We start from the raw sequence: 65364 nt of genomic DNA, 5'->3' as shown, positions 1-65364 counted from the left end.
TCATGATGAAAAATTTTCAGTTGTCATTCAAACAACATTGAAACTTGGAAAAAACTTTCTCAGTTTCGAGAAAAACCCGTTTTAAACTTTGATTTCTGGTCTTTTTATGGCAAAAAAGTTAAGAGAGCAGTCTTATTTTGTTCTTCAACTAAAAAAAGTTAAACGCAAATAGATACTCTAAGATAAAAAATGCTATCAAATCAAAGCCTTGATTTGGACAGGATTTAAAAAAATTAGAAATGTTGACCCAAGTCGAATAAAACCGGTTTGAAATTTTCTAATTTCCACCTTATAAGGTCAGTGTGCAGGCTTACAATAGCTTTTTTAAGTTTAATTTGAGCCGTGAAAATTTAGATTCACTTTGGTTTTTGGGATTTAGTCCCAGAAAGTTTCAAAGCATTTTGTAAACCAAAGTGTTCAAAAAATTTTGAAAAAGTTCGTGCAACTTTTTCTTACGATTTGTTTACGATTTTTTCCTCAAGATTTTTTCTACAAAGAATAGTTTCCAATTGGCCTACTTGGCTATCGATCTATCGATTATGCTTAATTTACATTTTTTTGTTTATATTTTTGCGACACTGTTTGAATAGATAAAAGTTGTAGTTTTGTTAAGACTATGGCCGAACGTTCTGTGTTACTCGCACAGTAGCCGGCTATCCTGACTGTTTATGGCATTGTTTCTGGATCAACTCTAAAGCTGGTGAATGGAGCTATTGGTAGAATATTCAGCACAAGTTTCCTTAAACGAAGGTACGGCTACCTATCAGATGTCCCCTTGTATAACAATTAATTGTGAAAAACACAACTTTTCTCCACCAACATGGAGATAACTAAATTTCCGCCGTGTAAAATTTATATATACATGCGGGGCGGATCTAGGATTTTCTCGAGGGGGGGGCGGATTTTCAGATAATGTTCGGAATGTTTGACGACCATTTTTTTTAGGTTGATCAGATTGATTTTCCGAGCTCTCCCAAAGCAGTAAAAAGACCCTGTTTTGGCCAAATCTTCTGCGCCGCAAGCAATTTTTTTGAAAAAACAGGTCAAAAAAGCCGTTTTTGGGCACTTTTTGGAAAATTTTGACAAAAGAAACGCGTTTTTTTGGCGCGCGCTCCCTCTCAAAATTAGTATATTTTGGGTATATATACTAAAATAAAAATTTTAGGGTCGGTCGGCCAAAAATGGATTTCTTAAAAAGTACCAAAGGGGGGAAACTTTGGGTTGGCAGGGGTTCGAATCCCTGAGGGGGCGGCCTCAGCAAAACCCCCGCCCCCCCCCCCCCCCCCCAAATCCACCCCACGATCTTTGGTACCACATAAAAAAGGAATTCTGGAACCACTTATAGCATCATTTAAGCAAAACGACTGTCACTTGAAATACTTCTAAGTAAAAACTTCCATCTGAGTAGGAAGTTTGAAACATGTATCTAAGTCTAATCGAATCTTTACTACAGTGCTGATTTAAATTAACCGGACAAAACGCGTTAAACTTGAAATTTAAAACCCGTTTTTCTCAAATTGGGTTGAGTTTAGGTGAAAATTTATGAAGACAAAAATTGCTTAAAACTTTAGCATAATTTTTATAGTGTAATTTGTTTTGCCAATTTCGGGCCCAAAATTTTACCCCAAATTTGGGGTCATTTTGGCTGTTCTTATTTAATCAAAAATTACGCCAAAAATACCCAATCGATCACAGACATAATTTTATAAAGTGAGCCGCTTACGTAGCCCAAAAAACTTTAGGAAAAGTATTTTCTCCAAAAAAATTGTAATTTGTTTAAAAATTGTTTTTAAACGAAAATTTGGTACTTTATATAGTAAAAACTATCTTTTTTGTCTATCAAACAAAAATAAAATGTTTTATACAATTTTTTAGAGGTTATGCTCTTCTTACAGTTTGTTGGGCTACGTAAGCGGCTCACTTTGATATAATTATGTCTGTGATCGACTGGGTATTTTTGGCGTAATTTTTGGTTAAATAAGAAAAGCCAAAATGACCCATATTTGGGGTAAAATTTTGGGCCCGAATTTGGCAAAACAAATTACACTATGATAATTCTGCTAAAGTTTTAAGCAATTTTTGTCTTCATAAGTTTTCACCTAAACTCAACCCAATTTGAGAAAAACGCGTTTTAAATTTCAGGCTTAACGCGTTTTGTCCGGTTAATTTAAATCAGCACTGTACTTTGGAAATGTAAAACTATCTCATAAAACAGCAAAAGGAGAACCTCACCGACATCAATGATCTTTTGAAAACTTTCAGTTGATAATTTAGTTTATTTCTTTTTTTCTGGAATATTTGGCTATTCACTAAACCTTTCAAAGGTAACATGAGCGGAAGATTTGATGCGCTGATAAGATATTTCTTTATCATTTTCTTTAGATTATTTTGAAACAGACCTCTTGATTGTTGTTTTATTTTATATATCCAACGGAATTTACTTATTTAAAAAAAAATTTCATTGTGTTTTAGAAATTTGAAGTGTATTAGAAACGTATAAAATAAATAAAATTAGAATAGTTTTTCAAAACGGTCATTGTTGCGACCATTGAAAATGGGGAGCAACTTTGTATTCCGATGGGTTTTAGTTTTTATCAATTTTTTTTTGTTTTCCACGCAAGTTCAGCTACCACAAACAATCATCAGACTGAGTTGAGCGATATATATCATTTAAAAACCCTTTCAGTCGTTATTCGATCGACTTTCAAAAATTTTAAAAATTTTTTCCCAGTTTCGAGAAAAACCGTTTTGAAATTTTTGATTTTTCGTCTTATTTCGAGCGAGCGAGCATGCTTACATTTGCTTATTTATGCTTAACTAAAGCCCTGAAAATTTTGTTTCACTCAAATGAAGAAATCAAAAACTTCAAAAGGTTAGGAAAAAAATGAGAAATTAAAAAAATATTTAATCATATCGCGCCAAAAAAATATATTGTATTTTTTTTTATTATTGGTCGGAACAATCTGTGCTACTTGCAAAGTAACCGGCTTATTTTTGTATACTTACATAACAAATTTTATTTATTTGCGTTGATACTAGTTGAATTGGGTTCAATTACGCAAATTTTTTTGAGCGACTGGCGCCGAAAAAATATGCAATACGCGAGAATTCCCGCAGAAAATTTTGAACACTGTTCAGTGTGTTTGGATTGATTAAAAACGGCTAGATTATAAATAACTTACAGTGAATTGAGTAAAAAATCACGAGGGGTTGAGTTAATATTTAAAAAATGTTTGGAGAATGTGCCGAAATCTTTAGTAGAATTCGTCCCTGATGTAGAATTTGTGTTCTAAATGAATTATTTCGAACAACTGCAAAGAAACCGTCTGTCTTTACGCTAAGTCTTATAGTTTTTCATGATGATAAAAGCTACCGGAAGGGAATGCGTGTTATTGTTCATAAAACTTAGTAAATAGTCACTCTGCTTTTGTTTTGTTTCGGTTTCATTTTTTCAAGGGGAGATAAAAAACTTTTAGTAAAATCAAGCTTTTGACAAACTCCAAGATTATACAATTTTATCTTTTGTACGTAAGAAGACGAACTTTTAAACCTTTTTTCTTCACGTTATATAACTTTTTCTTGATACTAAATAACATGATACTGTTCTGTTGAATATTTGTTTTTGTACCTTTCAGAAACTCTTTTGATTTTTGAATCATAGAAAATCAACATGAAAAAACATGTAAGGTAACTTAAGTAATCACAGCAAAGATAATATTTGTGATTTTTAACAGTATAACAACCATGAAAATTTAATGATAAATTGCAAATTCAAGCACAACAAATTTATTCTTCGTACCATTCTTTAGTTTTGGCTGATGATTTTGTTTATTATTACTGAATTTCTGATGATCCTTTGGCATCCTATAAATGAATTTAAGGTGAATTTATTGAACTTAATTGCCTGGATAACTTGAAAAAGTTTATCATTAAATCAAATCAGGCACGTGATCTGTTTATTAACATCAGTTCGATTCTATCTAATTTACTGATCATGCATACTGCGAGCAGAAAGAGCTAACAAAGTCAAAAGAAGCTAAGCCGAACAAAAACTACAAAAACCTAAGGCTCTTTTTCAGTTACCTTTTTCGACCATTTTTTTGTGCAATGTTGTAAGCTTCAGCCACGGAGTGAGGGGGATGGGGGCTGTAGCAAAAACTGATTTACAGTTTTCTTAGAAATCACAGACCTAACAACTTGCAAAACTTGAAAAATCATTCATAACTTTAAAAGAAATCAAGGAACTGAAAAAGAGCCTATATTACAACTAGGAAAAACATAAACAGGCCATGAGCAATGTTGATTTTGGCAATCCCCATGATTCTCATCGCAGTCTCCGCCCTAATCATAGCTATGGACCTAGCCCCTGGGGTTATGGCTGTCATGGTTGGGGTTACCCTCGTTACGGTGGCGGCGGCGCCCTTCTTATGGGCTACATGCTCGGTAGAGCCGCGCAAAACAATCAGCGACCCCAAGTAGTTTATACAAACGTTCCATCGCCTCAGACATACCCGAATTACCCACCACAGACACAGTACCATTATCACTACAACAGTCAACCTCCAGGGCAATATCCTCCTCCCGGTCAAGTTCAAGGCTACCCACCACCTGCAGGAGGTCGACTCTTTTCCAATACCACCCACACCTTTGGACTCTTTTTCCTTTTCCCTTCACCTCACATAAGCATCAATTTTATGGTGTATCGAGGGGTTTTACAATTTTAAACAATGAAGACCAAATAAGTTTGTCATAAGCTACTTAGTTCGCATGTAACTAACATTCAGACTAGTAAAATTTTGCAACTGGAGGGGGGGGGGGCTCTGGAGGAAAAAGGGCCCATCTTTGGATTTCACTTTTGAAAACTACTTTAACATTGTCATAATCATAATGCAATAGAACTTGGGGCTCTTCCACTCCCCCCATCTTTCAAAATATCGAGTGTTATGTTTGTTTTTGGCTAAATGCGTGATGTTACGCTGTAAAGTATGAAGATCAAATCTGTTCAAAATTGTCGATTTGTTCACCACGCCAAATTTCATTGCATTATGACAACGTTAAATAAGCTTTTCAAAATTGAATTTGAGGGGGGGGGGACTGGAAAAGAGCCGAACTTGGCATGGTGAACAAACTTACAATCGTGAACAGCATTGTTCTTCATACCTTACATCGTAACATTGATTGTTTAGCGATAGTAGTTTGTAAAAAAAAAATAGAAAATTAGAAATTTTAAAAGAAGCGGAAGTGAAAAAGGGCCAATTCAAGGGTACTCACAGCCAGGTGGAGGTCATTACCCTCCCCTACCACCTCGTCAAGGTTACTCGGGTAATCCACAAGGACAATATCAAGGACCCCCGCAATGCAGCTCATCGAGACAGAATAACACGCGACGAAGTTATCAAGAAGAGGGAACGCCTCAAGGTCAACGGGGTCAAGGACGTTCGAGAAGCCATGAAGAGAATGAGCAAAGGAGGGCCAGTCAGTCGCAGACGGAGTATTCATCACCGCCGACTTATGGGTGGAAATTTCCACCTCCTTATGAAAGTCGGGCGCACAATACTGTTGGAGCCAAATCAGACGATGAGAGTTATGATGGGCAGAGCCAGCTAGATGCCAACTACTTTTCAGATTCAGATGTGAGAACAAATAAAAACTCAAGAGAAAGAGCTGGAACGTATTTAGAGAAATTTGAAAAAGACGATAGAAGAAAATCTGTTGTAGAACAGAGCTTTTCCAAAAAGAAGAAATCAAATAACTCGACTACAAAAAAATTAGTTCAGAGCCAACTCGAGTTCTTGAAAAGCAGATAACTTATGATGAGCAAATTTCGCATTTTTTCCTTCGTATAAAACAAAGAGAATAATAAATTTATGGTCGTTCTATAAAAAGACTGAGATTTTGTTCCGACTTTCCAAGAAGCTATGGAGTTCACACTAAAATTTTAAAGCTGTCTAAAAATTGTGCACACGGCAAGAAATGTTTTAAAAATTTGGTTTTTTTACTCAACCCACACTTTCACAATTTCACTTTTTATAGTTGTTTTAACTTTTATCATAGCTAACGTCATAACATTGCGATTTAAGGTGGTGATTAAAATTTTTGTGCACAATTGTTGGCGCGCTCAAGATGTCAAGTTTTATTGAGTTCTCAAAAAAGAAACTAGTTTTTTGAAATTAAAACGGAATCGGGGTTGGAGAGTTGGATAAAAAGTTTTCTAATAAAACAACTGCATTGAACACCAAGTCATGCAATCTGTGTGTTCCAATGGTCGGCGAAGGAAAGTTTTAAAATTAAAACTTGGTGGTCGGGGTTATCCGCCATCTTTTCGGACGAGCGTGCGGGAGCACTCGAGTTCAATCCACTTTAAACAAACAACCGCGGGTTTTTATTGTTGAAAAATTCCGCCGCATAAAATCGTTTTAAAAAATTCTTCGATTCGCCTCGGGTTTTTCGATTGTGACTTGCTTCTTAAGCTAGGGAAAAAAAGTCAAAAATTGACTAGTAAAACAAATCCCTGAGATAAAATGGGCAATGCTTTTTGAAAAAAAGAGTAACTAAGCGAAAATCGAACTAGTTTCTGAAAATTTTTGGTAGTTTTAATTTAATTAATTTTTTAGCTCAACGTATATGTTGGGATCCCACCCGCCGGATCATTAGATTCAGTTTTTTTCTGTGTTTTTATCACTTCCCGCGAACAGTTCCCGTGAACAATTGGGTTCAAAAATTGATTGGAGCCGGGAAGTGTTTTCATTTTTGCTTTTCTCAGTTCCCTTAAAAAGTGAAAAAAAATTCTAATTTCTTATCAAAAAAGCTTTGCTCTACTGTATCTAGCACACCTTCCCAGGTTAAGTGTGCAGGTTCGAAATTCTAGCTGAAGGGAAAATTTTAATCTTTTTGTTTACTTAACACTTGTTTCCTATTGTGCGGTACAAAACATTTAAATCTCTTGTTCAAAAAAATATCATTTATGCAACTTTCACCGCTGTCGTTTTTTCGGTTAATTGATTCCAATAAATAAAAATTTGAGGTCGCTCGGTATCAGTAGCGGATTTAGGGGGGGGGGGGCACACTCCATCTTTCAGGGATTCGACTCCCTGTCGACCCAAAAGGTCCCCTTTTTGTACTATTTTGAGATGACTGATCTTTTTGCCACTTTTGGATGACTGACCTTAAATTTTTCTCAAATGGGGGAGAAGGGGGGGGGGGAGCACGCAGGAAAAACGCGTTTTTTTTGGTCGAAACTTTTTAAAAAGTGCATAAAAACGCCCTTTTTGGCCTGTTTTTTGAAAAAAAAATGATTGCGGCGCCGACAATTTGGTCAATATAGGGTCTTTTTAGTGATTTGGGAGCGCTCATAATCTTACACGATTTTTCTTCTCTTTGACGTGTTTGACTCAATTGATTAGACTAAAAACTGCTGAACAGTTGATGAAGTTTCCCGATGAAAACTCAGTAGAATGGTATGACAAAACATACAAGCAAGTGGGAGGTTATCGCGCGATTCACTTCGCTTTTAACAAGCAACCACGAGTTTTTAAGGTAATGCATTTGATACGAAAAACGATGATCTCGAAAAATTGAGAAACGATTTTCCTCTACTTTTTGCACAAATTCCTGGAATAATTCCCAATTTTTTTTCGGGGAAAAGCTGAAAATTAAATAGAGGAAGAGTTGAATAATGAAACTTTTCAATTGTATAATTTTAACTGCGGCCAAAGTCAACATGAGAGAGGCTGTGATACCACGTGCCGAAAAAAAACTAAATAGTCAAGCGCACAGGTTTCTTCACCAAGTTCCGGAACAGTAAGTTCCATTTCTGTTCGGAAAAAAGCATTATTTTCTCAGTTCGGGTAATTGAGTTAGGACCGAAGTGGTTAACTCATAGAGTAATTTCGGATAGGGTACACCGTCTGCTCGTCACGCTATCTTATTTTCGGCCGGATAGATTCGTGCAACTTCTTAGTCTAATACCGATCCTAATCTTACTCTTATACTATCTAGTCTCAGGTTGTTTAACTAGTCTCTGCTAGGCTCAATAGATCTAGGGTATACTGGTTTATTGCGGCTGCTGAAGTCTTCTTGGAGAGTCAACTAAATTCTAAGTTAAATTCAAATCTCTCTGGTGCTGAAATTACAAATAATTTCAGCACTTACAAATTAGTGGGTTGTTAGTTAGATGGATCATGATTGGTTAATATTAAATACTTTACAGTGGTTAAGTATCTAATTTATCCAATCATAAAATGTAGTTTAGATCAGGTTCCACCCATCCGGGTTTTACAGAGTTTTTTAGAATAGTCTTTCTGCAATTCGAAGGATGGATGATGGACGTTGGTATTTGGCGAACATCATATTTCTTCTGGGTTCTCTTGTTAGAGAAAATCCAGGTCCAATCGTTGTATCTTTAAATGACGACGACTGGGTCTTTGCAACAAACTCAAATCTGATTTCAGAATGGTTGGCTATGACAGGTTTTTCTGTTTGATGTAGAGAACTTCTTTTGTGTTTGACCTTGTCTGGGAATGGCGTGGAGATTGTGCGTGGAGGGGATGCCTGGTTACTCGGATCTGTACGTATACTTGAACATCGAGGTGGTCATTGGTCTAGTTCAATGAAGTCCTTTTCTGCGAAGTCAAGTCGTACTCTAAATCCTTTGAGTTGTGATTGTGAGCGGCATATTGATTGTGGTTGGCCATTCTTTTTCGAGTATAGTGGGGTCAATTTGTCTTTGGATGTTCGTCTTTGGTGTTGTATGCTGATCTATATATTGCATAGTGTAACTTACATTTTATAAAATTTTTATTAGTTTGGTGTTTTAATTATGATTTTGATTAGTTGTTTTCACAAAAGCTTTTTGTTTTAGTTCGGTTATTTTGAAGAGTTACTCACCCTTGAGTACCTCTTATTAAAAATAGGAGTGTGGTCACAAAGCGTGGATGTAGCGCGGTGGGTTGGGCCGGCTATAGAGCATGCTCAGGACGTCCTCTTCTGGTGGGTTAGGCCAGGAGTGGGAGTATGATTTCGTGCGGTTTCTGTGAGAGGTCCTGTTATGTGATAACGTTTTATGTTGGGTTTATTGTGGGTTTTCTTATGTTTCGTTGGTTGTGTCCTTTTTTCAAAAATCAAATTGTTTTTCGTATGGGTTTGTCTTGCGACTTTTTTGTGTTTTATTATTTCTTTCTTAGACTTTATAATAGTCTTTAAAAGAATAAATTATCCAGTTTTAAACTGGGTTAATCCGGTTTGGGTACCGTTGGTTTTCTTTTCTTAGTCATGCTGTTATTTTATAATTTGTGGTGTTTAGTAAGCTGCGTTGGTTAGTTTGGTTTAGTATATAATTCCTTTCCAACCGGGTTAAAGGAAAGTTTGAAACTTGTTATCGCGTGTTAGAGTTGTTGAGTGTTAAAACTAAGACCAAATAAGTTTGTCATAAGCTACTTAGTTCGCATGTAACTAACATTCAGACTAGTAAAATTTTGCAACTGGAGGGGGGGGGGCTCTGGAGGAAAAAGGGCCCATCTTTGGATTTCACTTTTGAAAACTACTTTAACATTGTCATAATCATAATGCAAAAGAACTTGGGGCTCTTCCACTCCCCCCCATCTTTCAAAATATCGAGTGTTGTGTTTGTTTTTGGCTAAATGCGTGATGTTACGATGTAAAATATGAAGATCAAATCTGTTCAAAATTGTCGATTTGTTCACCACGCCAAATTTCATTGCATTATGACAACGTTAAATAAGCTTTTCAAAAATGAATTTGAGGGGGAGGGGGACTGGAAAAGAGCCGAACTTGGCATGGTGAACAAACTTACAATCATGAACAGCTTTGTTCTTCATACCTTACATCGTAACATTGATTGTTTAGCGATAGTAGTTTGTAAAAAAAATAGAAAATTTGAAACTTTAAAAGAAGCGGAAGTGAAAAAGAGCCAATTCAAGGGTACCCACAGCCAGGTGGAGGTCATTACCCTCCCCTACCACCTCGTCAAGGGTACTCGGGTAATCCACAAGGACAATATCAAGGACCTCCACAAGGTAGCTCATCGAGACAGGATAACACGCGACGAAGTTATCAAGAAGAGGGAACGTCTCAAGGTCAACGGGGTCAAGGACGTTCGAGAAGCCATGAAGAGAATGAGCAAAGGAGGGCCAGTCAGTCTCAGACGGAGTACTCATCGCCACCGACTTATGGGTGGAAATTTTCACCTCCTTATGAAAGTCGGGGTCACAATACTGATGGAGCCAAATCAGACGATGAGAGTTATGACGGGCAGAGCCAGCTAGATGCCAACTTCTTTTCAGATTCAGATGTGAGAACAAATAAAAACTCAAGAGAAAGAGCTTGAACGTATTTAGAGAAATTTGAAAAAGACGATAGAAGAAAATCCGTTGTAGAACAGAGCTTTTCCAAAAAGAAGAAATCAAATAACTCGACTACAAAAAAATTACTTCAGAGCCAACTCGAGTTCATGAAAAGCAGATAACTTATGATGAGCAAATTTCGCATTTTTTCCTTCGTATAAAACAAAGAGAATAATAAATTTATGGTCGTTCTATAAAAAGACTGAGATTTTGTTCCGACTTTCCAAGAAGCTATGGAGTTCACACTAAAATTTTAAAGCTGTCTAAAAATTGTGCACACGGCAAGAAATATTTTAAAAATTTGGTTTTTTTTACTCAACCCACACTTTCACAATTTCACTTTTTATAGTTGTTTTAATTTTTATCATGGCTAACGGCATAACATTGCGATTTAAGGTGGTGATTAAAATTTTTGTGCACAATTGTTGGCGCGCTCAAGATGTCAAGTTTTATTGAGTTCTCAAAAAAGAAACTAGTTTTTTGAAATTAAAACGGAATCGGGGTTGGAGAGTTGGATAAAAAGTTTTCTAATAAAACAACTGCATTGAACACCAAGTCATGCAATCTGTGTGTTCCAATGGTCGGCGAAGGAAAGTTTTCAAATTAAAACTTGGTGGTCGGGGTTATCCGCCATCTTTTCGGACGAGCGTGCGGGAGCACTCGAGTTCAATCCACTTTAAACAAACAACCGCGGGTTTTTATTGTTGAAAAATTCCGCCGCATAAAATCGTTTTAAAAAATTCTTCGATTCGCCTCGGGTTTTTCGATTGTGACTTGCTTCTTAAGCTAGGGAAAAAAAGTCAAAAATTGACTAGTAAAACAAATCCCTGAGATAAAATGGGCAATGCTTTTTGAAAAAAAGAGTAACTAAGCGAAAATCGAACTAGTTTCTGAAAAGTCACGTGCCGAAAAAAAACTAAATAGTCAAGCGCACAGGTTTCTTCACCACGTTCCGGAACAGTAAGTTCCATTTCTGTTCGGAAAAAAGCATTATTTTCTCAGTTCGGGTAATTGAGTTAGGACCGAAGTGGATAACTCATAGAGTAATTTCGGATAGGGTACACCGTCTGCTCGTCACGCTATCTTATTTTCGGGCGGATAGATTCGTGCAACTTCTTAGTCTAATACCGATCCTAATCTTACTCTTATACTATCTAGTCTCAGGTTGTTTAACTAGTCTCTGCTAGGCTCAATAGATCTAGGGTATACTGGTTTATTGCGGCTGCTGAAGTCTTCTTGGAGAGTCAACTAAATTCTAAGTTAAATTCAAATCTCTCTGGTGCTGAAATTACACAAAGCGTGGATGTAGCGCGGTGGGTTGGGCCGGCTATAGAGCATGCTCAGGACGTCCTCTTCTGGTGGGTTAGGCCAGGAGTGGGAGTATGATTTCGTGCGGTTTCTGTGAGAGGTCCTGTTATGTGATAACGTTTTATGTTGGGTTTATTGTGGGTTTTCTTATGTTTCGTTGGTTGTGTCCTTTTTTCAAAAATCAAATTGTTTTTCGTATGGATTTGTCTTGCGACTTTTTTGTGTTTTATTATTTCTTTCTTAGACTTTATAATAGTCTTTAAAAGAATAAATTATCCAGTTTTAAACTGGGTTAATCCGGTTTGGGTACCGTTGGTTTTCTTTTCTTAGTCATGCTGTTATTTTATAATTTGTGGTGTTTAGTAAGCTGCGTTGGTTAGTTTGGTTTAGTATATAATTCCTTTCCAACCGGGTTAAAGGAAAGTTTGAAACTTGTTATCGCGTGTTAGAGTTGTTGAGTGTTAAAACTAAGACCAAATAAGTTTGTCATAAGCTACTTAGTTCGCATGTAACTAACATTCAGACTAGTAAAATTTTGCAACTGGAGGGGGGGGGGGGCTCTGGAGGAAAAAGGGCCCATCTTTGGATTTCACTTTTGAAAACTACTTTAACATTGTCATAATCATAATGCAAAAGAACTTGGGGCTCTTCCACTCCCCCCCATCTTTCAAAATATCGAGTGTTGTGTTTGTTTTTGGCTAAATGCGTGATGTTACGATGTAAAATATGAAGATCAAATCTGTTCAAAATTGTCGATTTGTTCACCACGCCAAATTTCATTGCATTATGACAACGTTAAATAAGCTTTTCAAAAATGAATTTGAGGGGGAGGGGGACTGGAAAAGAGCCGAACTTGGCATGGTGAACAAACTTACAATCATGAACAGCTTTGTTCTTCATACCTTACATCGTAACATTGATTGTTTAGCGATAGTAGTTTGTAAAAAAAATAGAAAATTTGAAACTTTAAAAGAAGCGGAAGTGAAAAAGAGCCAATTCAAGGGTACCCACAGCCAGGTGGAGGTCATTACCCTCCCCTACCACCTCGTCAAGGGTACTCGGGTAACCCACAAGGACAATATCAAGGACCTCCACAAGGTAGCTCATCGAGACAGGATAACACACGACGAAGTTATCAAGAAGAGGGAACGTCTCAAGGTCAACGGGGTCAAGGACGTTCGAGAAGCCATGAAGAGAATGAGCAAAGGAGGGCCAGTCAGTCTCAGACGGAGTACTCATCGCCACCGACTTATGGGTGGAAATTTTCACCTCCTTATGAAAGTCGGGGTCACAATACTGATGGAGCCAAATCAGACGATGAGAGTTATGATGGGCAGAGCCAGCTAGATGCCAACTTCTTTTCAGATTCAGATGTGAGAACAAATAAAAACTCAAGAGAAAGAGCTTGAACGTATTTAGAGAAATTTGAAAAAGACGATAGAAGAAAATCCGTTGTAGAACAGAGCTTTTCCAAAAAGAAGAAATCAAATAACTCGACTACAAAAAAATTACTTCAGAGCCAACTCGAGTTCATGAAAAGCAGATAACTTATGATGAGCAAATTTCGCATTTTTTCCTTCGTATAAAACAAAGAGAATAATAAATTTATGGTCGTTCTATAAAAAGACTGAGATTTTGTTCCGACTTTCCAAGAAGCTATGGAGTTCACACTAAAATTTTAAAGCTGTCTAAAAATTGTGCACACGGCAAGAAATATTTTAAAAATTTGGTTTTTTTTACTCAACCCACACTTTCACAATTTCACTTTTTATAGTTGTTTTAATTTTTATCATGGCTAACGGCATAACATTACGATTTAAGGTGGTGATTAAAATTTTTGTGCACAATTGTTGGCGCGCTCAAGATGTCAAGTTTTATTGAGTTCTCAAAAAAGAAACTAGTTTTTTGAAATTAAAACGGAATCGGGGTTGGAGAGTTGGATAAAAAGTTTTCTAATAAAACAACTGCATTGAACACCAAGTCATGCAATCTGTGTGTTCCAATGGTCGGCGAAGGAAAGTTTTCAAATTAAAACTGGGTGGTCGGGGTAATCCGCCATCTTTTCGGACGAGCGTGCGGGAGCACTCGAGTTCAATCCACTTTAAACAAACAACCGCGGGTTTTTATTGTTGAAAAATTCCGCCGCATAAAATCGTTTTAAAAAATTCTTCGATTCGCCTCGGGTTTTTCGATTGTGACTTGCTTCTTAAGCTAGGGAAAAAAAAGTCAAAAATTGACTAGTAAAACAAATCCCTGAGATAAAATGGGCAATGCTTTTTGAAAAAAAGAGTAACTAAGCGAAAATCGAACTAGTTTCTGAAAAGTCACGTGCCGAAAAAAAACTAAATAGTCAAGCGCACAGGTTTCTTCACCACGTTCCGGAACAGTAAGTTCCATTTCTGTTCGGAAAAAAGCATTATTTTCTCAGTTCGGGTAATTGAGTTAGGACCGAAGTGGATAACTCATAGAGTAATTTCGGATAGGGTACACCGTCTGCTCGTCACGCTATCTTATTTTCGGCCGGATAGATTCGTGCAACTTCTTAGTCTAATACCGATCCTAATCTTACTCTTATACTATCTAGTCTCAGGTTGTTTAACTAGTCTCTGCTAGGCTCAATAGATCTAGGGTATACTGGTTTATTGCGACTGCTGAAGTCTTCTTGGAGAGTCAACTAAATTCTAAGTTAAATTCAAATCTCTCTGGTGCTGAAATTACAAGTAATTTCAGCACTTACAAATAAGTGGGTTGTTAGTTAGATGGATCATGATTGGTTAATATTAAATACTTTACAGTGGTTAAATATCTAATTTATCCAATCATAAAATGTAGTTTAGATCAGGTTCCACCCATCCGGGTTTTACAGAGTTTTTTAGAATAGTCTTTCTGCAATTCGAAGGATATATGATGGTCGTTGGTATTTGGTGAACATCATATTTCTTCTGGGTTCTCTTGTTAGAGAAAATCCAGGTCCAATCGTTGTATCTTTAAATGACGACGACTGGGTCTTTGCAACAAACTCAAATCTGATTTCAGAATGGTTGGCTATGACAGGTTTTTCTGTTTGATGTAGAGAACTTCTTTTGTGTTTGACCTTGTCTGGGAATGGCGTGGAGATTGTGCGTGGAGGGGATGCCTGGTTACTCGGATCTGTACGTATACTTGAACATCGAGGTGGTCATTGGTCTAGTTCAATGAAGTCCTTTTCTGCGAAGTCAAGTCGTACTCTAAATCCTTTGAGTTGTGATTGTGAGCGGCATATTGATTGTGGTTGGCCATTCTTTTTCGAGTATAGTGGGGTCAATTTGTCTTTGGATGTTCGTCTTTGGTGTTGTATGCTGATCTATATATTGCATAGTGTAACTTACATTTTATAAAACTTTTATTAGTTTGGTGTTTTAATTATGATTTTGATTAGTTGTTTTCACAAAAGCTTTTTGTTTTAGTTCGGTTATTTTGAAGAGTTACTCACCCTTGAGTACCTCTTATTAAAAATAGGAGTGTGGTCACAAAGCGTGGATGTAGCGCGGTGGGTTGGGCCGGCTATAGAGCATGCTCAGGACGTCCTCTTCTGGTGGGTTAGGCCAGGAGTGGGAGTATGATTTCGTGCGGTTTCTGTGAGAGGTCCTGTTATGTGATAACGTTTTATGTTGGGTTTATTGTGGGTTTTCTTATGTTTCGTTGGTTGTGTCCTTTTTTCAAAAATCAAATTGTTTTTCGTATGGGTTTGTCTTGCGACTTTTTTGTGTTTTATTATTTCTTTCTTAGACTTTATAATAGTCTTTAAAAGAATAAATTATCCAGTTTTAAACTGGGTTAATCCGGTTTGGGTACCGTTGGTTTTCTTTTCTTAGTCATGCTGTTATTTTATGATTTGTGGTGTTTAGTAAGCTGCGTTGGTTAGTTTGGTTTAGTATATAATTCCTTTCCAACCGGGTTAAAGGAAAGTTTGAAACTTGTTATCGCGTGTTAGAGTTGTTGAGTGTTAAAACTTGAAACTCAAAATCATTATTTAAACAATTCTTCGTGGGCGAGCTGTGCGAGTTTGGATAGAAATCTTGTGCGAGTGAATGAAAATATCAAAAGGTTAGTACTGCATTTTCGTTTTATCAATTTACTACATAAAATTTCAATTTTACTGCTAGTTGTTGGGAAAAATTAAGTTACAAATTTTCATCATTATTAGATTTACTGCTTGTGGGGAAACAATTTATAAATTAAATTACTGCATTGGTATGAATTTTATTTAACTTGTTTGGTGCAAAAGATTAATAAAGTTTTAAACAGTTTGAAGAAGTTTTCTATTTTTTATTTTTCTTTTGTGTATTTTGCAGATGATCGTTGGATGAAGACTAAAATTCTACATAAGACATGGATAAAGAATGGTTAGTTTTTTATTTTGAATTTGTTAGTTAATAATATGTATAAATCATACTTACCTGTTGTTAGTAGTTTTGCTATTATGCGGATGATGTTTTTAGTTTGAAGCAGTGGCCAAAGCAATTGAAGTGCTTTAATGGTTGTTAGTTCTTCAGTGCCAACTGCAAACTCATAAGGTGTGTTTTGGATGAGATTATATAATTTGTGATTGTATTTAGTGTTGTGGATGAATTCTAAGATCGGGATTTCTATAGGTTGAACAAATTCATGTGGGATAAGGAAGGGTCTGGATTCTTCTGCGTTGAAGGTCTTCGTGATGGGACAAAAAATATACATTTGGGTTATGGGGTCGTAATTGCGAAGAATACCATGAAGGTTAGTATCTTTGATGCAATATGTGAAGTTAAGAAAAAATGGTGAAGTGTATTTAGAATTAATAAATGGAAAACGGTGGTGTGGTTGTCTTGATGGAGTGTGTAGATCAAAGTGATTTTGTATAATGCGATAATATGTATATGTGTGAGTTTGTTTAGTGCGTAACATAATATCGTGTGAGCAGTGCAAATCTCGTTCAAGTGGTGCAAGGAAATGAAAGGTTAGTGAAAATAATTGAAAGCGTTCTTTAAAACTTTCGTAAGCTTGTGTGTCGGTTAGTGCTTCTGAAATGATGTGGTCAAATTTGCAATCAAATATATTGAGTGTAAATACATATGGTGTTTTAATGACAAGTTTTTCTGTGATTTGTGGGTTAGCGAAGCGATCATCATCTAAAAATTGGTCTTGATTAGTTCGGATGATGTTATGATCGTAATATTCTAGCGTATATTCGTTAGCTCGGGGTGCAGTGTATGTTTTTAGTGACTTTTTATATCCTATATAAGTAGATTGTCTATGTGTTAGTGGTGTCGTGAGTCGATATAGCATATGTTTATTTCGTTCTAAATCGATGTGAGTATTAGATAAAGGTAGGCAAAGGGGGTTAGTAAAATGATAATATGATGTCCAAGGAAGGGTAGGCATTAAAACGTGTTCATCTACCAAACTACGTGTGTCGTTAGTGTCGTTAGGGGTGTTCAAAGTATACTGTGGAAATGAGGGTAAGGTGATAGCTAAAAATTCTTTCGTGTTAGTGTGATTTGGATGATTTATATATTCACGGGCTGTTCCTGGTTTTGTTGGGAATGGATGGTTTGGGAATTTTCTTTTGAAAGTGCGATAAGCTCTATTAGTGCTAATTGAAGATTCGGTGGATGTGGATGATGGTGCTAATGATGCGGTATAAGCTGAAGAGGGTGTAGGAGTAGGTGGGTTGGATGATTCTATTGTGGATGAAATCTGGTTTATAGTGGAGGTGTCAAGGTGGAAGGGTTGTTGTTGTAGGGTGATAAAATTATCTAGTTCTGGGGAGATTTGGGGGGTGTCTGGAGATTTGGATGATCGGTCTGAATGAAGTGAAGAGTAGGTTGGGGTGACTTGGGAAGCATAAGAGGGTGTCGAAAGGGTTGGGACAGGGTTATTTGGTGGGATTGGTTGAAAAGGGGGTTTGGAAAAAACTAAGGGATTGGTTTGAAAATTATTGGATGGAGATGGTTCAGAGTCTGCAAATTCATCAGGGGTTTCAATATTTGGGTTATTGAGTTGTGAAGTGGAGTATAAAACTGAGATCTGTGAATTAGTATCTGAATTCATGCCTGATGTTACATTATTGGTTGGGAAATCGGGTGGCGGGAAAGCAAAAAGTGGAATGATTGTAATTGGGGTGGTGAGGTTGGTTGGGTGGGAATTTGAGCGGTGTAGGGATCCAAGTTGTCGGCTCATCGTGGGCTAAAAAAATTATTATTTTGAGACTGAAAAGCGGTGGTATGGGGTTGTTCTATAATTTGTTCATAAGTATTTTCATCTAGTGAATGGTGTGTCATTATATGTTGGATGGGACTTTGTGATATGGTTGGTCTAAAATTTGGATTATGTGTTATTGCTAAATTTCGAAAATTTCGTTGGACTAGGGATAATGGATGGTTATGTGGTAGGGGTGGTAACTGTGGTGCTGTACGCGTTGTGTCTACATTGTTATGTTCTTCGTCGTATGTGTTCTGTCTTGTTGCTATTTTTGTGTTGTATTCTTTTATTTGTGCGTCTAAAAGAATTTTGTTTATTGATGAAGAAAAAATTCCGAAAAATCCTGCAAATAATATGCGTGCTACACTTGCTTGTCTGTTTACTTGTGTGTGTATAGCATATGTGTTGTAGATTCCTTTTAAGAGTGAAAAAAGAAATCCTAAAAAGTTAAACATTGCGTATAAAATACTTAATTTTTCTAAGATGTAGTAGGGCCATCCTAGAAAATCAAGAATTTCATTTTTGAGTGTAACGAAGCTAAAAATATTTATAGGTGAGATATCTTGTGGTCGGTATTTTTCACCGTTTAGATATATATAGTCTTTAATGTCTTTAAAATATCCGCTATAGTCTTGTGTATAAATATCTGCAAATCCTGCGGTTTCGGCAAGTTTGCGTAGATTTTGGTCAAATGATTGTCTTTGTATAGTGTCCATTTGTGTTAATAATTCTTGGAATTGTTGTCTTCTAATGTGATGTTGAATATCTGATTTTGAATATATTCCAATTGATTGTAAGTCAATATTTGGGTTTCGAGCGATAGCTCTAATGCTTTCAGGTGAAAATTTTTTGAGTGATTGCATTAATGTGGGATATGGGGTAAGAAGGTAAAATTTATCTTCATCGCGGTTTAGTTGTACTACATTGTGGCTATTTTCTGATCCACATGGGACTGCGGTATCCCAGAAATAGGTTCTTCTTGAAAGTGTGTCAACGAAATGTACTTTATTCTTATAAAAGATAGGGATTCTTTTATAGCATCGTTTATCTTCAAAAACGTATAGTGGTGATACTTTTTTGGTACAGGTATAAAACCATAAAAATGTTTCCTTCGTAGTCTAAAAAGTTTGATCTATTTCTTGATAGTAAATATCCTGCGTAGGGTATTTTTAATACTGCTAGTGCAAGTGATTGTAGTATTTGTGTCCTTTCTAATTCGCATAGTTGGTGAAGTGTTTCTAATTCGGAGAGTGACATTTCTTGAAAAATGCGGCTAATTATGTAGTCTAATTTCATATCTAGGTGAATATCATAGTGGATATTACCGAAATATGTATTATTCATTAGTGATAGTTCTTGTAAACGTGTGCTTGTAGTGTCATGGGGTTTTAGATGTCCACCAGGTTGACCGTTACTTTTTTGAAAATTAACTGGTATATATGGTGTTCCTTCGTTGATAGGATGACTTGTGGCGTATGGGTCGATTTTTATTTTTCCAGTGGTCATGTCGAATCCTTTTTCGTATTCAACTAATATTTCGGAGTATTGTGTTTTGTGAAGTGGGTTTCTATATTTACATGCAAGTTCTGTTTCTTGATATATTTGAAAACGTGTCAATTTGTTTTCTATATTGTGTGTGTTTCCAAAATTTGAAATTTGTTTTCGTGATGGATTTACTTGTTCATATGGAATTGATTGTATAAAATATTTTTCGTGAAATTTTATCATACGAGCGTGTATTTTTGCTACTTGAATTGTTGTGCATGTGTCTTCAAGGAACCAAACAATTGTTGCTTGTGTTCGTGTTGTAGGGTCACAATAGCCTTGATCGTTTTTACAAGGTAATCTAATTCCTTGATAGATCATTGTGTTGTCTGATAAATCGCGTGTGAGTTGTATTTTTTCGAGTTGTATTTTCCAATCGAAAAACATTATTTCTTGATATCCTTTGTTTTTTGTGTCTGCTTTGCAGTTTGATGGGTTATTTATGCCAATATGTGGTATCCAGTGTTTATCGTGTATGTCATAAGTTAATCTTCCGTGTGCGCCGTTATATGGGTATTTTTCATCTAATTTTATATGTCCTTGATATCTTTCAAGTTCTGCTTGATGTACAGAGTCTGAAAAAACTTGGAAATATACTAACTTTCTATCTGAGTTTTTATTTCTTGTGATATTTAGTCCGAGTAACTCGTTTTTACAATCTTCGGGATGGAGATGTAAAAGTCGTTCGATATTACTCTGGTAGAATGATTCGTGGTCAAGTCGGTTTTTATTTCCATTAGAAACTTGTGAACAATGTACTTTCTTTTCAGAAAATGTTGCTGTGAATTTATATCCTATAACTATTGTTGCTCGGGCTTTTGAATAAAGTGTTGCTATTACATTTGTAGTTTCTATAGCTTGTGGTTCTGTTTCGCATTGTGATACTTGATTTATTGCATATTTGTGTAGTGTTTTTTGTTCGTTTTCTTCACAATCATAATGTGTTACTAATAAATCTTGGGGTCCTGTGCGGGGGGAAGGGTTTATGTTTTGATTGGAGATTACTAGAAAAAGGAGTTGGAGAAAGATTAATACTTTTAGAATATACATGTGTATGATAATCCTGAGTATGAGTTATAAAATGTGATGTAACCAATTGTCTTTTTGGTATATCTGTCGTATTTATATATTACTTCAGTTGTTATAAATGGTGGTGGTAGTGATTGAGCTGTTATGTTTGTTGGGTTTTATGGGTAGGGATGTTGAGCAATGTTGTTTAATTTAACTGTGATTTCAATTTTTAATTGTAGACTATTTTGTTGGAGTATTTGAACGTTGTGATCACGAATGTCTTCGTGGATGTCTTGTCGATATTGTAGTCTATTAAGTGCCCAGTTGTGGAGTCGGTTACTTTCTAGGTGTTGTCCAAATAATGGTGGAGGTGCTGTGAATGTATTCCAATCTAGTCTTAGAGGAATATTTGTTGATGATTGTTCTCGATATCTAGCGTCGAGGTTATTTGGAAAATTTAAGTTAAAAGATGTTGGTGAAATTTGGCTGATGGATGGTGTTGATGGTAGTGATAATGTTTCTGGTAGTGATGAGGATGTTGTTGTATCCGTAGAAATATCTATTGGGTCATTGGTTAAATTTGGTTCACCTTGTGTGAATGAATGTGTTGTGCAATATGGTAGTCGTGATGTTGGGTTTGGATGGTTAAAGGGATTTTCACGTATTTGTTCAGATGTTGGTGTTGAACCTAAGTAATCTGAGGGTAGACTTGAGGTGCTGCGTTGTGAAAGAAGCGTAGGGGTTTCTGGTAATATACCAATGGGGTTTTCTGGAGTACTTTGTGATGGGGATTGAGGTTTTGAGGAGTTTGAGAATTTCTGTTTCGTCGAGGATGTATAATTTGTCTATTTATTTCTACTGTATTTTGGTTTTGACTAAGATTGCGTATTCTACTTAATTGTGGTAGTGTCGGGTATAGGTTATATGTTGGTTCACTTAGAGGTGCTTGTCGTTGAACTGGTTCTAGTGGTTCAGATAAGCGTGCGTGTCGTTCTTCAAAAGTATATGGGTTATCTTGAAAGGAAATTCGTGTAGATGTTTGGGGGTTTTGAGTAGTTGAAGGTGTTGTTGGGTTATCTTGGGATGATGTCGGTGAAGACTGACTTGGTGACTGTTGGTTAGCAATTTTTGATAGTTTTTGGTCTATTCTTTTAGTGAAAAAATTTATGTTTATTATAGTATTCTTCTAAAAAAAGAATTAGGAGGATTGTTGCTAGGGCGAATGTGATGATTGCTTTCTTGATACATTTGCATATTGTCAAGATGAGGGATGATAGAAATGTTATAAAAATTACAAATAGTAAAAAAATATCTGTTCTACTAAAAATGGTTCGTATCATTTAGACAAGTTTTGTGAATCGTACCTGTGGATATAGTCAAGAGCTTTTGAAAGCTAGAGGTATAGTTCAAATATGGAATAGAAAATTAAAAAAATATTGCAAAAATGATTAAAATTATTACAAAAGATTCAAAGATATCAAAAAGAAATATGATTAAAAGTTTAAATATCGTAAAAAATTGTTTGACATTTGTTAGAATTATGTTGACTGATTGAGAGAAGAGCATTTAAGAAATGACTTCTCAATCGAATATTTTTTGTTGTTTGAGGCAATTTTCAAGTGTGGTCGAATTATTTATTGGTTTTTTGACAAGTGGGTTGAGTTTTGTGAAAAATTGTTGGGGGCAATTTTTATGGTGATCAGGAGGTCTTCTTTTTCTTTATTTTTATTTGTCAAATGATCCGGGGTATTTTGAGATTTTTATACTTTAGGCTAATTAAAATAGTCGTTCTTTTACTTTAGGCTAAGTTAACAGATTTGTTTTGGGGGGTATTTGAGGTCTAAGTTGGGGAAATATTGTTGATCTTTGGGTTATTAGATAAGGGAGGGTTATGATATTATGGCGATATTTATTTTAGTTGTCAAATTGGAGTGGTTTGCTTATTTTTGACCTGGAGGTCGCAAAGTTATAGTTATAGATATGCCTGGAGTTTTATATCGTTCGTCTAGTTGATCTGTGTTGAAGTTAGAGAAGGTGACGGATTTGATGAATCCTATTGGCTGATTATGAACTACAATCGTGGCGTGTTTGTCAGCATGTTATTTTGAAAAATGAAAATTCAAAATGTTTCAGAGGTGCAAAGATTATTAAATATAAAGTTAAAACTGTTTTTGAAATTCGACTTTCTTTAATATTTTAGATTGTGGAATGAATGTTTTATAGTTTTTACGTGGTTGATTTCTAAGTCGTGATGACTCTCTATGTTCTGATTTGTCGAATTGTTCTTGGGGTATTACTGTTTCTATCATTTTTCTGTTTTTTCTTTCTTTTTGAGAGTTATTTTGATCTAGCTTTTTTGTAATGTTTTTCGTTGTAGTTGATTTTGTATTTTGGTTTTCGAGGTGAATATCAATTTGTTCCTTTGTTGTATTTTCCATATGTGGGTTATTTTGAATAACTTTTAAACCTGTAAAAGAATATAATTGAGTTAGTTCTCGTAGTGCGTATTCTTTTGGATAATAAGGTAATAGGTTATTTCGATGTTGAACGATTTCTTTTTGGTCTGAGTCGGTGATTTTATATGTGACATCAGTGGGTTTTGCAATTATTTGGTATGGTCCTTTACGAAGGGGTTGTAATTTTTTAGAAATTCCTTTTTGAGTGTTAAAATTGGGTATTAAAACAAATGTTCCAATTTTTAAATCGGAGGCTGGTGTAAAGCGTGAATTTAATTGTTCATTAATGTTTTGCCTTTGTAACAACTTTTTTGTTACTTTTTGGTAAAATTTCATTGTGTTTTTTATCTTTGTTTAAAATCCATTCGGTGTGTGTACCGGAGGCTAATTTATGAATTTGTGGGTGACGAAAATGATCTTCATCGTGTGTGTGTAAAGGTAGGTTATAACATATTGAGTCTTTATTCGGTTGACAATAACTTTGTGCATTTTTATGAGAGTTTGCTGTCAACATTATTGGTTTGCGTGGCTTTTGGTTAAAAACCATTTCATATGGTGACATTTCTAGAGTTGTCGTGATTTGTGAATTATATGCTAAGGGAAATAGTTTTACATCTGCTGACCATTCGGTGTATCTTGTATCATTTCCATTGATGATACATCTAAGATATTCTTGTAGTGAACGGTTCATACCTTCGACTAAGCCGTTTGTCCAAGGTGCGTAAGATGTACGTGGTTTGTGTTTGATGTTATATAAATGACATAGTGTGATGATTTCATTATTTATGAATTCTGTACCGTTGTCTGTAACTAAAATTTCTGGTAGTCCAAATTTGGCTATCCAGTGTTCATAAAGCGTTGTGTAAGCGTAATAAGCGTTACAATGTGGTACTGGGTTAAGTGCTACATAATGTGTAAATGCGTCAACAATTACCATAATGTAGGAGTTTCCTTCGGATGAGGGTGAAATTGGTCCTTTTGTATCAAATGAGATACGGTGATTAAAGTACAAACTTTGTCCTTTAAAATCTTGTTTTTGTGCTATTTGTTTTTGATTTGGATAAGGTTTATTTAGTTGACATACTATACAGTCATTGCATAGTACTTTTATCCAAATTGGTGCATTTGGGAAATAAAAGTTTTGTATGAAATTTGAATATGTTTTCTCTGATCCAGAGTGTCCTTTAATGTTTTGTGTATGTGAAATATTAAAAGCTATGAGACTCATACTTAAAGGGAGACAGGGAACTGTATGTTCATTTAATTTGTATTCTAGAAGGTCTGTGTTTTCGTTAGTTGTTGTATTATTAAATTTTCGAAAGTATCGGAGGAGTGTTTTATTTCCTAAAATAGTTGTATCTGCCTTGATCGGTTTAGTTTTATATTTGTGCCATGATTTTAGTTGTCTAATTACTGGGTCAAGATTTTGATAATGTTTCAAGGTTGGAATTGTGATTTTTTCTGTTGGAGGGAGAAAAATGTTTTCAATTTCTAATTTAGATAAAGGAATTGTATCAAGTGGGTCATGGAGGTCAAAAATTTGATTTATTGTGTATTTGGAATCGTTTGTTTGTGGTCCTGATAAATTTATTTTATCAGTTAGATTGTCTTTTTAAATTAGTGGAAAAAGGTCTTTTTTATGCGGGTGTTGTTTTATTCTGTTTTGTTGGGTGTTATTTTTTATCCATTGTGAATATGGAATTGGTTTAAAAGTTGATCTTCCAAGTAGATCAACTTCATAGTGGTTATTTTGGCAATCTAAATAAAGTGGGAAATGTTGTAAACTATTTATCTGTGATTGTTCAACGTCAGTTTTTACTGCATATTTGCATTCTAGTCGGGGTGATGTTTCGTTTTCTGCAAGGTAGAATTTTATATTTTTGGGTATTTCAACTGTAGTTTTACGTGTAAATAATTCAGGTGGTGTATTTCGACTTAAAGTGTCTGGTAATGCAAGATTTTTTCCTGCTGTCCAAACTATATGTAAGTTTGGGAATTTCATTAGAATTAATTGAAATCTATAAACTCGGTGATTTGGATTGGATTTTTGTGTAAAAAGAAAGATGATTGGTTTGTGGTCTGTGAATAGAACTGTTGGATGTTTTGATCCAAGTATCAGAAATTCATATTCTGTTAGTGTATATATTATGGCTGTACATTCTCTCATTAGAGTTGAGAGTTGTAGCTCTGCTTGAGTGAATAAGCGAGAATTTGCTGATATAAGGTTCATTTTGTTTGTACCATTGTGTGATTGTAATAATGCTGCGCCGATGCCAAACGAAGCATCGCACATTGCATAGAATGGTTGATTTGGATCTGGAATTGTGCTCGAAATTTGTTCAGTTAAAAGTTTTTTAATTTCTTCAAATCGTTCTTGATGTTCTGTATTCCATTCGAAATTATTTTGTTGTCTAAGTATATTATAGAATGGTCTTAGGTATAATTGCATTTTATAGACATATTTGCTTAAAAAGTTTAACATTCCAAGGAATTCTTGGATTTTCTTTTTATTTGTTGGTGGTTGGAGCTTTTGAATAGCATCAATGCGTGATTTTTATGGAGTGATTGTTTTTCTTTCTATATTATGTCCTAAGAATTTAACTCGTGTCAAAAAGAAGTGTGATTTATCGGGAGCGGCCTTCAGATTTTCGTTTTGAAGTATTTTGTGATAGTGTTCCTAAACATTGAACATTTCTTCTTTGGTCTGTGATTGCATAAAAACATCGTCTAAATAGGTGATTGCGTTTTTCTTAAGTATTACTGGTCTAAAAATTTTGTTCATAAAAGCTGAAAATGCTGCTGGTCCTATGGATATTCCATAGAATAGGCGGTTGAATTCATATTGCTGATTTCCAATAACAAATTGTGTTAGGCGTCGCGATTGTTCATCTAGTGGCATTTGATTGTATGCACTATTTATATCTGCGGTTGTAAAGTATTTTCCGTTTATTTTTGTTAAAATAACTTGTATTAGTTCAATAGGCCAATTGCACTTTGATTCGTCTATGAGTGAATTGAGGTATCTAGCGTCGAGAACTTTTTTTAATGATTCTCCTTTTGCTAGGATGATAACAGGGTTGATAAATGTGTTACCTTTTGGTTGTTCTTCTTTATTTACTGGTGATATAGTTTTGTATTGTTCTAAAATATCGAGTAATCTGTTCAGTTTATCGTGTAAGTGAATTGGTACTTTACTTGCTCTTTGTTTTTTGAAAACTGCGTCAAGTTTTAATGGGAGATGTAGTGATGAGCTGATTTTGCCAACATCAAATTTGGATGTTGCATAGACTGATGAATATTTTATTAGCTGTTTGGCTAATCTATCAAATTCGTCTTGTGTTATTTGTGAATGTTGGAAGTTAAACATTGTTAAAAATTTCTGTTGATTCTCTGTATAGTTACTTATGTTGAATGTAGGTTTGAAATATGGGGTTTTTGTGAAATAATCCGTGTTTCTTTTTTCGTTACTTATTATATTATTTATGGATAATTCTTCATTAAGAATTGTGGATTGACAAATATCTAATAATTGGAGTATATTATTTACGCGGTATGCTTTTTCGTGTATCGGTGATATTGTAGCGTTGGTTTCGCAATAGCCTAAAAGTTCTAAAGGTAAAGTTACTTAATAGGGTGTATTGTTGTATACGTGTAAAGAAATAATATCTGAATTCGAGTTTTTCAAATAATTTATGGATGAGATTGTGATTTTGAAAAACTTATGGATAGGTTTAAATTCAAAATCTGACATATAAAATTGTTGTTTGTTTTGTTTTTTGTCATATTGGTGAACTTGTTTTATTGAAAATTATATATGTTTCCTGATAGTGGTTTCAGGTGTTTTTTTTGTTGGTTATATATTGGATAAAATTTTGAAAAGAATGGTGGTTGTTTAATTAATCTTTGAAAAAATGTTAGGGATGTGTCTTTTGTTTTTGTATATTTATCTTTGATTAGTAATTTACTATTCAAGATGTTGATTGTTGGTATGTATTCAGAGATAAATGGTATTCCAATGATATTGTGTTTAATATCAGTGATATCGAATATTTATTTAAATGGTTTATTTAAAATTTTATTTTGTTCTATTGTTCTTGTGGGGAGAAGAAATAATTGAGTTTCGTGACTGATTGTTTGGATAGTATTTATTCCTTGATTGGGAATTAGATCTAGAAACAAATTGTGTTGTATTTGAATTGGATCTGCTGGAGTAGTTATTTCGACTATTTGGTCTATTGTAATAATTTTGTGACGAATTTTGTGTAAGTCTTCGTTCTGGCGATCTTCCTCTATAACTTGAGTTATATGGTGATTGAGTTCTTGTGTAACTGGTATTGTTCGGGAGTGGTTTTCCTGAACTGTTGTTGCTGTATACATTTTTGTTCGGTAGATTTTGATGTTTCTTCATGTATTGATAGAATGATTTATTTGGTTCTTTATATTTTTGAGGTTTGTTTTGATTGTCTTGCTGTTTTTGTCTACATTCAGAAATGCTATGTCCGTATCGTCGGCATTAATTACACCATTTTTTGAAAGATGGTTTGCCTTTAAAGTTTTGGTGTTTTTCATAAATATTGAGTATTTCAGTGATTTTTTCACCGAGGTCTGTATCTGATTTCTGTATATTGTTTATATTTGTGGAATTTGTTTCAATTCGGTTAACATATTGTAATTTCAGATTTTCTGTTTCTTCAAGTTTCATTGTGATTTCCGCTTGTTCTAGTTTGTCTACTAGTTTTCGAAAATCTTAATCGGGCTCTCGAATTGAGGAGGGATGGGATGCTCTCTTTTTTATTGCTATTTTTCTTAATTGAGGTGTTAAGGTCATCATTAATATTTCTGTCATTTTTGTGTTTTTATAGTCGTGTGTATTTAATAAATATGCTTTTCGAACTAGTGTTTCGATGCGTACTGCTAATTGTTTGATGGTTTCATTTGGTAATCTGCGGATTTCATTACATAAAACTCTTTGTTGTTGTTTGTTTCTTTCGGAGTCAAACATTTTTGAAAATTCTTGTGTAAATCTTTTCCAATTTGATTTTATTTCTATAGGCAATACTGAAAACCATTTTTGGGCTGCGCCGTCTAGGGTTGTCTGTATCAACGCTGTGCGTCGATGTATCCAGTTTTGATGTAGTGGCGTGTTAATTGGTTCAGGTCCTATATTTAAAATTAAGTTTGCTGTTACTGCATTTAAATAATCTTCTACAGAATATTCGGGATCTGTTCCTGTGAATACCATTAAAGGTTTGTTTGACGTTATTGATGATCCACCCATAAGGTATGGATTCATTGTCATTTGTAATGATTCTGCTGCATTTGGCATTTGTGAAAAATTTGAAAGTTGATTTCTTGTTATTTCGTGTTGTTGAAGATAATATGGGAGTGGTATTTCATTTTGCATTTGTGTTGGTTGATACGAGTGTGTAATCATTGGGTTTTGTGGCTGAATTGGTTGAAAAGTTTGTGTATTAATTGGATTTTGTGTTTGTATTGGTTGTTGATTTTGTGTATCTATCTGGTGTGGAGAAAAAATTCTATGATATGTATGTGGTTTTTGTATTCCTTGTCCACGATATTCTTGAGTATATGGTGCAAATATATCTGGTTGTAAATAATCATCATCTGAGGATAAGTAATCCGTTTGATGAGGTGCTTGTTTTTTATTTTTATTCTGTTGAAAGAATGGGTAATTTTCACTACGATCCTGTGGAGGATGTGAATTAGTTTGAAAATTTACTGAGTTGGTTGTTGCCATTGGATTATCCCAATATCGAGATCTTATGTGATTATTATGATTTTTTCGTGGGGGTTAGTTTGTTTTTGATGGATGTGTGTAATTATAATTGTGTTCTGCAAAATTGTTCCTTGTGAACGTTCTGCGTGTTTTTGACGGTATTGTCATAGATCTGTATGTTTGATAATCCATTTTTGAATATTTTGGAGCAACCGAAGGTTTAACGGTTGATTGTAAGGTTACCTGTGCTAGTGAAGTGTTTGTATTTCTTGGTGTTGTTAAATTTGGACGTATCGGTGAAATACTTTGTTGTGTAGTTGTTATTTTTTGAGCGATTTCTTCATTTATGAAGTGTGATGGTGTCTGAATATCTTGTTGAGTGAGGTTTCTAGTTCCATTAAGGTTTTCATTGTGTATGACTGTTGAATTTAAACTAATATTTCGCGTAGCAGGTAAAAATGTATTGTAGTTTAATGGTGTTGCATCAATGGTTAATGGTATTACTCTCACATAATCTCTTGTATAAGATATTGTACTTATCGCTTGACTTGAGATTGATTGTGGGAAATTTATGAATGCATAATGAGACCATTCGGGGTCCCAAACGTAGTCTGATTGTTCTGTGATGGCGGTATCATCGTTTGAGTTTTGAGGTCTAAAATTTTTTCTTGCTTGTGAAATTAAATCTATATTATGTGTGAAATAATCTATTATAAACCATGCCAAAATTTTTTGTAAATCATGTTTTGTATGTGGTGAAACTTCATCTTTAGTGAAATTTTCTTTAATTATATTTAGGAAACTAGAAAGTAGTGTAATTTCATGTCGTACCCTTATATGTTTAGATGTTTCTGTCGGTGAGACATTTGGGATTGGGATTTCGTTTTCTAATATTGAGATATAACTATATATTATTGCAAAAACTTCATTGGTAAATATGGAGTTTGCTCTTTGTGAGTTATGATATTGTATGCTTTTTATATATTCTGAGAATACTTTTGAAAATTCTAAATCAAGGTCGTCTGTTTGAATTACATATTTGCTGTGATTCTGGTTTGGTGAGCTGAATTCTATGGTGTAGATTCCGTATTGTTGTGTTAAATTACATATATCTTTCAGATAGTGATCGATAATTTGTCTTTTGATTTTTACATCTGGGAACTCTGCTTTACATGGGCTGATTCCGGGTTCAAACAAATTTAGGAGTAAATTCTTGCAAAAATCATGTTGTCCTCTATTATCGGGTGCATCTACGAGGAAGGGGTAGATATCGTCATCATCTGGACTATCTTCACTCGGAGTGTGTGTTTGGCTCATTTTTTCGTTTCATGACTGTTAATAAGTAATTATCTATGTGTCTAATTGGTTGATTCCAATTATATAAGTGTACTGGTTTGTGTTTATATTGCTTTTTTATTCTTCTTTTTCCTCTTTTTGATGAATTTGAAGTTGTTTCTGAGTCAGAAAAATATAATTGGTCGTGAATGGGGCAATTTTTATCTATTGACTCTTTTAATTTATAAAGTTCGTCTAAAGCGCTGGCTTCTGATTCTGAAAATGCGTTTCTATTTTTGGAAAATCTTTTTCGTGTTATTTGTCTTTGTTTGGTTATTATTTTTCTTTTTAGTGTTTGTCGTTTTGTTCTAATATATCCAACTGTTTGTGTATGAGGTGTGATTACAAGGTCGTATTTTTTGTTATCTATTTCACAATTGTGTAAAACGATTGTTTGTTTGTTTCCTAGATTTTTAAATGACATAAGGTTTAGGATGACGGATGCAAAAGGTTGTTAGATGATTTCTATTTTCTTAAACTGTTAATCCTTACGATTTTTTGGTTAGCTTAACCTGGGTCTAGTTGTTCAGGGTTGGAGAGAAAAGTATAGCGATTCCGAAGAATGATTTTTTACTTTCTCGTGACTAGTATAAGCTAAGGTGTTAAGTTACTTAATCTTACTTAGGGGTAGTGATTGTGTTCAAGGGTTGGAGAATAGTAAATCGATCCACAAGGTTCAGGTATAATTAGAACGCGAGTAGTTCGTTAGATACAATTTTAAACTTACTAAGTCTAAGATTTATCCTGGGTTTGTTAAGAGGGGGGGTCAAGTGAAGGATGAATAACCGAAGTTCTTCACTGTTTATCCTAATTTGAATGGTTAGTTTTGTTCAAAAATTTCTATTAGTCTTGGGTTTTTAGAAAGGGTTGGATAGTGAATCGACGTTTGAGGTCGTTAGACACTAGCTAAGTGGGTGGGGGAGAACAAAATTGTTCTTTTTGATCCAAGGATAGACCTTGATGATCAAGTTTTAAATTTAATTAAATAGAAAATGAATTAAGATCCAAGGATAAGCCTTGATGATCTGATTTTAAAATTAAGTGAATTTAAGTTTAAAATGGTTTAAATTTGTTTAAGGAAAATATTTAGTGTTTCAATGATATTAGTGAGCTTATGAATGCTGTTATAATTAGGTGATGAAGCTGGAACAACAGGATGATTTATGATTACTAACAGTTTATTGTCATGCTACTAATTTTTGTTTTGATTTTTCAATAAATATTCTTCAAACATGTTTTATATATTACTGCAGAATTTAGGAAAACGATCTGAGATCTTTTTATCAATCGTTATTGTATATTAATAATTTTGTTTAGCGCCTGAAATGATTATGAAGATTGACTTCAAGATTTTATGTTTGCAAATGAAAATCTAAATTCATTGCTAATAAAATTCTAAATATAAAAGTTTGTGTTGGCTTTTGCCGTACTATCATATAACTATTTGGTAAGTTTCTACTTTGTCGTATGTCGTCTCTGGTTCGAGGTCTTCTTCCAATTCCGGGTAGTTCTGTTATCGTTCGGAATATTGGCTCTGATCTATTGAGTCGTAGAGACATTTCGATTAAATTATCGTCGTATAACATTTTAAAAATGTTTTGTCTAAATTCTAATCTATTTTTGGTTAATTCTAAGCTATTAAGGTCTTGTTCGAGACTTATGGTTGCACTAGATGAGTTAGGACCGAAGTGGTTAACTCATAGAGTAATTTCGGATAGGGTACACCGTCTGCTCGTCACGCTATCTTATTTTCGGCCGGATAGATTCGTGCAACTTCTTAGTCTAATACCGATCCTAATCTTACTCTTATACTATCTAGTCTCAGGTTGTTTAACTAGTCTCTGCTAGGCTCAATAGATCTAGGGTATACTGGTTTATTGCGGCTACTGAAGTCGTCTTGGAGAGTCAACTAAATTCTAAGTTAAATTCAAATCTCTCTGGTGCTGAAATTACAAGTAATTTCAGCACTTACAAATAAGTGGGTTGTTAGTTAGATGGATCATGATTGGTTAATATTAAATACTTTACAGTGGTAAAATATCTAATTTATCCAATCATAAAATGTAGTTCAGATCAAGTTCCATAATTGATAGAAAGAAAAAATTTCAAATTTTTATTTTCTCTACGCAGAAAAATTTCTGGTGTGATATATCTGTCGAAAAACTTCAAAATTAAGTGGGCAGGTTCGAATCGCTCTCTGAGTGAAACAAAGTTTTTTTTTACAGTTGCTCAAATAATTTTTTTTCCGATAGGATTCAAAAAAAAATTTTCCGATTTTTTCTCCTGATTCAAAAAAAGTAACATTCATGCGTTTTGTCTGGCTGGTATCAATTAATTGATCAAAGATTCGAACAATTATAAATTTGAGGCTGATCAGTGTAACCGTGTAATTCGATCAAACAAAAGACTTTCAATCAAAACAACATCATTTTTCTTTTCATCAATGTAGCCTATAATTGAGCCTATATCAATTGCTGGTACACTAGTTGTCATTTTTTTAAACCAAAAATCTGACAAGCTACTCCGAGTCACAGCTAAGATATTTCATATTGTTTTCCATTTTTTTACCTTGATCGATTTGAAGGATATCACGAAATGTACAAGCATATCAGGCTGTTTTGCGTCTCGCAGGGACTTGACCAATCAGTCTTACAGGCAGTTTTTTAACTTATTAGCTTATCGTAATTGTTTTATATCCAATTATAGCGTCAAATTAATTAAAAGGCATGACAAAAGATGCAAGCGTGAGGTAAAACATAATTGCAAAAAAGAAAAAACCAAAAACCTTGTTGAACCTTGGAGCCCCAATTAAGTTTCTTTCAAAGTGTGCAATAGAAGAGTTATTGTATAAGCAAAAACAAAAGGTAAGTTAGATATCCGACATAAATTTTCTAGACTCTTTTCCATTTCCCCTACATTCTAAGTGTTGGACTTTGTTAGTTGTCCTATGTGTTATCTTGGCTAAATGCTTGTTTCATTTACGCAAAAAAAACATGTTCACAATAGTTAAGTTGCTCATCATGAAAAATTTGATAACATTATGACAAATAATTTTTTTTTCAAAACTGAAAGACACAAAAGGGGAAAGAGAAAAAGAGCCCCAATTTTTACTAGAAGCTTTTGTTGGGTGCGGCCACATTCTATTGATTATGATGTGACCTGTCTAAAAAAAGCCAAATGTAGAGGCAATTAGCTGAAAACTACTTTGCTTAGATGTACCATTTTTCAATTTTTTTTCGGACAGCGAGATGGAAAAATTGCCTAACTTTTGTGCACGTGCAAAAAATAACAATTGAAAAATTAGGTTTTCACTAAAAAATAAACAAGGACATAAGTTAGAAAAAAATATATATTCTCCTGCAAACAAAGAAAAACCGTATTTCAAAAATGAACATGAATGGTATGTTATTTGGGTACATGATTGGCAAAGAGACCGCGAACAATCAACAACCTCAAGCACCTCAGTTCATTCAACAAGCTCCAGCTTATCCCCAACCTCCGCCTGCCCAGCATCACTATTACTACCAGCACCCACCCCCTGGACAATATCCACAGGAACTCTCTTTTTCTCTTTTTCAGCTGTTTTCCAGTTTCCCATTCTCTCGTAAAATTACAAATTAAAAGTGTATAAAAAACGTTCATGCTGTATTTTGCATGTGATTTTATCGCGATATTTATCACTTGATCACGCTCTTTTGCAGTTTAAAACATAAAATCTTTTCCAGCCCGCATCAGCTTTTTTTAATTTAGTTATGACGTTCCAAAACGAATTTCAGAAAAAAATTAATTGCGGCAGTGAAAAGACTTTTTAAATAGCTGTATTTTCCTGGATTGCTCAATTTATATCAATCTTTTTCAACTAAAACAATAATCAAATACGGCTTTTCTACCTCCAACCTGCATGCTTTTGTATTTTTTTTTACTTGGGAAGGAGGTACGGAGGGGGAGGGGTTACATTAGAAGAGATTCATTTAGCAGATTTGAAAGATAACCAATATTAAAATCAATTAACAAATTCGCGGAAAAATATCAGTCATCTTTTTTTCAATTCAACGTGAAGAAATTTCGCGAAAATCCGATAACGTACGAAAATCTCAACATTAAAAATTTTGCACATATTTTCGGGTTGAAAAAAGAAATGGAAAAGTTTACAGGGAGGATACCAACAACATCAACAAGGCTACCCCGGACAACAGTATGCACCGCCTCCTCCACCCGGATATCAAGGTCCACCTCCCCCTCCCGGGCCCTACGGACACCAACAAGGCGGGTACCCTCCAAATCAAGCGCCTCCTGCACCGCCATATCAAAGAAACAGCTACCCTCAAGTTGGTCCTACTCAGGGCAACATGTACCCACCTCGTCAAGCTAGCAGGCCCAAAATATCACAAAACTATCCGCAAGCGCCTCCTCAGCCCCGTAGTGACCAACAAAATCATTACGAAAATCAACAAGCCCAAGAACTACCCTCAAAAGCAGGTAATATTGGGTGGAATGCAGATACAGAAAAAGAAACAGAAAATGATCCAGAAAACAAAGTTCAGTGTGAAAAGCGAAAAGATGAAGCGCCTGCAAAAGCACAATCAGCTGGTCTTCAAAAAAATACTCCCAAGAAAACACCGGCTAAACAAATGAGCAAAGCAGCTTCAAGTCCGCATATAAGCCAACCCAGTAAAACCTCTGCTGGCAAAATAGCAAAGAATGACCTCAAAAAGAACTGACAAAGGAAAAGGAAGGGCAATTAAGAAATGAGATATTTCAAAGGCTTGCTTTCCACTAAGAACCAAAGAGGAACTCTCAGATATCAACTTTTTGTTTGCTTTAAAAATCCTAAATAATCAAAATTATGTTTTTTATTAAGTTAACCTTGTAAAATAAAGTAGACGAAACGACATTTCTGCAATTTCCCGCAGCCCCCTCGTAATATTACGAAGCAAAGCTCGTTGAGAATTTGTTCACTTATTCACGCTGACACTTTTATTGCAGTTACAACATCAAAAATTGTTTTAAAGACGGGGGGGCAAATTGTTAACGGGCCGTCAGAATTTTTCGCAATCTCTGAATGACCTGCTTGAGCTCACTGGGCTCTTTTTCCTCCCCCCCCCCCCCCCCTGCAAAATTTTACAAGTAAAAATTTGTTCGCATCGTTCGATTGTTATGAAAACTGACACACGGACTAATTAGGTTATGACAAACATATTTAGTCTTCATAATTAACATTGTAAAACCACTCGTAACACTAAAAAATTCATGTTTGTGTGAGGTGGGGGGAAAAGGAAAAAGAGCCGCTCACTGAATGCGAATCGAGTCAATTCTCCGTTAATTTTTTTTTCAACTATCCTGAATTTCGCTCTTTTTCCCCTAACTCATATTAACATCATTTTTACACTGTAAAGAGTTTTTTCAAGTTTAACTATGAAATTAAAAGAGTTTTTCATCGGATAAGCAATCAGACCAGATCTCGAGTGGCTGAAGTTCATGTCTTGGCTATGTTTCCTTTTCCGTAACCTCCGCAATTTTATGGGTAATTTTTTGGATCTACTTAAGAACCCCCGACCTATGATATCAACTTAACAGTCTTCCCCCTTGAACAAATACAGTAAATTAGCACAGAGCTTTCTTTTGGTAATTATAGTTTTGCTGCACTCTGTTCGGTCGGTCGAAAATTCGACTGTTGAAGTCTACTTAACAATATCCCCCTTTCTTAAAGGGGGATTGTTAAGTAGATCCAGTTTTTCTGTTTACATAGGCTACGATCATGCAAAACAAGCTGTTTTCCCCTTTTCCCGCACCTGCAAATCTGTATAGTTAAATTTACTGTTCACATAGTCCAATTGTCATGAAAATTGACATGCATTTTAATTAGGCCCTGGCAAACGTATTTGTTATTGTTAATCAACTTTGTAAAACAACTCATTAAAACTTAAAATTGATGCCTGTGAGGTGGGGCGGGGGGAAGAGCCACAAAACACATTTGAACTTCATATTTAACCTGGTAAAAGTCCTCGTTACAATATAAAGAGGCGTTTTCCAGTTTCTGACCCTGACTCCAATGCGTAAAAATACGAAAAAACTGCTCAAAAATTTTGTTCACGAGGACATTTGCAAAAGGAAAAAAAAATTTATGCGGCTGCTCACATTGACACCTTTTAAATAGTTTATATTTTAAAAAAAGTCATTTATAAAAAATTTTCAGAAAGAAGCAAAGAGGGGGTGGGGGCTGGAAAAGAGCCCTAAAATGATGGTTTGCTACTATGATGGCGACGGAAAAAACCCAAGACCACACTTGACCAAGTCAGTGAATGTAATTTCACTCTGATGTAACTGATGCTCTTTGCATGTTTTTTCCAATTTTCATTTGGTGAATTGCTTTGTGTTCAAACATTCATTTGCTTTGTGTTCACACGTAGATTTTACTACTGTAAAACTACGTATACATAAATAAAGTGATTATTTTAATTAACTATCACGGCATGGCATTGAAAATAGATAATGTTATTCGCCCTTATGCTGGTTCAACTTCAGAGGCAAAAGAGTTTAGTGAGTAGCTGAGGAAGTTTGAGTCATCAGCAAGCTGCAGAAGAGGACTGCCGTTGTTTCTAGAAGCTAGCGCATTAAATGTTTATGGCGAGAATATGCGAACGGAGACTACAGCAAGTTGAAGTGTACACTTCTGAAGGCGTTTTCGATAGGCCATCATAAGCTCACGATTTGATCATCAGTCGAAAACGATTATTAAGCGAACCGGTGGAGGTGCTCATGTCAGATTTGAATGTGTAAGGTTTTTGCAGAACTGATTGGTATAAAAACTGTGGACATGGATACTGTTAAATCGTTCGTATTGGGTCTTAATTTACGAGCATTGCCTGAAGAAATGAGCAGGAAGCTGTACTCGGCTCTTGCCACAAAGTCATGCTACGGATAAGGTACTGAGGGCCACATAGCACCTATCTGCTGGGCTGCAGCGACACAGCCTACGAACCAGGGAAACTTCAGTGGGGAGCGCTGGCGCAGCAGTGAGGCGACGTCTTTACCAAATTTAACGATAAAATTTAAAAGATCTCCTTGCACGTACGATTGGGCACATTTTGTTCTACTAGTTTGATGTTACGCAGGATAATGGAGAAACTTGGGTTGGACTTTCGTTCTTGGAATGTGACACTTGGTACTGTTGGGGATGCATCTCTGCCGATTTTGGGCAGAGTCAGAGTTTTGTTTGGTGAAACTTGGCTAGAAATATCGTTAGTAGAGTTTTTTGTGGTAGATCTTAAAATCGTTGTTGGGTTGTGACGCTCTAGTGGGGCATAACGCTATTTTAGTTGGAGGATCATTGACACTCAGTCGAGTTACCGATGGGTCAGTGCAGGTTAAATTTGACAAAATGAACAGCTGAGTAGCTGGAGCGGGTGAGAATTAACTGAAACCAATTGGGAAAGGTCAGTGTGGCCGTAAGCGTATGAAAAGAGGAAAGATGAAAATGTTATCAAACGACGACGGATTCCTTGAAGAAGAGAATCTTACAAGTAAATGGTGCGATCAGATAAAAACGTGGGTTTCATCACGGAAAGGGAAAACAAATCCTTCATTTGGGGTTGGGTCAGGATTTTCTGATAATAAAGTTCATTTGAGTAAGTCACACAAAAAAACGGGCCATGTAAAAAAAATATGCCACGTTTTTGTACTGGAAAAGTAAAGATCACGTTGTGAGAGTTAGTTCTATTAAAAGGGGGAGTCAAAGTAGCCAGTTGCAGCCATCGAGAAAGTGATGACTCAGACAAAGCTGATGATAGAGCATCGAATGATAGAGCATCGAATGATAGAGCATCGATAATAGAGAGAGGCTATCGCCTTTGAGACGGGGCCAGAGCAGTCAGTGATTGTAACAGAAGCTCAAAACAAGCTGGAAATGACAAAAAAGATAACCTATGTCAAGAAAAAAGCACAAGTTGAGCGAGTTTAAATCTTAGTCTCAGCAGAATCTGAAATTTTAAGACGAAAAAAAAAGAATAACAAAAAGACTGGAGGAAGATCACGGCAAAAATCTTTCGCAGCAAAAAATGAAGGGCGCCTGAAAAATAAGCAACGGTAATGTTGGGTAGGGGGAGGGGGGCATGACGCAGTCAGGATCAAAAGGTATTCTGAGCTGGCAAGACAAAATAATGGGTTGAATAAATGAACCTCGATTGTCTGGAGCACACACGCTACTCTGAAGGAGCAGGAAAATCGAAGGTCAAATTCAGAGAGTTGCCAATAAGAGTGAAATTTTGGAAAAATTAAAATACATTCTAACAGTTTTTCTTATAAATTAATAATTTCGACTTTCATCCATGACATTACAGCGATAACCTCCGTGTTTGAACATTTGATACATTTCATGGAGACGTTTCTCTCTAAGGTGTCTGGTCACTACGTAGTCATTATGGCAATTCTAAAGATGAAATTGCCACGCCTGCGTGTGGTAGGTACATAACCAAGAATGATAGGCATAAATGACCCTTTTCTACAATTGCGCAGGGATGAAGGTGATTGTTTTTTACCTACAGAACGAAGCCGTCATTGAAGGCGATTAGTTTATTAGACGACTCATTGAATATTGAGCCTTTGACTTTTTGAGTAGTGTGGAAAAAGTTGACTAAAATTTTTGGAATTCAGAAGGAAGCAGAAAGCAAATCAACCGTGAATTATAAGGATAGTATAAAAGTACAATTTACGACTTAAGAAGTAAAGTGCGTTCAGAACCAGGCGGAACAGGTGTTGTCAAAAAATATTCCCAAAAATTTCGCGGATGTTTACGGCTGGCTGCGAGAAATGCGCTGAGCAGGTTTCAGCAGGATTTTGCTGCTGATAAAATCGATATCGAGAACCAAGAACTTGAAAGCAAGCTGAACGCATATGGAGCGGCTCGAGTCAAGGGCGGCACAGTGTCTAGCAGCAAGTGTATGAAGCGGCGATTCTGTGTTAACCGATGGGATCTTTGGAATGATTGGGTAGGGCAGTAGGTTGCGTTTCATTATAAAAGTGGCAGAAAATAGGTGAGTTGAAAGCTGGTCGAACCCCTGGAGTTTATGCTTATGCCTTCTGATATTACGTGATTTATTCTTACCAAAGAGAAGCGCGTACAGACTCGAATGCAATGATAGCCGTGTTGACGGATTGCTGGTAATGAAATTTAATCAAAACTAAATGGAATCCAAACCTGGAGATGCTCAAAAGGATATGCCAAAAGCATCTTCACAAAATTTTTATTGCTGCGAAGAGAAATCAAGGGTTTCAAGTTAATGTTGGTGAAAAAGTAACGAATATCACAAAAGTTTAAGCATGACAATCTTATTGTGCACTGCACGTCTCATATGAAGCAGATAATTCAGCAAATCTGCTAGAAATAGAAAGTTACAAGAAATCAATAAAGACCTCTTGGAAAACGTATTGGTGTTCAGTGTGACGCAGATCGAAAATGCGATTAGATCTGCTTCAGGATTGGAACGCATTTTATACCAGTGAACGCGCTGTTTGATACTGCGAACGTCGGAGCTAACCTCTTTCATGAGGATTTGCTCAAATCCTTGGATTTCAGACGTGTAAACCGAATCTCCGAAGAATTTTTTCTGGTCGTCGAGAACCCGAACGCTTCTGATGACTTTTTTAAGGTAATTTTTTGTGAAAAGTTACTAGCTAAAAGGACAGCAGTCTTTCGTGATTCAGGAAACTATCGAAACTGCCAAGATTGCAACAAAAAATTGAAGTAAATCAAATTACGATACCAGTTTTTTTTAGATTAAATTGAAATCTGGACAAGTTTTGATACCGGTTTTTAGGAGTACAAAATTTGAAACATTAGGAGTAGCGAACAAGTATATTTAGTCGTCAACCATAACAGTCGGCGATGCACACTTTAAGGCCTATCTCGGTAGGTCAAAGCGATGAATTTGTAACTGTGAGTTCGAATACGCAGGACACGGTGATTTTGGTCTAGCGGGAAACGAATTTTAACTAAGCTCTGCCATTGAGGACAGAATATGAAAATTTGATGAACCCAATTTTGACCAAGTAAAACGGTTGTTCTCATCATCCAAGTAAAGACTGGTTAAATTGAAAACTAATTCTCCCACCAAAGATTTTTTTATATATTTTTTACCGAATTTTTCAATTTCTTCAGAAAATCTCTCCTCACTTGAGATACAGTGAAAAAAACTTGACGGATATCGGCCATTTAAAAGACAAATAACAGATTGTGAACTTAAAATCTTAGAGTGGGTTTTGCATTGAATTGCGGGTGTTATGTCTCAGGATAAAACGGACACCTGTTGCCGTTTTTTTTTTGTAGAGCATGAAAATAAACTTGAGGACGTTCACTATTCCATCGAGAAAGAGAACAAAGCAAATGATTCCACGCACAGGAAAAAAATTTGAGCTGAATTAGATATTTTTTGGGATACCAAACGGTCGAACTTTTGATATCATCTTGGGCAAATCAGCATGGGTATTTTGAGTAGTGGTGCTAAAACTGTTTAAATAAGTAGGTGCAAATTGAATTTTGAAATATTTTTCGGTACCTCGAAGCGGTTACGATCTAGAATGGTTATCCTATGCCACAAAGTTTAAAAAGACGAGAGTCTAACGAAGGTATCTGACACCAAACAATGTACGACAAAAATTGGTCTCTTCATTTTAGCAGCTGCCTCTGCGGAAATAAAACAGGGACAAAACTGGCTTTTGGGATCGTCCAATTGCAGAGAATATCTTTTTTGGGCGATGCAAAGTCAACAGCGACATTCCAACAGACCTCGATCATCGCTTTAGTCAGCGTCACAAAAAAGTTTGTGCACCTTGTCATGTGGTCCGTCATTGATGAATAGTGAGCGATTCCAAATTTGATTAACTACCTCAACCTAAGGTCCGAGCTGTTCGGTTTGATGAAGAGAGCGGGACTGATTTGGCTTACCCTCAAAATGCGAAACCTTTTGACGGATTCCATAAAAGGATAAATGTTTAATCAACATGCAATTAGAACAGACCATACCACAATTTCAAGGCTCGTGTGGTGAAGTATATTGAGTAATATATGATTATTACGTATTATGTATTATTTTATATTGCTATGGTGTCAAGGTGAATCGTATGGAGCTGTTGACTATGCGTGTCCCAATTGACGCGGCTGTTGTTAGAGAAATTAAGCTTTTCTTTTTACGCTCTCTGTACGATAATTTAGCCATAAACGTACCTCCAATGAGTACACTCTTACATGGCGCAGCCACATACGGAATCGACCTATCGTCAGCTGGATGTGTTTTGGAACGTACAAAGGAGGAGATCAATAATAAAGAAAATACGTAGCCATCAAATGATTACCCAACCTTAGGAACTACAGGTAACAGAAGAAGCTCAAGTGAGAGCGAATCGCGAGGCACGTAAAAACGTGCTTTACAAGTATGACAAATGTAGGAAACACGTCGTTCGGAGAAAGAGAACCATTTATTCAAAGGTAGTGCTAGAGGAGAGGCAGATAAACGACTTAAGTCAAAGTTGTTCCTATCGTACAAAAACAAGGTCAGAGGGATTTTTTTTCAGAAATAACCTCGCATCAAGAGTGTGGAAAAAACATTCACTGAGCTGTGAAAGTTGGCTACTTTTTTTTTTTTGAAGAAGCCAAACCTGACGAACAGCCGTTTTATTTTGTTCGGATGAAAGCAACGGGAAAGCGAAGAAATGGAACAGTTTTATAGTGCGTTGAGTGATTAATCCCGGGGGTGCGATTTTGATCCCACGGAAAAATCAATCGTTCGGGACGTGTTCATCTTTAACATGAGAAACGAAACATTTCTTAAGCATTTGTGTTTGGAGACCTTGCTCCCATCGGACTCATTAAAAATTAAAGAGGTGAGGGAAAGGGCCAAAATGAAGTATAAAAGAGTCAGCGGCGGTCTTCCCAAGTTTTGAAGAAATAATTTCACCCCAGGGTGCTCGAACAACGGAGGAAGTCAAGAGTCAGAGTACATAAAGCGGGAACCCGTAAACGACCTCAAAGGCCAACGGCAAGACAAATGACAAAATTGCGGAAATTGGTTAAAAGCAAACCATACAGAACAGTGCCCCGCTAGAAACATCAATTGTAACAACTGTAGTGGACGTGAACACAATGCTAAACATGGTAAGAAAGCGACAGTTAATCAAGTGGATGATTTGGAATTTACACAATACGAGATGACTGTAATACAAAAGTGGAACACAGAAAATACTGAAGAAGAATTCGGGCTGTTCACAATAAGGACAGTGTGTGATAAGTCGGGCCGTGAAAATCGTATGTCGATAAACGTCCAGTTGGAAAGAAATCAAGAACTGTTGGAACGCGGAATTTCAAATTGATTGTGCTAGTCCGGTGTCCTTTATATCACAAGCAAAACTGCACGAACTCAAGGTCCATGATAGGTTTCTGGAATTTGCTTGATCCCGAGCCACCAGAAGAATGCGTTTTATAGTGCAACAGACGATACAATCAAGATAATTGGGCGTTTTTTTGTTGAAATTCGTTTCGAGGGTTGGTTAGCGGAAAATGTGGAACTCTTCATCACCGATGGTGGTCAGCGGGGGATATCAGTTGCAACATTGCGTTTTCTAAATTGGACATCGAAGAACGACAAAAATCTCAGTTAAGGAAGTAGAGATGCAGGGTGATTGTTTGAGGAAGCAGTGCTCGCCTATACAACGTAAGTTAGTGAAAAATTTTTTCATGGGTTCATGGACTTATTTGAACGCAAATGTATGCTTAAAAACTGCGAAATTCGTACAAATTTTTTTGACCCATTGCCCCGATTCAGGTTGAAGGTAAACATGTCCCCATTCACATATTACCTAAGGTGGAGGAAACAATCGATGACCTACTAGAAGACGGCCATATCGTAAAACTGGGAAAATATACAAAACATTGTTTTATTTGGCCGACGGCCGTAGCCGCTAAACGCGATGGGTCAGTGAAACAAGCACTAAATTCGAAATTAAATAAAAAACAAAATTACCGGAATCGTTATCAAAGGACTAATTTGAATGAATTGGTGCATAATTTTGCCTTAGCCAATAGCAATAACACCGAAGAGCCTATTTGGTTTTCCAACATCAATCTAAAATACGCGTATTTACATTGGAAATTTAGAGAACCTACAAGCCGCCAACTTAGTGAAGCTACTAGCCGGCAACTTCAGCATCGCGGGAGGCACGATAACGGAACACAAACTGATTTAAAACGGAATTTCATGGGTTGGGGGATATGTCTATTGAATTCTAACGGATAATGGATTCTTTGCTGGGACACTTACCGGGGTGCTTGTGTATTTAGATGAGATATTAATTGCAACCAGAGGTTCCACAGAACGCCACTGGAGTGAAGTCACGCGGATAATGGAAGTTCTTGATTCCAATAACGTCTCAGTTAAATGGAGTAGAATTACTTTCTTTGTTAAAAAAAATCGAGTGGCTAGGATTTCGCTTGTCCTCTAAAGATACAGTGCCCATCAAATGAAAAGTCGAGTCTAATGTAAAAATGAAACAAACGAAAAATTTTACTGACATTTGGTCAATAACAGGGTTAATTATTCAACTTATCAGATTTAAACCAAACCTCGCTGCTAAAACGGAACCGTTTTGGAACCTTATGAAAAAACAAACTCGTTTTGACTGAGAAGACTCCCATGAAAAAACCTTGTAGCAAATGCAAATGAAGGTGATTATCAGCCAATTTGCCCAAAATCATAAATTGACTAGGAAGAAATTTGATGCTTCTAAACAGGGCCTAGGGACCCATTGGAACAGCTACACTCCAATAGATGGAAACCGGACTCGTACGCTTCCAGGTTCCTAAATGAAGCCGAATTAAAAAATAGTATAAGCGAATCGGAACTTTTGGTTGTTATTTGGGCTGTTATTAATCATCAGAAACACTTGTTTGGAGCTCCATTCAAGATGGTCACATTTCATAAAGCATTGCTCTCGGGTTTCTCCGAACACTATAATAACTCAAACAAGATTAGTACGGTGGGTAGACCGGCTGTTACTATTCGATTATAAAATCGAACATATCCCGGCCAATATATGGGTTTGGTGGATTGTTTGTATCGCCACCCCGTGGGATTGGAGTCAAAACAATCCGAATTGGATAACATTTTCGTCGTAGCACAAATTAATGCAATTATTAGGCTATTTCAACCAGCGGCTAAACTAAATCCGGTGGCAAACGCTCCAATTAATGGCTATTTCAACCAGCGGCTAAACTAAATCCGGTGGCAAACGCTCCAATTAATGACTGATTTGAGTATACAAAATCGGAGCGAGAATCATGTCATCGGAAGGATATCGCAGCGAAGAAACTCATTACCGCACTTCAAAACTGTCATTTGTTCACACTTTGTACTGCTGGCCACAAGCGCACTGAGTATTGGAAAAACTGTTTGCTTCTAACTATAATAAAAATGAATACTGTTGATGATCCTAATGAACGGCAGGAGACTTGTAAGTTGCTAGTTATCAATGTTCACGGGATTATTCTTCAAAACAGCCGTCAGCTGATACCTCTCTTGTCCCACCAGAATTGTTTCGGGATACCCTGTTTGAGTAGCCCGAGTTTTTCGACGCTGAATTTGTTGCTATACTCACTAAGGCGATTGATATTTTGAATTGTATTAACGAGGCTTTAATATCAAACAATTACAGTCACATTCTGGACTTAGGCCCATATTTTACGAATTACCTTGATAAGTTACATACTTTAACGCTATCTTGACGACAAGATGGCGATGCGCCTTTCTAAAGGGCATTCAGGCTTGTGGAAGATGCGAGACGAGACGTTGCCGATATTTATTTTTGGTAGCCCCACCGACAAATTGTCGAGAATGCATAAAATACGGTAAGAATCTCAATGCAGTTATTACGGAGGGAGATGGTGTGCCTGTAGACATTTTAGAGGAACCAAATCAAGAGATTCAGTTGGATTTCTTAGAGCCGCGGGCCGTTACCGGCGGTGTGGGGGGCTAATGAGCATACTTTCATCTGTGTGGATCGATTTTTTAAGTTTCATTCACTTCACGTTACTACCCGAACCACAGCTGAGGTTATTAGGGACTTCCTCGAAATCTGTATTACGCTACACGCCATACCGCGGGTCATTCGGACTGACCAAGGATCGGTCTTCATTTGCAAGTCTATTCGGGATTTTTGCCCCAAATTTAACATTCGAATGATGTTTGCTTCTGTAGGTAAATACCGGGCAACTGGTCTCTTCAAACGATGTATCAGAGCTATAAGAGAACGACGTATGACGTAATCTTTTCAAACGCCGAGACCGGGTCTCAAAGCCGTATAAAATGAAATTTTATAGAGTATTCGCACAACAAACCATCAGTCAATGGATTGTTTGCCGTTTTGGTCGCAAACCAATTACAATCTCGCACACGGTTGCTAAAACGGCTTCGGGCAAAAACTTGTCTTCAACAACGGTGTTATACTTCTTAGGCAAAAACAAGAAGATGTTTCCGGCACAAATGATGCAAAATTATACCTACTCGACAATACTATAAATAAGAACATACGACCGGATTGAAAATCCAGGGGCAACCCAAAGAGAGGAGAGTGCAGGGCCGAGCGAGGACACACCAGCCAATGCACCTAACTTGAGTGCCCAGAAAATAAGGAACCTTATTTTGAACCTTTGTCGGAAAAGTTTGTACGAGAGGCTGATCATACATTCAGGTTGGACTCGGGGAATATGATTGATAAATCTGATATTTCAGTCAGTTTAGGTGAAAAATAATCAGAACCAACACAAGCGACAGCGCCGGCTTCGAAAGCGCCCAGCACACAGCCGACCGACTCGATTAATCGGCGCACAACTAACCGTGAAGACCACGAAAAAGTGTCGCGCTGTTGGAATCGCAAACGACTTCCCAAGGGGATCACGACACGGGAGTCGAGGGAAAAGATAAGGCGTTCAAAAATTCTGGATCAAAAGACAATCCAATTGTGATTGACAGCTCGTCGGAGGGGCTAATATCATTAGAAAGCCCAGTGGGTACTTTGGAAATAAGTGCTAACTCTGCGCCCAATTTTCCAGCGTCGGTTTCGGCGCTGGGGTAAAGGAGCACAGCAGTCCCATCGTTATTTCGTCAACGAATGAGGCGGAGGAAACTTGCCTAAGGAATATGAATCCTCAGGAATGGAGGTTCAAGAGGGATCAATAAGTCCCCATAAGCGGCCCAAACAAGCCCAGATGCCAGAATCAGTGAAAATGGAAGGTCTTACGTCACCGCCCATAGTCGTGCCGATGGATCTAAGAGAATCGAGTAGCTCGCAGGTCCATGCACTGAGAGCAGTAGTGAGGCAAAATACCCTTCCTGTACGTGATCGAAAGCCCCCCAAGTTCCTGGGGGAATGGTTTTGAACGTAGTGCAGACAAAGGACAGTTCGGATGAATGGGAAACCAGCAAAAACCTGAGGACCCAGGGATCCATTCTCAAGACAGCCAACCGCCCTTGCGGATCTTGTCTTATCAGTGACCGGGGGCAAAAACAGAAAGAAGGTGGTACACCAAAGAAGATCACTAGCTCAAGAAACGAAACGCCGAAGCCACATACTTCGAACGGAAAACGTGTCGTTTTTATTGGTGGGGCAGACTATGTACAAGTCGACTCTAGTGGATTTGATACTGCGGTATCGAAGCACTTTGTAGACGTATTGGACAAGCTGCGCCGCATCAACAAGCATTCTAAAAGCGTTTCACTCGTCGCGGATGCGCTAGGTATTACCATATATGAATTTCGTTTCTAGTCTCTCTATCAAGGTCTCGAAGCACGCATTAGTAACATAGGAAGAACCCTGGCTTCGGCACACCGGTTTACGTGGCGCAAGCCGAGATTCAGCGCACTCAAAAAGCCATCGATGCAGCGGGTAAGGAGGTTTAATCGCGTGAACGGCCGGTCGAAGAGAGCAATAGTTCATCTCAGAGTGCCCAACGAGTCAATTTCTGCCCGTGTTCAATCGCTCCTGAGAAAAAAGCAGGGGTCTCTAATGAGACGGGACACATGCCTCCGGCGCTAATATCAGCCAAATCAACCGCTGAAACACCTGCTGGGTTGGTGCTCAGCTCTCCACCGGTTGCCAAGCGGTCAACTGCGGAAACAAAAGGGCTCATCGATACGGTTATCGATTTACCAAAGAAGGTATATTTCAGTATCGATAGCGAAGGACCATCGGCGGTCATGTGTGGGACCGCAGACACTGCAAACTTAAGTGGAGACTCCAGCAGTGCGATGACAAGTTATCAGCAATCAGCGTGGCGGAGGAAGATCACCGTCAAAATTTGGAAGAATTAGAAAGCGAGGCAACGTGCGAAAACTATAACTAATCCCGAAAGAGGGAAAAGGGTAGGGAGACTAGCGAATTCTAGATATAGTGAAAACTTAAAGAAAAGAGCAGTAAAATTAAATACTATACATTCTGAATTGATTCAGAGGAAGTGTGATGAAGTATATTGAGTAACATACGATTAAAACGTGTTATGTATTGTTTTATATTGGTATGGTGTCAAGGTCAACCGTTATGGGGGTTTACAGATTGTCATTTTGGCCAATTTGGGACAAGTAACGCGCGATAATTCGCGCTATTAACGCGAGAGCAGAAATTTAATCTGCCTTAGAAATCGTTCCAAAGTGATTGAACGAAGCTTATTTGCCATAAGTGATATTTAACTACCAGCGAAATATATCCTTTTGTACTTTATATGGCGCGTGGGGGGGATGATTTTGTTTAAAAAATTTCAAGTTTTAGAAATTTTTTTTTCATTTTGATTTTTTACATTCAAGTTTTTATTTGCTCCATAAAATTTAAAAGGCAGTCGGAACATTCAGGGCCTCGCCCTGATACGAGCAGTCTATTTTAGCAAGAAAAAAGATTTAAAACATTTTGAATTGATTATCCAGTGCTACAACATTGTGTCATTTTTGAACATAAACATAGATGATCCAGAGATTTCTATACTTTTAGTTTTCTACGTTGCCCTAGTCGAGATGCTGCTCGAAAGACGTTCAAGGTTTCTGCGGTTTGAGCAGTTTTTGGGACCTTTGCCTTCAAGTTGCTCAAAATCTGCTCAAATCTTTCGATCAAACGATAATACGTTCAAAAACAGCTCCAATACTTCAGCTCTAAGCTTTGAGGTTTTTCCCAAACATTTTTTTCCAGTGTATTCGTTGTAGGGTACTCATAAATAACCCTTTAATAATCCAAACTTCTTACCTTCCTTAATATCAAAAAATCAAAAATGAAACTAAAAACAGTCGTCAAGATTCATTACGTCTCCAAAATTTCAAGTAAAAAAACCCAATGAACATTTTCTAGAAAACCGCTCAAAAACCTCTCAAAGCTCTTTCTAAAATAAGATTATGACTCAGGACTTTTTCATCAAAATAGAGACATTCCAAATATTAAATAAATAGACCGAGACAAAAAAATTTTTTTCATGGACTTTTATTAAAAGTAACATGCCAAATACAAAATGAAGTGATCGGTACAAAACAATATTATTCAAGAAATTTTATCAAAAGACTGTACATGCCAAATATAAAAAAACTGATCGACACATAAAACTTAGGGGGGCGGGTGGTGACCCCCATGTATTAAGATAGGGAATAGACCATCCGGTCACCCCAGCTATGTATTAAGATAGGGCATAGAGTTTACAATGTGTTAGGATAGGGAATAATGATGGTAAGAGTTCATTATTTGTTTGATGGTAAGATAATGGTAAGAAAAACGAAATTTTTTTGGTTTTATTATAGAAACGTCTATTTTTTTCGCAAAAATTTTGGCGCGCGTTATCTAATTAGTAATGATTACTGGTTAATTATGTGTGGGTTGTGGAATTAATTATTTATTCAGTTTTTTGGTACACGGTATGTCAATGGTAAGAGTTTTTGTGCAAAAACTTGGAGTTTTTATCACAAAATTTTTCAAAAAAACCTTTAAAACACGATAAAATTTGCTGTAATTTGATCTATTTTATTGGATAATTTTTTTCTTATCATCCTGAATTTTTGCTGAAACCTACTGAAACTTGAAAAAAAGTCAAAATTTTGAGGAAAAAAAAATAAATTTCACAAAAAGTATATAAATTACTGCATTGTATAACAAGTTTACCGCAAAAACTTTACGTTTTTATCATTAAACCCATTTAATATGACATCATGTATAAACTTACTACACCAGATCAGTTCTTATAAGTTCAATGGTTTTGTATGAATTCCATCATCTTGTACTTGTCTTTTTGAATAAAAGTAGCTTAGTCTTTTCTTTGTCTGTTCATATGTGGCCACCATATGATTTATAGTTCTGAATCCTGATGAAAGGTTAATTGATTCATCAAGCACTCTCCTGTATGTTGACATGGAACCGTCTCCAGAGTCTTCTAGAACCCGTATACTTAATATTTTACTGCTAAATTGGACTTATCGGACTTGTTTTCATAGCAGCAATATGCCTTGCTACACGAACATAGCCTCTCTGTACATCTAAGTTCTTCTTTAAAATTTCCCGGCTCCCGCTTATCATGCTTTTTATGCGTACTGCAATACGTTCGAAGGAAAAAATTAGATTTTGTATCCGCCTTGAAAGAGTTTCTTCAGTCCTTTTCCCTCATTTTTTCCCAAGCAGCTCTCCGATCTGGTTGGATACAGTCGTATAAAAACTCTTCCGCAAGAGCTAAGTAAAATGAGTCTGTGTCCATCTCTAACTCTTCAAATTTTGTGAAAATCGCAGAACTTGTCAGAGAAGTTATAGTAGAGTTCCAACATTCTCAGTATCGCATTTTGCAGTATGAAAAGTCCAACGATGATGGGTTCTCTATGTTCAATGGTTGATTTCAACAAATCCACATCATACAAACCTTTTTCAACTGTATTCAATCTTTTGAACAATGATTCCTTTATCGCTTTATGAGTTTTTCATCGTTCAGATACTTCGTAATGTATGCCTGGATCTATCCATGATCTGATATCCATAGAAAGAATTAACTAAAAGCGTCATTGTTTCTGCTACAACTCCTGATAAAGGGTTTCCATCTCCTTCTCTTCTAGCATCAACCACTTTTCATAATCAATGAAGTCTTTGTCTAGAGGATTGTTGTTTTTAAGTTTACAGAAAAAGGCTTCATACGGTGGCAATTCAGGAAAGTCAAGTTTGTCTGGGTTTTCAAACCACTCATAAGGAAAGAATCCTTTCGTTTCGCTAGCTTTATATGATTTGAGAAAGCAGTCCAGAGTAGGTGCTCTACCCAGAAACTTTCATTATGTCGAGAAAGTGTACATCTCCAAATTTGAAAGATATAAAATCATTTGCTTTTTTGATGACGGATGTTTCTTGTTCTTTATCCCGAATAAAATAAGGGATTAGGTAGGACTTGATCAAATTCAAATCATATCTACCGCAATTAAATCAAAAAACAGGTAAAGTATTTACATATCTCTCCAGATGTTGTTTCAAGTCGATGTGTTGATTTTTGTGAATTTGCAAGAATTGTGTTTACATATCTGCTTCTTCCGACTTTTCAATGCATTGATCTTCGTACTCGAATTTGTTTACCTAAATAATTACTGAATAATTTTACCACGTTCGTTTAGCTGATCAAAGATCTTTTTCATTCTTTCATTGACAACTACTTCAATATTTTGAAAATTTGTTCTCATCTCCAGCTTACATTTCTCAGCCAACAGCTCGAGTTTGCTTACAAAATCAATAATCAAATTCTGTGGATCCTTGTCGTACAAAAAGATGGGTTCATCAATCAGATTTGATGATATAGAGACTGAAATTGGTACATGTTTTCCGATCCAGGTAGTAGTTTGTGTCGCTTTTAGTTCCTCTGTAGGAACTTAAATCGACTCAAAATCGAAAACTGATAGATTATTGAAAAGCTTGTTGTCTTTTGAAACTGGAAGACTGAATCCTTCTAGCTTTTCAAACAAAGCTTTGCGGAGTTCATAGACGTTCTTTGTGTAAATATTTTTCACTCGGTTCTTGCATCTCAGAAGTTGTTTGTTGATACACTCAGATCTTTCGAAGAAAGTATCACAACTAAGACACCGGAAACACTTGAAGAAAGAATCAATTTCATTTGTATGAAGGATATGATTGTTAAATCTCAATAGTTTGACTGTTTTGTCAAATCTTCCAATACTTCGTCGAGCTAGTTCTCCTACATATTCTCCTTCTTGGATATCGAAAACGTATATAAAGATGTTTCTTTGAACAATTTCCTCGACAACAGGTAAGTCTTCTACTGAAACTCCACGAAAACGTTTAGGATCATAACCAGATTTGATAAAAATCCATAGAGTATCTAGAAGTGTGAGAGTCGAGATTATTATGTCCGTTCATGTACATGACCAAATCACGGAAAAGACACAAATGATCTTTGTAGGTGTTCCTTGTCTTTGTTAGATAAAAGACAATTCAATTGCGAATGTCGTAGTAAAGGTTCGGGTAAGACAGAGTCGTGACTTCCCATGCGGATGTTTTCAGCAAAGCAGCAAAAATTGTAACGTTAAAAATCAACTTGAATCTCCATTTCGTGTTCTGTTCAATATCAAATATATGCTCCACAATATCAAATTTTTCTACTTTTCCTTGAATTGTTATCGAATCCGCTTTCGCACAAAATAAGTGGGATTTTTCAAACAGAGTATTGTTTTCATGGGCGCAGAAATATCGATATTCACCAGTCTCAATATTTCGAAGAACAAAACCCAGAGCAATGTTGATTTTAGCGGCAGAACCCAACTTGTTGAAGACTGCCTCTAGTTTCTCGTTTTCACCAGAAAATGTTGACAAGCACTAAGTTCCTCCTTTAGTTTTTCACCATCTTCCCCTTCTTCCTCCACAATCTTGTTCAAGTCGGCCAACGAATCACTGGGTTTCCGTTGTTTTGCCCCATGTTCTTTTCTCCGATGTTGTTGGAGAGAGCAGTAACTTGGAAACTCTTGTTCACAATAAGGACACACCGTCGACTGCTTCGAACTTGGTTGCGCATGCTTCTTGGCCATATGATAGTTCATTTTTTGTTGATTGTAAATGGAATACTTACAATCATGACAAGAAATAACTTCTTCAGCACATCTTTTCGATGTCGAGCTGCATGCGCTTTAACATACATATTTACACAGTCTCCACACTTCACTTTCTCGTTTCGGTTAAGAGCAGGCCTTATGTAAATTAAATTTTGGGCTTTACAAATGTTCCAAAATTAAAAATTTAAAGTACCAATTGAATGAAAATACTTACTTTTTTCTTTTCGCGAAGTAACGAATTGTAAAAATTGAAGTGAAATTCAAATAACTGTTTCAGATTGGCAAACAAAATGAATGATTTAATTCAAAAAATTGAGCGTATTTATATTAACAATGACGTCATCGCCTACGCAACTTTCCTTTTATGGTAATGATTTCATTCTCTAATTAGAAGTGACGTCACCACCCACGCAACATTCATTTTATGGTAATGACGCCATCGCCTATGTCATTCCTTCGAAATTTCTAGAATTTTCAAGAAAAATTTTCAACCAATCAGAACTAAGCAGTTTCTAGACATAACTTTGGATCCAAAAATTGGAACCAAAAATTGGATCCAAAAAAGGGTTCTCCGTCTAAGTAAAGGTCTCTTTAGGAAAACTTACTCAATCAAAGAGTTTATATTAGATCCAAATATTGCGTATGTTTATGTTACACATGACTAGAAAAAAAAATTATTTATTTTAAGAAAATTTGAAGTTAATAAAAAAGTCGTACGATAATGTTTCAAGGACTCTTTTTATTCCGTGTCGTCCAACTTCCAAATTTGTCAAAACACTCCAGCAAAGTTCTTTATTCCTCCAATTTTTAAAGATTCTCAAATTTCAAAATCTTGCATGATCAGGTTTGGAATCAGATTTGCAGAGATTTGCTTTGAAAAATTCATCAACTTTGAGTTATCCTCTCAAGTCTACATCAAAATCAAAGAACTGGACTATCTGCTCAAAAATCAGCAATTTTCCATCAATTATATACAAAAAAAATCAATTAAGTTGATGATAAGACTTGCAGATAGACTAATTTTATTAATTTTCCTTCTTTTGTTACTTATATCGGCAATATTTCTACTTTTTACAGCAAACAACTTTTGGTCATTTATTTTTGCGATTGCTTTTGTGTATATTTTTTTATTTGAAAGTTTTAATCCTTAAAAGGGTCTTCTGATTGGATACGCCCACTAGAACAAAAAAGATAATTTTTGTGATTGGAAACGACAATGTGTAAAATGGAGCTTTGTTTGCGATTGGACACGAGTTTTCTATAAGAATTCCATAAAAGGAAGCTGAAATCTGATTGGAAACGAATACAACCCAAATAAGGAAAAGCCATTCTGATTGGTTAAATCCACACATTCCAGTTGAAGGTACCCCTCTCTCTTAACTAAAATTTTTTTTTGTCAACTTGACTAACGTCAATTACCTCCTCTCTCAGCTCTAAATACATTAATTTCATCTCAACAAACGTCAACTACCTCCCTCTTAACTGTAAATCTTGTTTTTACTCTGTATCGTTAACTCAAGTTTTTGCTCAAAATGATCTTCTCAGTACAAAACAACAACTTTATGTTCTCGGTAGAATTTTCGGCTGATTTAGTACAAATTCAAGTGCGAGAAACAGTTTGTGGAGTTTTCCCTGCACGAATGTACATCCCGATCCAAGTCTGGCACATCGTGGAGGTGATGCGCAGAGATTTCAACGAACATCATATAACGCAAGTACCCTCTACAGAGAACCAACTTGGAGAAATGCAAATGATGAAGGAAGGGGCCGAGCATGTGGGAATGAACTACCCCGAAACTCCTGACTCTAGATATGTGGCTCAACCATTCGACGATTTCCTTTTTCCTTGGGAAGAGGGATCTGTGGACAACCCAATTACCATCGAAGAGGATGAGGGGTTCTCTGAGCCGAGAACTCCAGTCAGCGAACCGCCAGTGATAGAGGCAAGACCAATTTTGCTCTCCATTGAGAACCTGTCAAATTTTGAGAACCCAGCTGCTCGACAGCTCTTTGATTTGTAAGAAAATTGGTTATCGTCTTGTGTTTTGTAATTTGATTTTTTTGCATCTAGTAATTTTATTTTAAATAGATAGGAACAAGAAGGAGATGAAATCATAGAAAAAACTGATAAAAAACACCAAAGGTAAAGTTTTTTTTTAAAATTTGTTGAAAATTTTTGTTAAAAAAGAAACTAATTATGCAACTGGTAAATACTTTTACAGAGTTTTGCTAGAAAGATGGCAAAAAAATTAAACCAATTTTGCAAACATGTTTAAAGCTTTATAATAATTTTTGCACCATGCAAAACTTTGTATAGTATTTCTGGCACACTTGCTAAAAAAATTAAAGAAAATCTCGCAAACTAAGAAAATTTTCATTCAATGTTTCCGCATTTAACAAAAAATGGAACAAGATTTTCTTGCACTTTTGAAAATTAAAATTTATGAATTTCTTTGTCTTGATTTTGATCAAAAATTTCAGTTTTTGCACGTATGTTGATTAAAAACATCAGAAAACAATGTATTAAGATAGGGAATAGCACTCAAAGTCATCAATAATGAACAATTTTCAGCAGGTATTGAAAAAATGTTTTACAAAAAAATTTTGCGTTTTTCGCATATGCATAAGAAAAAAGAAGTTGGATTTTTGGATTTGTTTTCAAAAAAAACCACGAAAAAACTTGCATCTAACACAAAAGTTTTTTGAAAACTTTTGCACACTTGTTAAAAAAATTCAAAAAAATCTCACAAATTAAGAAAAATTTCTTTAAATTTTTTCGCATTTTAAGAAAAGTGAAAGAAGAATTTCTTGCACTGTTCAAAAATTAAGTGAACGAAAACCTTTTTTTTAATTTTGAGCATAAGAAAATGTTTTTTTTTGCATGTATATTGATCAAAAATCTCGGAAAAACAATGTATTAAGATAGGTAATAGCACTCAAAGTCATCAATTATGAAAAAATTTTAGCAATAATTTAACAAGTTTTTTACAATAAAATTTTGCAATTTTTGCATTTGCATAAGAAAAAAGAAGTTTCGTTTATGCATTTAATTTTAAGAAAATCATGAAAAATGTTGCATCGTACATAAAATTTTCTCGGAAAGTTTCGCATATTTGTGAAAAAAAATTTTTACAAATTTTGCAATATGCAAACATTTTCCCAATTTTTCTTGCATACTTGTTAAAAAAATCGAAAAAATTTCGCATTCGAAGAAAAATTTTATCAGCTTTTTTCGCATATTGAAGAAATTTGAAAGAGGAATTTCTTGCACTGTTATTAATTAAAGTAAATCAAAATCTTTGTTTTAAATTTGATCATAAATAAATCTCTTTTTTGCATCTTTACTGATCAAAAATATCGGGAAAACAATGTATTAAGATAGGGAATAGCACTCAAAATCATCAATTATGAAAAAATTTTAGCAACAGTTTAACAAGTTTTTTACAATAAAGTTTTGCAATTTTTGCATTTGCATAAGAAAAAAGAAGTTTCGTTTTTGCATTTAATTTTAAGAAAATCATGAAAAATGTTCCATAGAAAGACATGACTATATTCTCAAAATTGCGAGTTCGATTGCGTCTAGCATTAAACTTCTGCATATCGGCGTCAAACTCCCATCTCGTGTACAGTCCTGTTGGCATATCTTGACACATTAAGAAAAGGTAAAGCTGGCTTGCATCAATTCCAACTATTGATTTACAAATTTTTGATGAATTTCTGATGTATGTTTCATCAACTAGTTTTTTGCGTGAAAACAATGGAAGGTCCACCAGTCATGTCCACTCTAATTGTTTCACACGAAGCTTCATCACTTTCGCAAAGTGGATAAAACTTGTAATTTGTAGATTTGTGTAGACATATGTTTGCTAGATTTGGAAGATTTCATCCAAGTTTCAACAAATCTATCCCCTTGTTATGATAAAGTTGAACAATTTTTTGCATTACCTCCATGGTTGGAACTACAGCCTTGTTGTTGTACCACTTCAAAAATCTTTTAACACTGTCATTCGAATTTTCTTCCAAGTCTCTTGGTAAGTAATTGTAATTATCCAAACCAGATTGAGAAACAGTCTTGAATTGAAGCTTTTTCAGTACATGTTAATCGTCAAGCCCACTGTTTCTAAGCTTTTCATAATTAATGAAGTCTTTGTTTAGAGGATTGTTGTTTCTAAGTTTACAGAAAAAGGCTTCATACGGTGGCAATTCAGGAAAGTCAAGTTTGTCTGGGTTATCAAACCACTCATAGGGAAAGAATCTTTTCGTTTCGCTAGCTTTATATGCTTTGAGAAAGCAGTCCAGAGTAGGTGCTCTACCCAGAAACTTTCATTATGTCGAGAAAGTGTACATCTCCAAACTTGAAAAATATAAAATCATTTGCTTTTCTGATGACTTTATCGCGAATCAAATAGGGGATTAGGTAGGACTTGATCAAATTCAAATCATATCTACCGCAATTAAACCAAAAAACAGTATTAACATATCTCTCCAGATGTTGTTTCAAGTTGATTTTTGTGAATTCGCAAGAATTGTGTTGACATATCTGCTTCTTCCGACTCTTCATTGCATTCGTCTTCGTACTCGAATTTGTTTACCTAAAAAATTACTGAATAATTTTTACCACGTTCGTTTAGCTGATCAAAGATCTTTTTCATTGTTTCATTGACAACTACTTCAATATTTTGGAAATTGTTTCTCATCTTCAGCTTACATTTCTCAGCCAACATCTCGTTTTTGCTTACAAAATCAATAATCAAATTCTGTGGATCCTTGTTGTACGAAAAGATGGGTTCATCAATCAGATTTGATGATATAGAGACTGAAATTGGTACATGTTTTCCGATCCAGGTAGTAGTTTGCGTCTCCTTTAGTTGCTCTGTAGGAACACAAATCGACTCAAAATCGAAGCTTGATAGATTATTGAAAAACTTGGTGGCTTTAGAAACTGGAAGACTGAATCCTTCTAGCTTTTCAAACAAGGTTTCGCGAAGCTCATAGACGTTCTTTGGTTAAATATGTATCACTCGGTCCTTGCATCTCAGAAGTAGATTGTTGAGACACTCAGATCTTTTGAAGAATTTATTACAACTAGGACACCGGAAACACTTGAAGAAAGAATCAAAATCATTTGTATGAATGATATGATTGTTAAATCTCAGTAATTTGACTGTTTTGTCAAATCTTCCAATAATTCTTCGAGCTAGTTCTCCTACATATTTTCGAAATCTGAAGATCGAAATCGTAAATAAAGATGTTTCTTTGAACAATTTCCTCGACAACAGGTAAGTCTTCTACTGAAACTCCACGAAAACTTTTAGGATCATAACCAGACTTTGATACAAATTCCGTAGAGTATCTAGAAGTGTGAGAGTCGAGATTATTATGTCCGTTCATGTTCATGACCAATGCACGGAAAATACACAAATGATCTTTGTAGGGTTCCTTGTCTTTGTTAGATAAAAGACAATTCACTTGCGTATGTCGTAGTAAAGGTTCGGGTAAGACAGAGTCCGGACTTCCCATGGGGATGTTTTCAGCAAAGCAGCAAAAATTGTAACGTTAAAAATCAACTTGAATCTGCATTTCGTGTTCTGTTCAATGTCAAATATTTGCTCCACAATATCAAATTTTTCTACTTTTTCTTGAATTGTTATCGAATCCGCTTTCGCACAAAGTAAGTGGGATTTTTCAAACAGAGTATTGTTTTCATGGGCGTAGAAATATCGATATTCAACCGTCTCAATATTTCGAAGAACAAACCCCAGAGCAGTGTTGATTTTAGCTGCAGAATCGAACTTGTTGAAGACTTCCTCTAGTTTCTCGTATTCACCTGAAAATGTTGACAAGCACTAAGTTCCTCCTTTAGTTTTTCACCATCTTCCCCTTCTTCCTCCACAATCTTGTTCAAGTCGGCCACCGTATCACTGAGTTTCCGTTGTTTTGCTCAATGTTCTTTTCTCCGATGTTGTTGGAGAGAGCAGTAACTTGGGAACTCTTGTTCACAATAAGGACAAACCGTCGACTGCTTCGAACTTGGTTGCGCATGCTTCTTGGCCATATGATAGGTCATTTCTTGTTGATTGTAAGTGGAATACTTACAATCATGACAGGAGATAACTCCTGTAGCACATCTTTTTGATGTCGAGCTGCATGCGCTTTAACATACATATTTCCACAGTCTCCACACTTCACTTTCTCGTTTCGGTTAAGAGCAGGCCTTATCTGAATTAAATTTTGGAATTTAGAAATGTTCCAAAATTAAAAATTTAAAGTACCAATTGAGAGAAAATACTTACTTTTTCCTTTTCGCGAATTAACGAATAGTAAAATTCAAATAACTGTTTTTGATTGGCAAACAAAATGAATGATTTAATTCAAAAAGTTGAGCGTATTTATTTTAACAATGACGTCATCGCCTACGCAATTTTCCTTTTATGGTAATGATTTCAATCTACAATTAGAAATGACGTCACCACCCACGCAACATTCTTTTTATGGTAATGACGTCATCGCCTATGTCATTCCTTTGAAAGTTCTAGAAATTTCAAGCAAAAATTTTCAACCAATCAGAACTAAGAAGTTTCTAGACATAACTATGGATCCAAAAATTGGAACCAAAAATTGGATCCAAAATAGAGTTCTCCGACTAAGTAAACGTCTCTTTATGGAATCTTACTCAATCAAAGAGTTTATTTTTGATCCCCATATTGCGTATCAAAGCTATAAACTTACTGCTGAGTTACACATGACTAGAAAAGAAAATTTATTTATTTTAGAAAACTTGAAGTTAATAAAAAAGTCGTACGATAATGTTTCAAAGACTCTTTTTATTCCGTGTCCAACTCCCAAATTTGTCAAAACACTCCAGCAAAGTTCTTTATTCCTCCGTTTTTTAAAGATTCTCAAAGTTTAAAATCTTGCTTGATTAGGTTTGGAATCAGATTTCCAGAGATTTGCCTTGAAAAATTCGTCACCTTTGAGTTATCCTCTCAAATCTACATCAAAATCAAAGAACTGGACTATTTGCTCAAAAATCAGCAATTTTTCAACAATTATATACAAAAAAATATATCACAAATTAAGAAAAATTTAATTAAATGTTTTCGCATTTTAAAGAAAAGTGAAAGAAGAATTTCTTGCACTGTTCATAAATAAAGTAAACGAAAACCTTTGTTTTAATTTTGATCTTATGAAAATCTCTTTTTTGCATGTTGATTGATCAAAAATATCGGAAAAACAATGTATTAAGATAGGGAATAGCACTCAAAGTCATCAATTATGAAAAAAATTTAGCAATAAACTAACAAGTTTTTTACAATAAAATTTAGCAGTTTTTGCATTTGCATAAGAAAAAAGAAGTTTCGTTTTTGCATTTAATTTTAAGAAAATCAAGAAAAATGTTGCATCGTACATAAAATTTTCTCGAAAAGTTTCGCATATTTGTAAAAAAAAGTTTTACAAATTTTGCAATATGCAAACATTTTCCCAAAAAAATCGAAAAAATTTCGCAATCGAAGAAAAATTTTATCAGCTTTTTTCGCATTTTGAAGAAAACTGAAAGAGGAACTTCTTGCACTGTTATTAAATAAAGTAAACCAAAATTTTTGTTTTAAAATTGATCATAAATAAATCTCTTTTTTGCATGATCATTGATCAAAAATATTGGAAAAACAAAGCATTAAGATAGGGAATAGCACTCAAAATCATCAATTATGAAAAATTTTTAGCATTAGTTTAACAAGTTTTTTAAAATAAAGTTTTGTAATTTTTGCATTTGCATAAGAAAAAGAAGTTTGGTTTTTGCATTTATTTTTAAAAAAAAAAAGTTTTAAAAATGTTGCATCGTACAAAAAATTATCTCAAAAATTTTCGCATATTTGTAAAAAAAAGTCTTACAAACTTTGCAATATGCAAAAACTTTCATAATTTTTTTGCATCCTTGTTAAAGAAATCGAAAAAAAATCGCATTCGAAGAAAAATTTTAACAGCTTTTTTCGCTTATTGAAGAAAACTGAAAGAGGAATTTCTTGCACTGTTATTAATTAAAGTAAATCAAAATCTTTGTTTTAAACTTGATCATAAATAAATCTCTTTTTTGCATGTTTATTGATCAAAAATATCGGAAAAACAATGTTTTAAGATAGGGAATAGCACTCAAAATCATCAATTAAGAAAAAATTTTAGCATTAGTTTAACAAGTTTTTTAAAATAAAGTTTTGTAATTTTTGCATTTGTATAAGAAAAAGAAGTTTGGTTTTTACATTTATTTTTTTTAAAATCATGAAAAATGTTGCATCGTACAGAAAATTATCTCAAAAAATTTTGCATATTTGTAAAAAAAAGTTTTACACATTTTGCATTATGCAAAAATTTTCATAATTTTTTTTGCATACTTGTTAAAAAAAGTCAAAAAAATTTCGCGTTCGAAGAAAACTTTTATGATTTTTTTTCGCATTCTAAAGAAAATTGTAACAAGATTATTTTCTTGCAATGTTAAAAATTGAAGTTTAAGAATTTCTTTGTTTCAAGTTTGATCAGTAAAAATCTATTTCTGCACATATCTAAATCAAAAACATCAGAAAAACATTGTATTATGATACGGAAAAGCCCTCAAAGTCATCAATACTGATAATTTCTAAAAAAAAAAGAAAAATGAATTTAGGTTTTGCAAATGTAAATATTTTTTAAAATATGAGAAAAAGTTGGCTTCTGCAACAAACTTTCTGTATAATACGCATATTTGTTATAAAGTGTTTTTTTTTGCATCTTGTAAGAAAAATAACTTACATTTTTTCGTTGAAAAGCAATTGAATTGAAATTTAATTAAATAAGCCTGAAGGATTTTTATGAAGAAAAAATCAAAAATTAATAGAAAAACTTTTTTATTAGAGACAATTAGTAGAAAAACATTTTTATGCGTTTTGCAACATGTTCGAGGGAAGAAATTAGACTCTGCATCAGCCTTGAAAGAGTCTCTACACTCATTTTCCCTCATTTTTTCCCAAGCAGCTCTCCGATCTGGTTGGATGCAGTCGTATAAATTCTCTTCCGGAAGAGCTAAGTAAAGCGAGTCTGTGTCCATCTCTAAATCTTCAAATTTGTAAAATCGCAGAACTTGTCAAAGAAGTTATAGTAGAGTTCCAACATTCTCAGTTTTGCATAATGCAGTATGAAAAATCCAACCATGAGGGGTTCTCTATGTTCAATGGTTGATTTCAACAACTCCACCTCATACAAATCTTTTTCAACTGTATTCAATCTTTTGAACATTGACTCATTTATCGCTTTATGAGATTTTTCATCGTTCAGATACTTCGTTACTGTATGCCTGGATCTATCCATGATCTGATATCCATAGGAAGAATTACCTTAAAGCTTCATTGTTTCTGATACAACTCCTGATAGAGGATTTTCATCTCCTTCTCGTCTAGCATCAACCACAGATTGAACGGAATTATTGAAACATTTCCTTAGAGTATACTCAACAAAATGGTAAATTTTGGTGCATTGCAAGCCGAGTTTCAAATAAAAGTTGAACAGAGGAGTGACTTATTTATTTTAGAAAATTTGAAATTAATAAAAAAAATCGTACGATAATGTTTCAAAGACTCTTTTTATTCCCTGCCCAACTCCCAAATTTGTCAAAACACTCCAGCAAAGCTCTTTATTCCTCCATTTTTTAAAGATTCTCAAAGTTCAAAATCTTGCATGATTAGGTTTGGAATCAGATTCCAGAGATTTGTTTTGAAAATTCATCAACTTTGAGTTATCCTCTCAAATCTACATCAAAATCAAAGAACTGGACTATCTGCTCAAAAATCAGCAATTTCTCATCAATTATAAACAAAAAAAAATCTCACAAATTAAAAAAAATTTCATTAAAAATTTTCGCATTTTGAAGAAAAAAGAAAGAAGAATTTCTTGCACTGTTCATAAATAAAGTAAACGAAAACCTTTTTTTTTTTTTTTTTTTGATCATAAAAAAATCTCTTTTTTGCATGTATATTGATCCAAAATATCGGAAAAACAATGTATTAAGATAGGGAATAGCACTCAAAGTCATCAATTATGAAAAAAATTCAGCAATAAATTAACAAGTTTTTTACAATAAAATTTTGCAATTTTTGAATTTGCATTAGAAAAAGAAGTTTGGTTTTTGCATTTATTTTTGAAAAAATCATGAAAAATGTTGCATCGTACGAAAAACTTTCTCGAAAAATTTCGCATAATTGTAAAAAAATTTTTTAACAAATTTTGCAATATGCAAAAATTTTCAGAATTTTTCTTGCATACTTGTTAAAAAAATCGAAAAAATTTCGCATTCGAAGAAAAATGTTATCAGCTTTTTTTGCATTCTGGAGAAAACTGAAAGAGGATTTTCTTGCACTGTTATTAATTAAAGCAAATGAAAATCTTCGTTTTAAGTTTGATCATAAATAAATCTCTTTTTTGCATGTTTATTGATCAATAATTTTGGAAAAAGTAAGCATTAAGATAGGGAATAGCACTCAAAGTCATCAATTATGAAAAAAAATTTAATTTTCTTAAAGCATTAATTTAACAAGTTTTTTAAAATAAAGTTTTGTAATTTTAGCATTTGCATATGGAAAAGAAATTTTGTTTTTGCTTTTATTTTTTAAAAAATCATGAAAAATGTTGCATTCTACAAAAAATTTTCTCGAAAAATTTCGCGTAACTGTAAAAAAATTTTTTTACAAACTTTGCAATATGCAAAAATTTTCAGAATTTTTCTTTCATACTTGTTAAAAAAATTGAAAAAATTTCGCATTCGAAGAAAAATTTTATCCGCTTTTTTCGCATTCTGAAGAAACTGAAAGAGGATTTTCTTGCACTGTTATTACTTAAAGTAAATGAAAATCTTAGTTTTAAATTTGATCAATAATAAATGTCTTTTTTTGCATGTTTATTAATCAAAAATATTGGAAAAACAAAGCTTTAAGATAGGGAATATCACTCAAAGTCATCAATTATGAGAAAAAGAAATTATCTATTTTTTTGATGCAAGCCTATTTTCAAAAGATTTATCTATTCTTCCAACTTCAGTGTTTTTGTAAATTGGAGGAAAGTTGGCAATTTTTGATTTTAGCTCATCAGGAACAACTAAATTGCACTGAACGTAGCCAAAAAGAGATACTTTTTTATTTTTGCTAGAAGGGAGTCTGTAGAAAGAGGTCCTTTATAGGGAAAGTGGGTTCTGACCTGATTTTCGATTTTGTCATTGGTTTTGAAAATTCCCCACCAGTCACACTCTCACATTTCTTCAACTTTGTATCCTTTCTTTTTTATGTATTTCCATCTCATATCATCCATCTCTCTCTTCTTATTACCTCGTTCAATGTCCTGATCTGTTAAGGAGGGACAAGTTTCTTGACAGGAGCAGAAAAGATAGTAGCGTCCCATTGCTTCAAACACTGTTTCACAGTGATCACAATATCCGTCCACATTAAAACAGTCAATTTTCTTCTGTTTTCCAGATGTGAAAAAGCTCTCAATTTTGCATTCTGGTCTTGTTTCCTGATAGAAAGACATGACTATATTCTCAAAGTTGTGAACTCAATTGTGTCTAGCTTTGAACGTCTGCATATCGGCGTCAAACTCCCATCTCGTGTACAGTCCTGTTGGCATATCTTGACACATTGAGAAAGGTTAAAGCTGGCTTGCATCAATTCCAACGATTGCTTCACAAATATTTGATGAAGTTTTGATGTACGTTTCATCAACTACAGCTTTTTGCGTGAAAACAATGGAACGTCTACCGGTCATGTCCTCTCTAAATTTTTCACACAAGTCTTTATCACTTTTGCAAAATGGATAAAACTTGTAATTTGTAGATTTGTAAGTTTGCTAGATTTGGAAGTGTGCATCCAAGTTTTAACATATCTATCCCCTTGTTATGATAAATTGAATCATTTTTTGCATTGCCTCCAGGGTTGGAACTACATCCTTGTTGTTGTACTACTTCAAAAATCTTTTAAAGTCATTCCGTTTTCTTCCAAGTCTCTTGTAAGTAATTGTAATTATCTAAACCAGATTGAGTAACAGTCTTGATTTGAAGCTTTTTCAGTACATTTTGTTTGTCAAGCCCACTCTTTCTAAGCTTCTCATAATCAATGAAGTCTTTGTCTAGAGGATTGTTGTTTCTGAGATAACTGAAAAAGGCTTCATACGGTGGCAATTCAGGAAAGTCAAGTTTGTCTGAGTTATCAAATTACTCACAGGGAAAGAATCCTTTCGTTTCGCTAGCTTTATAAGCTATGAGAAAGGAGTCGAGAGTAGTTGCTCTACCCAGAAACTTTCATTATGTCGAGAAAGTGTACATCTCCAAACTTGAAAAATATAAAGTCATTTGCTTTTTGATGACGGATGTTTCTTGTTCTTAATCGCAAATCAAATAGGGGATTAGGTAGGACTTGATCAAATTCAAATGATATCTACCGCTATTAATTCCAAAATCACGTAAAGTAACTCTAAAGAAACTCTCCAGATTTTGTTTCAAGTCGTTGAGTTGATTTTTCTGAATTCGCAAGAATTGTGTTGACATATCTGCTCCTTCCGAATCCTCAATGCATTCGTCTTCTCACTCAAATTTGCTTACCTAAATAATTACTAACTAATTTTCACCACGTTCGTTTAGCTGATCAAAAATCTTTTTCATCCTTTCATTGACAGCTACTTCAATATCTTGAAATTTCGTTCTCATCTCCAGCTTACTTTTCTCAGCCAACAGCTCGAGTTTGCTTACAAAATCAATAATCAAATTCTATGGATCCTTGTTGTACAAAAAGATGGGTTCATCAATCAGAATTGATGATATAGAGACTGAAATTGGTACATGTTTTCCGATCCAGGTAGTAGTCTGTAGGAACACAAATCGACTCAAAGTCAAAAATTGCTAGTTTATTGAAAAGCTTGTTGTCTTCAGAAACTGGAAGACTGATTCCTTCTAGCTTTTCAAACTAGGTTTTGCGAAGCTCATAGACGTTCTTTGGGTAAATATGTTTTACTCGGTCCTTGCATCTCAGAAGTTGTTTGTTGAGACACTCAGATCTTTTGAAGAAAGTATCACAACTAGGACACCGGAAACACTTGAAGAAAGAATCAAAATCATTTGTATGAATGATAAGATTGTTAAATCTCACTTGTTTGACGGTTTTATCAAATCTTCCAATACTTCGTCGAGCTAGTTCTCCTACATATTCTCCTTCTTGGATATGGAAATCGTATATAAAAATGTTTCGTTGAACAACTTTCTCGACAACAGGTAAGTATTCTACCGA

The 65364-nt window shown here is 35.2% G+C and overlaps 1 protein-coding gene across 1 annotated transcript; it reads left to right on the top strand.

Annotated features, from left to right (window-relative positions):
* Positions 1–4961: 4961 nt before the first annotated feature.
* LOC134852063 (uncharacterized) lies at positions 4962–34693 on the top strand. Its single transcript, XM_063868343.1, has 5 exons — positions 4962–4978; positions 5214–5475; positions 9939–10151; positions 12672–12884; positions 34127–34693. Exons 1-5 carry the CDS (start codon positions 4962–4964, stop codon positions 34691–34693), a joined length of 1272 nt encoding a protein of 423 aa, XP_063724413.1.
* Positions 34694–65364: the final 30671 nt, after the last annotated feature.

This window comes from Symsagittifera roscoffensis, chromosome 7 (genome assembly GCF_963678635.1).
Source record: "Symsagittifera roscoffensis chromosome 7, txSymRosc1.1, whole genome shotgun sequence".
Taxonomy (NCBI): Eukaryota; Metazoa; Xenacoelomorpha; order Acoela; family Convolutidae; genus Symsagittifera; species Symsagittifera roscoffensis.
Note: the sequence above shows the minus strand (reverse complement) of the source record. Positions and strands in the feature narration are given on the sequence as shown.

Coding starts and splice junctions, on each gene's coding strand:
- LOC134852063 (XM_063868343.1), top strand. Junction 5,476..9,938: donor GAATGAGCAAAGGAGGGCCA/GTCAGTCGCAGA, acceptor AGCCAATTCAAG/GGTACCCACAGCCAGGTGGA. Junction 10,152..12,671: donor GAATGAGCAAAGGAGGGCCA/GTCAGTCTCAGA, acceptor AGCCAATTCAAG/GGTACCCACAGCCAGGTGGA.